The sequence below is a fragment of the Heterodontus francisci genome, unplaced genomic scaffold, assembly GCF_036365525.1.
Source record: "Heterodontus francisci isolate sHetFra1 unplaced genomic scaffold, sHetFra1.hap1 HAP1_SCAFFOLD_830, whole genome shotgun sequence".
NCBI classification, from domain to species: domain Eukaryota; kingdom Metazoa; phylum Chordata; class Chondrichthyes; order Heterodontiformes; family Heterodontidae; genus Heterodontus; species Heterodontus francisci.
This window is the reverse complement of record NW_027140960.1, coordinates 59930-131531: the sequence shown is the minus strand read 5'-3', so window position 1 is coordinate 131531 and position 71602 is coordinate 59930. Positions and strand designations below refer to the sequence as shown.

General features: G+C 50.6%; 1 long non-coding RNA gene across 1 annotated transcript; it reads left to right on the top strand.

Annotated features, from left to right (window-relative positions):
- Positions 1 to 22739: 22739 nt before the first annotated feature.
- On the top strand, positions 22740 to 46801 carry LOC137361517 (uncharacterized). The gene is made up of 3 exons (XR_010972208.1): positions 22740 to 22845; positions 44073 to 44379; positions 46562 to 46801. It is a non-coding gene; the product is annotated as an uncharacterized lncRNA (long non-coding RNA).
- The last annotated feature ends 24801 nt before the right edge of the window (positions 46802 to 71602 follow it).

The window sequence follows — 71602 nt, the reverse complement described above, 5'->3', positions numbered from 1 at the left end:
GTGTTCATTGCGGATACTGTGTTCATTGCGGATACTGTGTTCATTGCGGAGACTGTGTTCAGTGTGGAGACTGTGTTCAGTGTGGAGACTGTGTTCAGTGTGGAGACTGTGCTCAGTGTGGAGACTGTGTTCAGTGTAGATACTGTGTTCAGTGTAGATACTGTGTTCAGTGTAGATACTGTGTTCATTGTGGATACTGTGTTCAGTGTAGAGACTGTGTTCAGTGTAGAGACTGTGTTCAGTGCAGAGACTGTGTTCAGTGCAGAGACTGTGTTCAGTGCAGAGACTGTGTTCAGTGCGGATACTGTGTTCAGTGCGGATACTGTGTTCAGTGCGGATACTGTGTTCATTGCGGATATTGTGTTCAGTGTGGAGACTGTGTTCAGTGTAGGGAGTGTGTTCAGTGTAGGGAGTGTGTTCAGTGTAGGGAGTGTGTTCAGCGTGGAGACTGTGTTCAGCGTGGAGACTGTGTTCAGCGTGGAGACTGTGTTCAGCGTGGAGACAGTGTTCAGCGTGGAGACAGTGTTCAGCGTGGAGACAGTGTTCAGCGTGGAGACAGTGTTCAGCGTGGAGACTGTGTTCAGCGTGGAGACTGTGTTCAGCGCGGAGACTGTGTTCAGCGCGGAGACAGTGTTCAGCGCGGAGACAGTGTTCAGCGCGGAGACAGTGTTCAGCGCGGAGACAGTGTTCAGCGCGGAGACAGTGTTCAGCGCGGAGACAGTGTTCAGCGCGGAGACAGTGTTCAGCGCGGAGACAGTGTTCAGCGCGGAGACAGTGTTCAGCGCGGAGACAGTGTTCAGCGCGGATACAGTGTTCAGCGCAGATACAGTGTTCAGCGCAGATACAGTGTTCAGTGCAGATACTGTGTTCAGTGCAGATACTGTGTTCAGTGAAGATACTGTGTTCAGTGAAGATACTGTGTTCAGTGAAGATACTGTGTTCAGTGTAGGGACTGTGTTCAGTGAAGATACTGTGTTCAGTGAAGATACTGTGTTCAGTGAAGATACTGTGTTCAGTGTAGATACTGTGTTCAGTGTAGGGACTGTGTTCAGTGAAGATACTGTGTTCAGTGAAGATACTGTGTTCAGTGAAGATACTGTGTTCAGTGTAGATACTGTGTTCAGTGTAGGGAGTGTGTTCAGTGTAGATACAGTGTTCAGTGTAGGGAGTGTGTTCAGTTTAGATACAGTGTTCAGTGTAGATGCTGTGTTCAGTGTAGATGCTGTGTTCAGTGTAGAGACTGTGTTCAGTGTGGAGACTGTGTTCGGTGTGGAGACTGTGTTCGGTGTGGAGACTGTGTTCAGTGTGGAGACTGTGTTCAGTGTAGAGACTGTGTTCAGTGTGGAGACTGTGTTCAGTGTAGATACTGTGTTCAGTGTGGAGACTGTGTTCAGTGTAGATACTGTGTTCATTGTGGAGACTGTGTTCAGTGTGGAGACTGTGTTCAGTGTGGAGACTGTGTTCATTGTAGATATTGTGTTCAGTGTGGAGACTGTGTTCAGTGTGGAGACTGTGTTCAGTGTGGAGACTGTGTTCATTGTGGAGACTGTGTTCATTGTGGAGACTGTGTTCAGTGTGGAGACTGTGTTCAGTGTGGAGACTGTGTTCAGTGTGGAGACTGTGTTCATTGTGGAGACTGTGTTCAGTGTGGAGACTGTGTTCATTGTAGATATTGTGTTCAGTGTGGAGACTGTGTTCAGTGTGGAGACTGTGTTCAGTGTGGAGACTGTGCTCAGTGTGGATACTGTGTTCAGTGTAGAGACTGTGCTCAGTGTGGAGACTGTGTTCATTGTGGATACTGTGTTCAGTGGAGAGACTGTGTTCAGTGCAGAGACTGTGTTCAGTGCAGAGACTGTGTTCAGTGCAGAGACTGTGTTCAGTGCAGATACTGTGTTCAGTGCAGATACTGTGTTCAGTGCAGATACTGTGTTCAGTGCAGATACTGTTCAGTGCAGGTTCTGTGTTCAGTGTAGGGAATGTGTTCAGTGCAGATGCTGTGTTCAGTGCAGATACTGTGTTCAGTGCAGATACTGTGTTCAGTGCAGATACTGTTCAGTGTAGGTTCTGTGTTCAGTGTAGGTTCTGTGTTCAGTGTAGGTTCTGTGTTCAGTGTAGAAACTGTGTTCAGTGTAGGGAATGTGTTCAGTGCAGAAGCTGTGTTCAGTGCAGAAGCTGTGTTCAGTGTAGAAACTGTGTTCAGTGTAGGGAATGTGTTCAGTGCAGAAGCTGTGTTCAGTGCAGAAGCTGTGTTCAGTGCAGAAGCTGTGTTCAGTGCAGAAGCTGTGTTCAGTGCAGAAGCTGTGTTCAGTGCAGAAGCTGTGTTCAGTGCAGAAGCTGTGTTCAGTGCAGATGCTGTGTTCAGTGCAGATGCTGTGTTCAGTGTAGGAACTGTGTTCAGTGCAGAGACTGTGTTCAGTGTAGGTTCTGTGTTCAGTGTAGAAACTGTGTTCAGTGCAGTGCTGTGTTCAGTGTAGGGAATGTGTTCAGTGTAGAAACTGTGTTCAGTGTAGGGACTGTGTTCAGTGCAGGGACTGTGTTGAGTGTAAATACTGTGCTCAGTGTAGGGACTGTGTTCAGTGTAGACACTGTGTTCAGTGTAGGGAATGTGTTCAGTGTATGGAATGTGTTCAGTGTAGAGACTGTGTTCAGTGTAGGGAATGTGTTCAGTGTAGGGAATGTGTTCAGTGTCGGGACTGTGTTCAGTGTCGGGACTGTGTTCAGTGTCGGGACTGTGTTCAGTGTCGAGACTGTGTTCAGTGGAGAGACTGTGTTCAGTGGAGAGACTGTGTTCAGTGGAGAGACTGTGTTCCGTTTAGGGACTGAGTTCAGAGTAGAGACTGAGTTCAGAGTAGAGACTGAGTTCAGAGTAGGGACTGTGTTCAGTGGAGGGACTGTGTTCAGTGGAGGGACTGTGTTCAGTGGGGAGACTGTGTTCAGTGGGGAGACTGTGTTCAGTGGGGAGACTGTGTTCAGTCTAGATACTGTGATCAGTCTAGATACTGTGTTCAGTCTAGATACTGTGTTCAGTGGAGGGACTGTGTTCAGTGTGGAGACTGTGTTCAGTGTGGAGATTGTGTTCAGTCTAGATACTGTGTTCAGTCTAGATACTGTGTTCAGTGTGGAGACTGTGTTCAGTGTGGAGACTGTGTTCAGTGTGGGTACTGTGTTCAGTGGAGGGAGTGTGTTCAGTGGAGGGAGTGTGTTCAGTGTAGAGACTGTGTTCAGTGTGGAGACTGTGTTCAGTATGGAGACTGTGTTCAGTGCAGGTACTGTGTTCAGTGTAGGTACTGTGTTCAGTGGAGGGAGTGTGTTCAGTGTAGAGACTGTGTTCAGTGTAGAGACTGTGTTCAGTGTAGGGACTGTGTTCAGTGCAGGGACTGTGTTCAGTGGAGGGACTGTGTTCAGTGGAGGGACTGTGTTCAGTGCAGGGACTGTGTTCAGTGCAGGGACTGTGTTCAGTGGAGGGACTGTGTTCAGTGGAGGGACTGTGTTCAGTGGAGGGACTGTGTTCAGTGTAGGTTCTGTGTTCAGTGCAGGTTCTGTGTTCAGTGCAGATACAGTGTTCAGTGCAGATACAGTGTTCAGTGCAGATACAGTGCTCAGTGTAGGGACTGTGTTCAGTGTAGATACAGTGTTCAGTGTAGATACTCTGCTCAGTGTAGATACAGTGTTCAGTGTAGATACAGTGTTCAGTGTAGATACAGTGTTCAGTGTAGATACTGTGCTCAGTGTAGGGACTGTGTTCAGTGTAGATACAGTGTTCAGTGTAGATACAGTGTTCAGTGTAGATACAGTGTTCAGTGTAAATACTCTGCTCAGTGTAGGGACTGTGTTCAGTGTGGAGACTGTGTTCAGTGTAGGTACTGTGTTCAGTGTAGGTACTGTGTTCAGTGTAGAGACTGTGTTCAGTGTAGAGACTGTGTTCAGTGTAGAGACTGTGTTCAGTGTAGATACAGTGTTCAGTGTAGATACAGTGTTCAGTGTAGATACAGTGCTCAGTGTAGGGACTGTGTTCAGTGCAGGGACTGTGTTCAGTGTAGATACAGTGTTCAGTGTAGATACAGTGTTCAGTGTAGATACAGTGTTCAGTGTAGATACAGTGTTCAGTGTAAATACTGTGCTCAGTGTAGGGACTGTGTTCAGTGTAGATACAGTGTTCAGTGTAAATACTGTGCTCAGTGTAGGGACTGTGTTCAGTGTAGATACAGTGTTCCGTGTAGATACAGTGTTCAGTGTAGATACAGTGTTCAGTGTAGATACAGTGTTCAGTGTAAATACTGTGCTCAGTGTAGGGACTGTGTTCAGTGTAGATACAGTGTTCAGTGTAAATACTGTGCTCAGTGTAGGGACTGTGTTCAGTGTAGATACAGTGTTCAGTGTAGATACAGTGTTCAGTGTAGATACAGTGTTCAGTGTAGATTCAGTGTTCAGTGTAAATACTCTGCTCAGTGTAGGGACTGTGTTCAGTGTGGAGACTGTGTTCAGTGTGGAGACTGTGTTCAGTGTGGAGACTGTGTTCAGTGTGGGTAATGTGTTCAGTGTAGAGACTGTGTTCAGTGTAGAGACTGTGTTCAGTGTAGAGACTGTGTTCAGTGTAGAGACTGTGTTCAGTGTAGATACAGTGTTCAGTGTAGGGACTGTGTTCAGTGTAGATACAGTGTTCAGTGTAAATACTGTGCTCAGTGTAGGGACTGTGTTCAGTGTAGATACAGTGTTCAGTGTAAATACTCTGCTCAGTGTAGGGACTGTGTTCAGTCTGGAGACTGGGTTCAGTCTGGAGACTGTGTTCAGTCTGGATACTGTGTTCAGTGTGGAGACTGTGTTCAGTGTGGAGACTGTGTTCAGTGTGGAGACTGTGTTCAATGTGGGTACTGTGTTCAGTGGAGGGAGTGTGTTCAGTGGAGGGAGTGTGTTCAGTGTAGAGACTGTGTTCAGTGTAGAGACTGTGTTCAGTGGAGGGACTGTGTTCAGTGGAGGGACTGTGTTCAGTGGAGGGACTGTGTTCAGTGTAGATACAGTGTTCAGTGTAAATACGGTGCTCAGTGCAGGGAATGTGTTCAGTGTAGATACAGTGTTCAGTGTAGGGACTGTGTTCAGTGTAGATACAGTGTTCAGTGTAAATACTCTGCTCAGTGTAGGGACTGTGTTCAGTGTAGATACAGTGTTCAGTGTAGATACAGTGTTCAGTGTAGATACAGTGTTCAGTGTAGATACAGTGTTCAGTGTAAATACTCTGCTCAGTGTAAATACTCTGCTCAGTGTAGGGACTGTGTTCAGTGTAGATACAGTGTTCAGTGTAAATACTGTGTTCAGTGTAAATACTGTGTTCAGTGTAGGGACTGTGTTCAGTGTAGGGACTGTGTTCAGTGTAGGGACTGTGTTCAGTGTAGATACAGTGTTCAGTGTAAATACTCTGCTCAGTGTAGGGACTGTGTTCAGTGTAGATACAGTGTTCAGTGTAGATACAGTGTTCAGTGTAAATACTGTGCTCAGTGTAGGGACTGTGTTCAGTGCAGGGACTGTGTTCAGTGTAGATACAGTGTTCAGTGTAAATACTGTGCTCAGTGTAGGGACTGTGTTCAGTGTAGATACAGTGTTCAGTGTAAATACTGTGCTCAGTGTAGGGACTGTGTTCAGTGTAGATGCAGTGTTCAGTGTAGATGCAGTGTTCAGTGTAGATGCAGAGTTCAGTGTAGATACTGTGTTCAGTGTAGATACTGTGTTCAGTGTAGATACTGTGTTCAGTGTAGATACAGTGTTCAGTGTAAATACTGTGCTCAGTGTAGGGACTGTGTTCAGTGTAGATGCAGTGTTCAGTGTAGATGCAGTGTTCAGTGTAGATACTGTGTTCAGTGTAGATACTGTGTTCAGTGTAGATACTGTGTTCAGTGTAGATATTGTGTGCAGTGTAGATACTGTGTGCAGTGTAGATACTGTGTGCAGTGTAGAGACTGTGTTCAGTGTGGAGACTGTGTTCAGTGTGGATATTGTGTTCAGTGTGGATATTGTGTTCAGTGTAGATACTGTGTTCAGTGTGGAGACTGTGTTCAGTGTGGAGACTGTGTTCAGTGTGGAGACTGTGTTCAGTGTAGATACTGTGTTCAGTGTAGATACTGTGTTCAGTGTGGAGACTGTGTTCAGTGTGGAGACTGTGTTCAGTGTAGGTACTGTGTTCAGTGGAGGGAGTGTGTTCAGTGTAGGTACTATGTTCAGTGTAGGTACTGTGTTCAGTGGAGGGAGTGCGTTCAGTGTAGCGACTGTGTTCAGTGTAGCGACTGTGTTCAGTGTAGCGACTGTGTTCAGTGTAGAGACGGTGTTCAGTGTAGGGAATGGGTTCAGTGTAGATACTGTGTTCAGTGTAGATGCTGTGTTCAGTGTAGATACTGTGTTCAGTGTGGAGACTGTGTTCAGTGTGGAGACTGTGTTCAGTGTGGAGACTGTGTTCAGTGTGGAGACTGTGTTCAGTGTCGAGACTGTGTTCAGTGTAGTGACTGTGTTCAGTGTAGATACTGTGTTCAGTGTAGATACTGTGCTCAGTGTGGAGACTGTGTTCAGTGTGGAGACTGTGTTCAGTGTAGGTACTGTGTTCAGTGTAGGTACTGTGTTCAGTGTAGATACTGTGTTCAGTGTAGATACTGTGTTCAGTGTGGAGACTGTGTTCAGTGTGGAGACTGTGTTCAGTGTGGAGACTGTGTTCAGTGTGGAGACTGTGTTCAGTGTGGAGACTGTGTTCAGTGTAGAGACTGTGTTCAGTGTGGAGACTGTGTTCAGTGTGGAGACTGTGTTCAGTGTGGAGACTGTGTTCAGTGTGGAGACTGTGTTCAGTGTAGATACTGTGTTCAGTGTAGATACTGTGTTCAGTGTGGAGACTGTGTTCAGTGTAGGTACTGTGTTCAGTGGAGGGAGTGTGTTCAGTGTAGATACTGTGTTCAGTGTAGATACTGTGTTCAGTGTAGAGACTGTGTTCAGTGTGGAGACTGTGTTCAGTGTAGGTACTGTGTTCAGTGTAGATACTGTGTTCAGTGTAGATACTGTGTTCAGTGTAGATGCTGTGTTCAGTGTCGATGCTGTGTTCAGTGTAGATGCTGTGTTCAGTCTGGAGACTGTGTTCAGTGTAGATACTGTGTTCAGTGTGGATACTGTGTTCAGTGTGGAGACTGTGTTCAGTGTGGAGACTGTGTTCAGTGTGGAGACTGTGTTCAGTGTGGAGACTGTGTTCAGTCTGGAGACTGTGTTCAGTGTAGATACAGTGTTCAGTGTAGATACAGTGTTCAGTGTTGGGACTGTGTTCAGTGTGGAGACTGTGTTCAGTGCGGAGACTGTGTTCAGTCTGGAGACTGTGTTCAGTCTAGATACTGTGTTCAGTCTAGATACTGTGTTCAGTCTAGATACTGTGTTCAGTGTGGATACTGTGTTCAGTGTGGAGACTGTGTTCAGTGTGGAGACTGTGTTCAGTGTGGAGACTGTGTTCAGTGTGGAGACTGTGTTCAGTGTGGGTACTGTGTTCAGTGTGGGTACTGTGTTCAGTGTAGGTACTGTGTTCAGTGGAGGGAGTGTGTTCAGTGTGGAGACTGTGTTCAGTGTGGAGACTGTGTTCAGTGTGGAGACTGTGTTCAGTGTGGAGACTGTGTTCAGTGTAGATACTGTGTTCAGTGTAGATACTGTGTTCAGTGTGGAGACTGTGTTCAGTGTAGGTACTGTGTTCAGTGGAGGGAGTGTGTTCAGTGTAGATACTGTGTTCAGTGTAGATACTGTGTTCAGTGTGGAGACTGTGTTCAGTGTAGGTACTGTGTTCAGTGTAGGTACTGTGTTCAGTGTAGATACTGTGTTCAGTGTAGATACTGTGTTCAGTGTAGATGCTGTGTTCAGTGTAGATGCTGTGTTCAGTCTGGAGACTGTGTTCAGTGTAGATACTGTGTTCAGTGTGGAGACTGTGTTCAGTGTGGAGACTGTGTTCAGTGTGGAGACTGTGTTCAGTCTGGAGACTGTGTTCAGTCTGGAGACTGTGTTCAGTGTAGATACAGTGTTCAGTGTAGATACAGTGTTCAGTGTAGGGACTGTGTTCAGTGTAGGGACTGTGTTCAGTGTGGAGACTGTGTTCAGTGTGGAGACTGTGTTCAGTGTGGGTACTGTGTTCAGTGTGGGTACTGTGTTCAGTGTAGGTACTGTGTTCAGTGGAGGGAGTGTGTTCAGTGGAGGGAGTGTGTTCAGTGGAGGGAGTGTGTTCAGTGTGGAGACTGTGTTCAGTCTAGATACTGTGTTCAGTCTAGATACTGTGTTCAGTCTAGATACTGTGTTCAGTGTGGAGACTGTGTTCAGTGTAGGTACTGTGTTCAGTGTAGAGACTGTGTTCAGTGTCGATACAGTGCTCAGTGTAGGGACTGTGTTCAGTGTAGATACAGTGTTCAGTGTAGATACAGTGCTCAGTGTAGGGAGTGTGTTCAGTGGAGGGAGTGTGTTCAGTGTAGAGACTGTGTTCAGTGTAGAGACTGTGTTCAGTGTAGAGACTGTGTTCAGTGTAGGTACTGTGTTCAGTGTAGGTACTGTGTTCAGTGGAGGGAGTGTGTTCAGTGTAGCGACTGTGTTCAGTGTAGCGACTGTGTTCAGTGTAGCGACTGTGTTCAGTGTAGCGACTGTGTTCAGTGTAGAGACTGTGTTCAGTGTAGAGACTGTGTTCAGTGTAGAGACTGTGTTCAGTGTAGGTACTGTGTTCAGTGTAGGTACTGTGTTCAGTGGAGGGAGTGTGTTCAGTGGAGGGAGTGTGTTCAGTGGAGGGAGTGTGTTCAGTGGAGGGAGTGTGTTCAGTGTAGCGACTGTGTTCAGTGTAGCGACTGTGTTCAGTGTAGCGACTGTGTTCAGTGCAGAGACTGTGTTCAGTGTAGAGACTGTGTTCAGTGTAGGGACTGGGTTCAGTGTAGGGACTGGGTTCAGTGTAGATACTGTGTTCAGTGTAGATACTGTGTTCAGTGTAGATACTGTGTTCAGTGTAGATACTGTGTTCAGTGTGGAGACTGTGTTCAGTGTGGAGACTGTGTTAGGTGTGGAGACTGTGTTCAGTGTAGAGACTGTGTTCAGTGTAGAGACTGTGTTCAGTGTGGAGACTGTGTTCAGTGTGGAGACTGTGTTCAGTGTGGAGACTGTGTTCAGTGTAGGTACTGTGTTCAGTGTAGGTACTGTGTTCAGTGTAGGTACTGTGTTCAGTGTAGGTACTGTGTTCAGTGGAGGGAGTGTGTTCAGTGTAGATACTGTGTTCAGTGTAGATGCTGTGTTCAGTGTAGATGCTGTGTTCAGTGTAGAGACTGTGTTCAGTGTAGAGACTGTGTTCAGTGTAGATACTGTGTTCAGTGTAGATACTGTGTTCAGTGTGGAGACTGTGTTCAGTGTAGGTACTGTGTTCAGTGTAGGTACTGTGTTCAGTGTAGATACTGTGTTCAGTGTAGATACTGTGTTCAGTGTAGATGCTGTGTTCAGTGTAGATGCTGTGTTCAGTCTGGAGACTGTGTTCAGTGTAGATACTGTGTTCAGTGTGGATACTGTGTTCAGTGTGGAGACTGTGTTCAGTCTGGAGACTGTGTTCAGTCTGGAGACTGTGTTCAGTCTGGAGACTGTGTTCAGTGTAGATACAGTGTTCAGTGTAGATACAGTGTTCAGTGTAGATACAGTGTTCAGTGTAGGGACTGTGTTCAGTGTGGAGACTGTGTTCAGTGTGGAGACTGTGTTCAGTGTGGGTACTGTGTTCAGTGTGGGTACTGTGTTCAGTGGAGGGAGTGTGTTCAGTGGAGGGAGTGTGTTCAGTGTGGAGACTGTGTTCAGTCTAGATACTGTGTTCAGTCTAGATACTGTGTTCAGTCTAGATACTGTGTTCAGTGTGGAGACTGTGTTCAGTGTAGGTACTGTGTTCAGTGTAGAGACTGTGTTCAGTGTAGATACAGTGTTCAGTGTCGATACAGTGCTCAGTGTAGGGACTGTGTTCAGTGCAGGGACTGTGTTCAGTGTAGATACAGTGTTCAGTGTAGATACAGTGCTCAGTGTAGGGAGTGTGTTCAGTGGAGGGAGTGTGTTCAGTGTAGAGACTGTGTTCAGTGTAGAGACTGTGTTCAGTGTAGAGACTGTGTTCAGTGTAGGTACTGTGTTCAGTGGAGGGAGTGTGTTCAGTGTAGCGACTGTGTTCAGTGTAGCGACTGTGTTCAGTGTAGAGACTGTGTTCAGTGTAGAGACTGTGTTCAGTGTAGGTACTGTGTTCAGTGTAGGTACTGTGTTCAGTGGAGGGAGTGTGTTCAGTGGAGGGAGTGTGTTCAGTGTAGCGACTGTGTTCAGTGTAGATACTGTGTTCAGTGTAGATACTGTGTTCAGTGTAGATACTGTGTTCAGTGTAGATACTGTGTTCAGTGTGGAGACTGTGTTCGGTGTGGAGACTGTGTTAGGTGTGGAGACTGTGTTCAGTGTAGAGACTGTGTTCAGTGTAGAGACTGTGTTCAGTGTGGAGACTGTGTTCAGTGTGGAGACTGTGTTCAGTGTAGATACTGTGTTCAGTGTGGAGACTGTGTTCAGTGTAGGTACTGTGTTCAGTGTAGGTACTGTGTTCAGTGTAGGTACTGTGTTCAGTGGAGGGAGTGTGTTCAGTGTAGATACTGTGTTCAGTGTAGATGCTGTGTTCAGTGTAGATGCTGTGTTCAGTGTAGAGACTGTGTTCAGTGTAGAGACTGTGTTCAGTGTAGATACTGTGTTCAGTGTAGATACTGTGTTCAGTGTGGAGACTGTGTTCAGTGTAGGTACTGTGTTCAGTGTAGATACTGTGTTCAGTGTAGATACTGTGTTCAGTGTAGATGCTGTGTTCAGTGTAGATGCTGTGTTCAGTCTGGAGACTGTGTTCAGTGTGGATACTGTGTTCAGTGTGGAGACTGTGTTCAGTCTGGAGACTGTGTTCAGTCTGGAGACTGTGTTCAGTCTGGAGACTGTGTTCAGTGTGGGTACTGTGTTCAGTGTGGGTACTGTGTTCAGTGGAGGGAGTGTGTTCAGTGGAGGGAGTGTGTTCAGTGTGGAGACTGTGTTCAGTCTAGATACTGTGTTCAGTCTAGATACTGTGTTCAGTCTAGATACTGTGTTCAGTGTGGAGACTGTGTTCAGTGTAGGTACTGTGTTCAGTGTAGAGACTGTGTTCAGTGTAGATACAGTGTTCAGTGTCGATACAGTGCTCAGTGTAGGGACTGTGTTCAGTGCAGGGACTGTGTTCAGTGTAGATACAGTGTTCAGTGTAGATACAGTGCTCAGTGTAGGGAGTGTGTTCAGTGGAGGGAGTGTGTTCAGTGTAGAGACTGTGTTCAGTGTAGAGACTGTGTTCAGTGTAGGTACTGTGTTCAGTGTAGGTACTGTGTTCAGTGGAGGGAGTGTGTTCAGTGTAGCGACTGTGTTCAGTGTAGCGACTGTGTTCAGTGTAGAGACTGTGTTCAGTGTAGAGACTGTGTTCAGTGTAGGTACTGTGTTCAGTGTAGGTACTGTGTTCAGTGGAGGGAGTGTGTTCAGTGGAGGGAGTGTGTTCAGTGTAGCGACTGTGTTCAGTGTAGCGACTGTGTTCAGTGTAGAGACTGTGTTCAGTGTAGAGACTGTGTTCAGTGTAGAGACTGTGTTCAGTGTAGGGACTGGGTTCAGTGTAGGGACTGGGTTCAGTGTAGGGAATGGGTTCAGTGTAGATACTGTGTTCAGTGTAGATACTGTGTTCAGTGTGGAGACTGTGTTCAGTGTGGAGACTGTGTTCAGTGTGGAGACTGTGTTCAGTGTGGAGACTGTGTTCAGTGTGGAGACTGTGTTCAGTGTAGAGACTGTGTTCAGTGTAGAGACTGTGTTCAGTGTGGAGACTGTGTTCAGTGTGGAGACTGTGTTCAGTGTGGAGACTGTGTTCAGTGTAGATACTGTGTTCAGTGTGGAGACTGTGTTCAGTGTAGGTACTGTGTTCAGTGTAGGTACTGTGTTCAGTGTAGGTACTGTGTTCAGTGGAGGGAGTGTGTTCAGTGTAGATACTGTGTTCAGTGTAGATGCTGTGTTCAGTGTAGATGCTGTGTTCAGTGTAGAGACTGTGTTCAGTGTAGAGACTGTGTTCAGTGTGGATACTGTGTTCAGTGTGGAGACTGTGTTCAGTGTGGAGACTGTGTTCAGTGTGGAGACTGTGTTCAGTGTGGAGACTGTGTTCAGTGCAGGGACTGTGTTCAGTGCAGATACAGTGTTCAGTGTAAATACTGTGCTCAGTGTAGGGACTGTGTTCAGTGTAGATACAGTGTTCAGTGTAAATACTGTGCTCAGTGTAGGGACTGTGTTCAGTGTAGATACAGTGTTCAGTGTAGGGACTGTGTTCAGTGTAGATACAGTGTTCAGTGTAAATACTCTGCTCAGTGTAGGGACTGTGTTCAGTGTAGATACAGTGTTCAGTGTAAATACTCTGCTCAGTGTAGGGACTGTGTTCAGTGTAGATACAGTGTTCAGTGTAAATACTGTGTTCAGTGTAGGGACTGTGTTCAGTGTAGATACAGTGTTCAGTGTAGATACAGTGTTCAGTGTAGATACAGTGTTCAGTGTAAATACTCTGCTCAGTGTAGGGACTGTGTTCAGTGTAGATACAGTGTTCAGTGTAGATACAGTGTTCAGTGTAGGGACTGTGTTCAGTGTAAATACTCTGCTCAGTGTAGGGACTGTGTTCAGTGTAGATACAGTGTTCAGTGTAGATACAGTGTTCAGTGTAAATATTGTGTTCAGTGTAGGGACTGTGTTCAGTGTAGATACAGTGTTCAGTGTAGATACAGTGTTCAGTGTAGATACAGTGTTCAGTGTAAATACTCTGCTCAGTGTAGGGACTGTGTTCAGTGTAGATACAGTGTTCAGTGTAGATACAGTGTTCAGTGTAGGGACTGTGTTCAGTGTAGATACAGTGTTCAGTGTAGGGACTGTGTTCAGTGTAGATACAGTGTTCAGTGTAGATACAGTGTTCAGTGTAGATACAGTGTTCAGTGTAAATATTGTGTTCAGTGTAGGGACTGTGTTCAGTGCAGATACAGTGTTCAGTGCAGATACAGTGTTCAGTGTAGATACAGTGTTCAGTGTAAATACTCTGCTCAGTGTAAATACTCTGCTCAGTGTAGGGACTGTGTTCAGTGTAGATACAGTGTTCAGTGTAGATACAGTGTTCAGTGTAGATACAGTGTTCAGTGTAAATACAGTGTTCAGTGTAAATACTGTGCTCAGTGCAGGGACTGTGTTCAGTGCAGGGACTGTGTTCAGTGCAGGGACTGTGTTCAGTGTAGATACAGTGTTCAGTGTAAATACTGTGCTCAGTGTAGGGACTGTGTTCAGTGTAGATACAGTGTTCAGTGTAGGGACTGTGTTCAGTGTAGATGCAGTGTTCAGTGTAGATGCAGTGTTCAGTGTAGATACAGTGTTCAGTGTAGATACAGTGTTCAGTGTAAATACTCTGCTCAGTGTAGGGACTGTGTTCAGTGTGGAGACTGTGTTCAGTGTGGAGACTGTGTTCAGTGTGGAGACTGTGTTCAGTGTAGATACAGTGTTCAGTGTAGATACTGTGTTCAGTGTAGATACTGTGTTCAGTGTAGAGACTGTGTTCAGTGTAGAGACTGTGTTCAGTGTGGAGACTGTGTTCAGTGTGGAGACTGTGTTCAGTGTGGAGACTGTGTTCAGTGTAGATACTGTGTTCAGTGTAGATATTGTGTGCAGTGTAGATACTGTGTTCAGTGTGGAGACTGTGTTCAGTGTGGAGACTGTGTTCAGTGTGGAGACTGTGTTCAGTGTGGAGACTGTGTTCAGTGTAGATACTGTGTTCAGTGTAGATACTGTGTGCAGTGTAGATACTGTGTTCAGTGTGGAGACTGTGTTCTGTGTGGAGACTGTGTTGGGTGCGGAGACTGTGTTGGGTGCGGAGACTGTGTTGAGTGCGGAGACTGTGTTGGGTGCGGAGACTGTTTTGGGTGCGGAGACTGTGTTGGGTGCGGAGACTGTGTTGGGTGCGGAGACTGTGTTGGGTGCGGAGACTGTGTTGAGTGCGGAGACTGTGTTGAGTGTAGATACTGAATCCGGTGAAGGATCTGTGTTTGGTGTGGAGACAGTGTGCGGTGTGGGGACTGTGTTCAGTGCAGGGACTGTGTTCAGTGCAGGGACTGTGTTCAGTGCGGAGACTGTGTTCAGTGCGGAGACTGTGTTTGGTGTAGCGTCTGTGTACTGTGTGGAGCTTAGGGTCCTGTTGCAGACCCCAATGGTGGAGTGATGGGAATTGGGGGATGCTCAAGAATCTGGAATTGGAGTAGTGCTGAGATCTCAGAGTGTTGTAGGGACTGGAGGAGGTTACAGAGATAGAGAGGGTTGTAGGGACTGGAGGAGGTTACAGAGATAGGGAGGGTTGTAGGTGCTGGAGGAGGTTAGAGATAGGGAGGGTTGTAGGTGCTGGAGGAGGTTAGAGATAGGGAGAGATGTAGGGACTGGAGGATGTTACAGAGATAGAGAGCTGTGGGACTGGAGGAGCTTACAGAGATAGGGAGGGTTGTAGGAACTGGAGGAGGTTGCAGAGAGAGGGAGGGTTGTAGGGACTGGAGGAGGTTGCAGAGATAGGGAGGGTTGTAGGGGCTGACGGTGTTTACAGAGATAGGGAGAGATGTAGGGACTGGAGGAGGTTACAGAGATAGGGAGGGTTGTAGGGACTGGAGGAGGTTACAGAGATAGGGAGGGTTGTAGGGACTGGAGGAGGTTGCAGAGATAGGGAGGGTTGTAGGGACTGGAGGAGGTTGCAGAGATAGAGAGCTGTGGGACTGGAGGAGCTTACAGAGATAGGGAGGGTTGTAGGAACTGGAGGATGTTACAGAGATAGGGAGGGTTGTATTGACTGGAGGAGGTTGCAGAGATAGGGAGAGATGTAGGGACTGGAGGAGGTTACAGAGATAGGGAGGGTTGTAGGGACTGGAGGAGGTTACAGAGATAGGGAGGGTTGTAGGGTTTGGAGGAGATTACAGAGATAGGGAGGGTTGTCGTGGCTGGAGGAGGTTACAGAGATAGGGAGGGTTGTAGGAGCTGGATGAGGTTAGAGATAGGGAGAGATGTAGGGACTGGAGGAGGTTACAGAGACAGGGAGAGTTGTAGGGACTGGAGGAATTACAGAGATAGTGAGGGTTGTGGGGACTGGAGGAGGTTTCATGGATCGGGACGGTTATAGGGGCTGGAGGAGGTTACAGAGATAGGGAGGGTTGTCGGGGCTGGAGGAGGTTACAGAGATAGGGAGGGTTGTAGGGATTGGAGGAGGTTACAGAGATAGGGAGGGTTGTAGGGACTGGAGGAGGTTACAGAGATAGGGAGGTTTGTCGGGGCTGAAGGAGGTTACAGAGATAGGGAGGGTTGTAGGGGCTGAAGGAGGTTACAGAGATAGGGAGGTTTGTCGGGGCTGAAGGAGGTTACAGAGATAGGGAGGTTTGTCGGGGCTGAAGGAGGTTACAGAGATAGGGAGGGTTGGAGGGACTGGAGGAGGTTGCAGAGTTAGGGAGGGTTGGAGGGACTGGAGGAGGTTGCAGAGATAGGGAGGTTTGTCGGGGCTGAAGGAGGTTACAGAGATAGGGAGGGTTGTAGGGACTGGAGGAGGTTGCAGAGATAGGGAGGGTTGTAGGGACTGGAGGAGGTTACAGAGATAGGGAGGGTTGTAGGGGCTGAAGGAGGTTACAGAGATAGGGAGGTTTGTCGGGGCTGAAGGAGGTTACAGAGATAGGGAGGGTTGGAGGGACTGGAGGAGGTTGCAGAGATAGGGAGGGTTGTCGGGGCTGGAGGTGGTTACAGAGATAGGGAGGTTTGTCGGGGCTGAAGGAGGTTACAGAGATAGGGAGGGTTGGAGGGACTGGAGGAGGTTGCAGAGATAGGGAGGGCTGTAGGGACTGGAGGAGGTTACAGAGATAGGGAGGTTTGTAGGGTCTGGAGGAGGTTACAGAGATATGGAGGGTTGTCGGGGCTGAAGGAGGTTACAGAGATAGGGAGGTTTGTAGGGGCTGGAGGAGGTTACAGAGATAGGGAGGTTTGGCGGGACTGGAGGAGGTTACAGAGATAGGGAGGGTTGTTGGGGCTGGAGGAGGTTACAGAGATAGGGAGGGTTGGAGGGACTGGAGGTGGTTACAGAGATAGGGAGGGTTGTAGGGGCTGGAGGAGGTTACAGAGATAGGGAGGGTTGTTGGGGCTGGAGGGGTTTAGAGATAGGGAGGGTTGGAGGGACTGGAGGAGGTTACAGAGATAGGGAGGGTTGTTGGGGCTGGAGGAGGTTACAGAGATAGGGAGGGTTGTCGGGGCTGGAGGAGTTTACAGAGATGGGGAGGGTTGTCGGGGCTGGAGGAGGTTACAGAGATGGGGAGGGTTGTAGGGGCTGGAGGTGGTTACAGAGATAGGGAGGGTTGTAGGGGCTGGAGGTGGTTACAGAGATAGGGACGGTTGTAGGGGCTGGAGGAGGTTACAGAGATAGGGAGGGTTGTAGGGGCTGGAGGAGGTTACAGAGATAGGGAGGGTTGTTGGGGCTGGAGGTGGTTACAGAGATAGGGAGGGTTGTTGGGGCTGGAGGAGTTTAGAGATAGGGAGGGTTGGAGGGACTGGAGGAGGTTACAGAGATAGGGAGGGTTGGAGGGACTGGAGGAGGTTACAGAGATAGGGAGGGTTGTCGGGGCTGGAGGAGGTTACAGAGATGGGGAGGGTTGTCGGGGCTGGAGGAGGTTACAGAGATGGGGAGGGTTGTAGGGGCTGGAGGTGGTTACAGAGATAGGGAGGGTTGTAGGGGCTGGAGGTGGTTACAGAGATAGGGAGGGTTGTCGGGGCTGGAGGAGGTTACAGAGATGGGGAGGGTTGTCGGGGCTGGAGGAGGTTACAGAGATGGGGAGGGTTGTAGGGGCTGGAGGAGGTTACAGAGATAGGGAGGGTTGTAGGGACTGGAGGAGGTTACAGAGATAGGGAGGGTTGTAGGGGTTGGAGGAGATTACAGAGATAGGGAGGTTTGTCGGGGCTGGAGGAGGTTACAGAGATCGGGAGGGTTGTAGGAGCTGGATGAGGTTAGAGAGATAGGGCGGGTTGTGGGGACTGGAGGAGGTTTCGTGGATCGGGACGGTTATAGGGGCTGGAGGAGGTTACAGAGATAGGGAGGTTTGTCGGGGCTGAAGGAGGTTACAGAGATAGGGAGGTTTGTCGGGGCTGAAGGAGGTTACAGAGATATGGATGGTTGCAGGGACTGGAGGAGGTTACAGAGATAGGGAGGGTTGTAGGGACTGGAGGAGGTTACAGAGATAGGGAGGGTTGTAGGGACTGGAGGAGGTTACAGAGATAGGGAGGTTTGTCGGGGCTGAAGGAGGTTACAGAGATAGGGAGGTTGGTCGGGACTGGAGGAGGTTACAGAGATAGGGAGGGTTGTTGGGGCTGGAGGAGTTTAGAGATAGGGAGGGTTGGAGGGACTGGAGGAGGTTACAGAGATAGGGAGGATTGTTGGGGCTGGAGGAGGTTACAGAGATAGGGAGGGTTGTCGGGGCTGGAGGAGGTTACAGAGATGGGGAGGGTTGGAGGGACTGGAGGAGGTTACAGAGATAGGGAGGTTTGTCGGGGCTGAAGGAGGTTACAGAGATAGGGAGGTTGGTCGGGACTGGAGGAGGTTACAGAGATAGGGAGGGTTGTTGGGGCTGGAGGAGTTTAGAGATAGGGAGGGTTGGAGGGACTGGAGGAGGTTACAGAGATGGGGACGGTTGTCGGGGCTGGAGGAGGTTACAGAGATAGGGAGGGTTGTAGGGGCTGGAGGTGGTTACAGAGATAGGGAGGGTTGTAGGGGCTGGAGGAGGTTACAGAGATAGGGAGGGTTGTCGGGGCTGGAGGAGTTTACAGAGATGGGGAGGGTTGTCGGGGCTGGAGGAGGTTACAGAGATGGGGAGGGTTGTAGGGGCTGGAGGTGGTTACAGAGATAGGGAGGGTTGTAGGGGCTGGAGGTGGTTACAGAGATAGGGACGGTTGTAGGGGCTGGAGGAGGTTACAGAGATAGGGAGGGTTGTAGGGGCTGGAGGAGGTTACAGAGATAGGGAGGGTTGTTGGGGCTGGAGGTGGTTACAGAGATAGGGAGGGTTGTTGGGGCTGGAGGAGTTTAGAGATAGGGAGGGTTGGAGGGACTGGAGGAGGTTACAGAGATAGGGAGGGTTGGAGGGACTGGAGGAGGTTACAGAGATAGGGAGGGTTGTCGGGGCTGGAGGAGGTTACAGAGATGGGGAGGGTTGTCGGGGCTGGAGGAGGTTACAGAGATGGGGAGGGTTGTAGGGGCTGGAGGTGGTTACAGAGATAGGGAGGGTTGTAGGGGCTGGAGGTGGTTACAGAGATAGGGAGGGTTGTCGGGGCTGGAGGAGGTTACAGAGATGGGGAGGGTTGTCGGGGCTGGAGGAGGTTACAGAGATGGGGAGGGTTGTAGGGGCTGGAGGAGGTTACAGAGATAGGGAGGGTTGTAGGGACTGGAGGAGGTTACAGAGATAGGGAGGGTTGTAGGGGTTGGAGGAGATTACAGAGATAGGGAGGTTTGTCGGGGCTGGAGGAGGTTACAGAGATCGGGAGGGTTGTAGGAGCTGGATGAGGTTAGAGAGATAGGGCGGGTTGTGGGGACTGGAGGAGGTTTCGTGGATCGGGACGGTTATAGGGGCTGGAGGAGGTTACAGAGATAGGGAGGTTTGTCGGGGCTGAAGGAGGTTACAGAGATAGGGAGGTTTGTCGGGGCTGAAGGAGGTTACAGAGATATGGATGGTTGCAGGGACTGGAGGAGGTTACAGAGATAGGGAGGGTTGTAGGGACTGGAGGAGGTTACAGAGATAGGGAGGGTTGTAGGGACTGGAGGAGGTTACAGAGATAGGGAGGTTTGTCGGGGCTGAAGGAGGTTACAGAGATAGGGAGGTTGGTCGGGACTGGAGGAGGTTACAGAGATAGGGAGGGTTGTTGGGGCTGGAGGAGTTTAGAGATAGGGAGGGTTGGAGGGACTGGAGGAGGTTACAGAGATAGGGAGGATTGTTGGGGCTGGAGGAGGTTACAGAGATAGGGAGGGTTGTCGGGGCTGGAGGAGGTTACAGAGATGGGGAGGGTTGGAGGGACTGGAGGAGGTTACAGAGATAGGGAGGATTGTTGGGGCTGGAGGAGGTTACAGAGATGGGGACGGTTGTCGGGGCTGGAGGAGGTTACAGAGATAAGGAGGGTTGGAGGGACTGGAGGAGGTTACAGAGATAGGGAGGATTGTTGGGGCTGGAGGAGGTTACAGAGATGGGGACGGTTGTCGGGGCTGGAGGAGGTTACAGAGATAGGGAGGGTTGTAGGGGCTGGAGGAGGTTACAGAGATGGGGAGGGTTGTCGGGGCTGGAGGAGGTTACAGAGATGGGGAGGGTTGTAGGGGCTGGAGGAGGTTACAGAGATAGGGAGGGTTGTAGGGACTGGAGGAGGTTACAGAGATAGGGAGGGTTGTAGGGGTTGGAGGAGATTACAGAGATAGGGAGGTTTGTCGGGGCTGGAGGAGGTTACAGAGATCGGGAGGGTTGTAGGAGCTGGATGAGGTTAGAGAGATAGGGCGGGTTGTGGGGACTGGAGGAGGTTTCGTGGATCGGGACGGTTATAGGGGCTGGAGGAGGTTACAGAGATAGGGAGGTTTGTCGGGGCTGAAGGAGGTTACAGAGATAGGGAGGTTTGTCGGGGCTGAAGGAGGTTACAGAGATATGGATGGTTGCAGGGACTGGAGGAGGTTACAGAGATAGGGAGGGTTGTAGGGACTGGAGGAGGTTACAGAGATAGGGAGGGTTGTAGGGACTGGAGGAGGTTACAGAGATAGGGAGGTTTGTCGGGGCTGAAGGAGGTTACAGAGATAGGGAGGTTGGTCGGGACTGGAGGAGGTTACAGAGATAGGGAGGGTTGTAGGGGCTGGAGGTGGTTACAGAGATAGGGATGGTTGTAGGGGCTGGAGGAGTTTAGAGATAGGGAGGGTTGTAGGGGCTGGAGGTGGTTACAGAGATAGGGAGGGTTGTAGGGGCTGGAGGAGTTTAGAGATAGGGAGGGTTGTAGGGGCTGGAGGTGGTTACAGAGATAGGGAGGGTTGTAGGGGCTGGAGGTGGTTACAGAGATAGGGAGGGTTGTAGGGGCTGGAGGTGGTTACAGAGATAGGGAGGGTTGTAGGGGCTGGAGGTGGTTACAGAGATAGGGAGGGTTGTAGGGGCTGGAGGAGTTTAGAGATAGGGAGGGTTGTAGGGGCTGGAGGAGTTTAGAGATATGGGGGGAGTTTGCGATGGGGATTGATGTCAATGGCTTCAGTCTTCCTGATATTTAACTGGAGGGAAATTCCTGCTGACCCAGTACTGGATGTGGGATGAAGAGTCTGACAATTTGGAGACTGCGGAGGGGTGGAGAGAGGTGTGGGTGAGGCAGAGCACGGTGTCGTCAGCTTACACGTGAAAACTGACGCCGTGTTTCCGGATGCTGTCGCCGAGGAGCGTCACGGAGTTGAGAACTCGGTGCTGGGCGGCAAGGATCGCTCCTCGGGTAGGAGGGATTTGGTGACATCAGAGGTAACGTTGCGGGAGCAGGACGAGGAGCCATTGCAGGAGGTTGGTGCTGCTTCTCAGGTCCAATAGCTTTCCTTTTCTCCGCTTTTTTTGGCCATCCTTATCGTCCTCTGATGTCCGTTACCAACCTGCTCCAATTGGGGGCTGAATCGATAAAACATTTTGCCAGCAATTCAGATTACAAAATCTATGACAAGTTCGATTCATTACATTTCTGATCCCCTCGGACAGTATGAATCTGCACCGAAATGGGATTCCTTTTTAGCCAAGTTACTGAATGTTGTGTCACAGTGGCTGACAAACTTTTTTTATTGTTCATTCATGGGATGTGGGCGTCACTGGCCAGGCCAGCATTTACTGCCCATCGCTAATTGCCCCTTGAGAAGGCGGTGCTGAGCTGCCTTCTTGAACCGCTGCAATCCGAGCGGTGCGGGTGCACTCAGAGTGCGGTGAGGAAGGGAGTTCCAGGATTTTGACCCAGCAACAGTGAAGGAACGGCGATATAGTTCCAAGTCAGGATGGTGTGTGACTTGGAGGGGAACTTGCGGGTGGTGGTGTTCCCATGTATTTGCTGCCCTTGTCCTTCTAGTTGATAGAGGTCGCGGGTTTGGAAGGTGCTGTCTGAGAAGCCTTGGTGCATTGCTGCAGTGCATCTTGTAGATGGTACACACTGCTGCCACTGTGTGTCGGTGGTGGAGGGAGTGAATGTTTGTGGATGGGGTGTCAATCAAGCGGGCTGCTTTGTCCTGGATGGTGTCGAGCTTCCTGAGTGTTGTTGGAGCTGCACCCATCCAGGCAAGTGGAGAGTATTCCATCACACTCCTGACTTGTGCCTTGTAGATGGTGGACAGGCTTTGGGGAGTCAGGAGGTGAGTTACTCGCTGCAGAATTCCCAGCCTCTGACCTGCTCTTGTAGTCACAGTATTTATGTTTCTGGTCCAGTTCAGTTTCTGGTCAATGGTAACCCCCAGGATGTTGATAGTGGGGGATTCAGCGATGGTAATGCCATTGAATGTCAAGGGGAGATGGTTCGATTCTCTCTTGTTGGAGATGGTCATTGCCTGGCACTTGTGTGGCACGAATGTTACTTGCCACTTATCAGCCCAAGCCTGGATATTGTCCAGGTCTTGCTGCATTTCTACACGGACTGCTTCAGTATCTGAGGAGTCACGAATGGTGCTGAACATTGTGCAATCATCAGCGAACATCCCCACTTCTGACCTTATGATTGAAGGAAGGTCATTGATGAAGCAGCTGAAGATGGTTGGGCCGAGGACACTACCCTGAGGAACTCCTGCAGTGATGTCCTGGAGCTCAGATGATTGACCTCCAACAACCACAACCATCTTCCTTTGTGCTCGGTACGACTCCAACCAGTGGAGAGTTTTCCCCCTGATTCCCATTGACCTCAGTTTTGCTCGGGCTCCTTGATGCCACACCCGGTCAAACGCTGCCTTGATGTCAAGGGCAGTCACTCTCACCTCACCTCTGGAGTTCAGCTCTTTTGTCCATGTTTGAACCAAGGCTGTAATGAGGTCAGGAGCTGAGTGGCCCTGGTGGAACCCAAACTGAGCGTCACTGAGCAGGTTATTGCTAAGCAAGTGCTGCTTGATGGCACTGTTGATGACACCTTCCATCACTTTACTGATGATTGAGAGTAGACTGATGGGGCGGTAATTGGCCAGGTTGGACTTGTCCTACTTTTTGTGTACAGGACACACCTGGGCAATTTCCCTCATTGCAGGGTAGATGCCAGTGTTGTAACTGTACTAGAACAGAATGGCTTGGGGCACAGGTTGTCAGCAGTGGGTATGTGTGAATAATTGGACAGCTCGTTCAAAGAGCTGGCACAGACACGATGCGCCGAATGGCCTCCTTCCCTGCTCTATGAATCTTAAAGTGAAAACAGCAAAGAATTCCTTTCAACCTTCACCAGTTCAATCATTACTTAGCTTGTTCCCTCTGTTTGTTAATACAAAACCAGCGTGAAAGGCACAATTAATCTTTGATTCCAGTTAGTGTTTGTCTCAGTTAGTGAAATGTCCCTTGAACACGCTCAATGTGGATCCAATCCCCACCGTGTGTCCGTGTGATTATTAACTCGGGAACGTTCTCCAAACTCATATAAAGAGCTTCTGCACTCCAGACGTCTCATTGCGACTCTGAGCAGCTCCAGAGAAGATGATGAAAACACTGCTCTTGGTTCTTGGAGTCCTAGCGCTGGTACAGCCCATCCCTGCCGAAGAGGGAGTGAGTTCAAGGCTTTTACATGGAGGTGAGCCCGTCTTTCAATTGTCCAAGCGTCAGAACCATTCAGAGAAAGATGAGGCAATTCAGCCCCACAAACCTGTCCCTCGTTTAATTGGATCTTGATCATTCTGTATCTAGACTCCATCTAATCACATTTATACCCCTGCCTAACAAAATCTATCAATCTCCTACAACCCTCGCAAATCTGTAACCTCCTCCAACATCTACAACCTACATCAGTAATCTCCTCCAGTCCCCACAACCCTCCCAAATCTGTAACCTCCTCCAGTCCCTACAACCCTCCCAAATCTGTAACCTCCTCCAGCCCCTACAACCTTCCCTAACTATGCAACCTCTCCAGACCCGACAACCCTCGCTATCTATGTAATCTCTCCAGCCCCTACAACACTCCCTATCACTGTAAACCCCTCCAGCCCACACAACCCTCCCTATCTCTGTAACCTCCTCCAGCCCCGACAAATCTCTCTATCTCTGCAATGTCTCCAGTCCCTACAAATCTCTCTATATCTGTAACCTCCTCCAGCCCCTACAAATCTCTCTATCGCTGCAATGTCTCCAGTCCTTACAACACTCCCTATCTATGTAACATCTCCAGTCCCTGGAAAACTCCCTATCTGTGTAACATCCTCCAGCCCATACAGTCCTCCCTATCTCTGTAACGTCCTCCAGCCCCTAAACGGCTCCCTATCTCTGTTACCTGCTCCAGCCTCTGCAACCCCCCCTATCACTGTAAACTCCTCCAGCCCATAAATCGCTCCCTATCTCTGCAACCTCCTCCAGCCCCGACACAAATCCGTATCTCTGGAACCTCCTCCAGTCCCTACAAACCTCCCAATCTCTGTAACCTCCTCCAGCCCCTACAACCCTCCCAATCTCTGTAACCTCCTCCAGCCCCTACAACCCTCCCTATCTCTGCAACCTCCTCCAGCCCCTACACAAATCCGTATCTCTGGAACCTCCTCCAGTCCCTACAAACCTCCCAATCTCTGTAACCTCCTCCAGCCCCTACAACCCTCCCTATCTCTGTAACCTCCTCCAGTCCCTACAAACCTCCCAATCTCTGTAACCTCCTCCAGTCCCTACAAACCTCCCAATCTCTGTAACCTCCTCCAGCCCCTACAACCCTCCCTATCTCTGGAACCTCCTCCAGCCCCTACAACCCTCCCTATCTCTGTAACCTCCTCCAGTCCCTACACCCCTCTCTATCTCTGAAACCTCCTCCAGCCCCACAACCCTCCCTATCTCTGTAACCTCCTCCAACCCTGTCAACACTCACTATATCTGTAACCTGCTCCAGCCCCGACAACCCTCCCTATCTCTGAAGCCACCTCCAGTCCCTACACCCCTCTCTATCTCTGAAACCTCCTCCAGCCCTACAACCCTCCCTCTCTCTGTAACCTCCTACAACCCTGACAACCCTCACTATCTCTGTAACCTCCTACAACCCTGACAACCCTCACTATCTCTGTAACCTCCTCCGGCCACTACAAGCCTCCCTATCTCTGTAAACTCCTCCATCCCCTACAACCCTCCATATCTCTGTAACCTCCTCCATCCCCTACAACTCTCCCTATCACTGTAAACTCCTCCAGCCCCCACAACCCTCCCTATCTCTGTAACTCCTCCATCCCCTACAACACGCCCTATCTCTGTGAACTCCTCCATCCCCTACAACCCTCCCTATCTCTGTAACCTCCTCCAGACGCAACAAACCTCCCTATCTCAGTAACCTCCTCCAGCCCCTACAAAACTCCCTATCTCTGTAACCTCCTACATCCCCTGGAACACTCCCGATCTCTGTAACCCCCTCCATCCCCAACAACAATCCCTATCTCTGTAAACTCCTCCATCCCCTAGAACCCTCCCTATCTCTGTAACATCCTCCAGCCCCTACAACACACACTATCTCTGTAACCTCCTCCATCCCCTACAACAATCCCTATCTCTGTAAACTCCTCCATCCCCGACAACAATCCCTATCTCTGTAAACTCCTCCATCCCCTACAACACGCCCTATCTCTGTGAACTCCTCCATCCCCTACAACAATCCCTATCTCTGTAAACTCCTCCATCCCCTACAACAATCCCTATCTCTGTGAACTCCTCCATCCCCTACAACAATCCCTATCTCTGTAAACTCCTCCATCCCCTACAACAATCCCTATCTCTGTAAACTCCTCCATCCCCTACAACAATCCCTATCTCTGTAAACTCCTCCATCCCCTACAACAATCCCTATCTCTGTGAACTCCTCCATCCCCTACAACAATCCCTATCTCTGTAACCTCCTCCAGACGCAACAAACCTCCCTATCTCAGTAACCTCCTCCAGCCCCTACAACACGCCCTATCTCTGTAAACTCCTCCATCCCCTACAACAATCCCTATCTCTGTAAACTCCTCCATCCCCTACAACAATCCCTATCTCTGTAAACTCCTCCATCCCCTACAACGATCCCTATCTCTGTAAACTCCTCCATCCCCTACAACAATTCCTATCTCTGTGACCTCCTCCAGTCCCTACACCCCTCTCTATCTCTGAAACCTCCTCTAGCCATACAACCCTCTGTATCTCTGTAGCCTCCTCCAGCCTCTACAGCCCTCCCTATCTCTGTAACCTCCTCCATCCCCTACAACCCTCCCTATCTCTGTAACCTCCTCCAGCCCCTACAAGCCTCCCTATCTCTGTAACCCCCTTCAGTCCCTACACCCCTCTCTATCTCTGAAACCACCTCCAGTCCCTACACCCCTCCCTATCTCTGTAACCTCCTCCAGTCCCTGCACCCCTCTCCATCTCTGAAACCTCCTCCAGTCCCTACAACCCTCCCTATCTCTGTGACATCCTCCAGCCCCTACAACCCTCCCTATCTCTGTAACCTCCTCCAGTCCCTACACCCCTCTCTTTCTCTGAAACCACCTCCAGTCCCTACACCCCTCCCTATCTCTGTAACCTCCTCCAGTCCCTGCACCCCTCTCCATCTCTGAAACCTCCTCCAGCCTCTGCAACCCTCCCTATCTCTGCAACCTCCTCCAGCCCCTACACAAATCCGTATCTCTGGAACCTCCTCCAGTCCCTACAAACCTCCCAATCTCTGTAACCTCCTCCAGCCCCTACAACCCTCCCTATCTCTGTAACCTCCTCCAGTCCCTACAAACCTCCCAATCTCTGTAACCTCCTCCAGTCCCTACAAACCTCCCAATCTCTGTAACCTCCTCCAGCCCCTACAACCCTCCCTATCTCTGGAACCTCCTCCAGCCCCTACAACCCTCCCTATCTCTGTAACCTCCTCCAGTCCCTACACCCCTCTCTATCTCTGAAACCTCCTCCAGCCCCACAACCCTCCCTATCTCTGTAACCTCCTCCAACCCTGTCAACACTCACTATATCTGTAACCTGCTCCAGCCCCGACAACCCTCCCTATCTCTGAAGCCACCTCCAGTCCCTACACCCCTCTCTATCTCTGAAACCTCCTCCAGCCCTACAACCCTCCCTCTCTCTGTAACCTCCTACAACCCTGACAACCCTCACTATCTCTGTAACCTCCTACAACCCTGACAACCCTCACTATCTCTGTAACCTCCTCCGGCCACTACAAGCCTCCCTATCTCTGTAAACTCCTCCATCCCCTACAACCCTCCATATCTCTGTAACCTCCTCCATCCCCTACAACTCTCCCTATCACTGTAAACTCCTCCAGCCCCCACAACCCTCCCTATCTCTGTAAACTCCTCCATCCCCTACAACACGCCCTATCTCTGTGAACTCCTCCATCCCCTACAACCCTCCCTATCTCTGTAACCTCCTCCAGACGCAACAAACCTCCCTATCTCAGTAACCTCCTCCAGCCCCTACAAAACTCCCTATCTCTGTAACCTCCTACATCCCCTGGAACACTCCCGATCTCTGTAACCCCCTCCATCCCCAACAACAATCCCTATCTCTGTAAACTCCTCCATCCCCTAGAACCCTCCCTATCTCTGTAACATCCTCCAGCCCCTACAACACACACTATCTCTGTAACCTCCTCCATCCCCTACAACAATCCCTATCTCTGTAAACTCCTCCATCCCCGACAACAATCCCTATCTCTGTAAACTCCTCCATCCCCTACAACACGCCCTATCTCTGTGAACTCCTCCATCCCCTACAACAATCCCTATCTCTGTAAACTCCTCCATCCCCTACAACAATCCCTATCTCTGTGAACTCCTCCATCCCCTACAACAATCCCTATCTCTGTAAACTCCTCCATCCCCTACAACAATCCCTATCTCTGTAAACTCCTCCATCCCCTACAACAATCCCTATCTCTGTAAACTCCTCCATCCCCTACAACAATCCCTATCTCTGTGAACTCCTCCATCCCCTACAACAATCCCTATCTCTGTAACCTCCTCCAGACGCAACAAACCTCCCTATCTCAGTAACCTCCTCCAGCCCCTACAACACGCCCTATCTCTGTAAACTCCTCCATCCCCTACAACAATCCCTATCTCTGTAAACTCCTCCATCCCCTACAACAATCCCTATCTCTGTAAACTCCTCCATCCCCTACAACGATCCCTATCTCTGTAAACTCCTCCATCCCCTACAACAATTCCTATCTCTGTGACCTCCTCCAGTCCCTACACCCCTCTCTATCTCTGAAACCTCCTCTAGCCATACAACCCTCTGTATCTCTGTAGCCTCCTCCAGCCTCTACAGCCCTCCCTATCTCTGTAACCTCCTCCATTATCTACAACCCTCCCTATCTCTGTAACCTCCTCCAGCCCCTACAAGCCTCCCTATCTCTGTAACCCCCTTCAGTCCCTACACCCCTCTCTATCTCTGAAACCACCTCCAGTCCCTACACCCCTCCCTATCTCTGTAACCTCCTCCAGTCCCTGCACCCCTCTCCATCTCTGAAACCTCCTCCAGTCCCTACAACCCTCCCTATCTCTGTGACATCCTCCAGCCCCTACAACCCTCCCTATCTCTGTAACCTCCTCCAGTCCCTACACCCCTCTCTTTCTCTGAAACCACCTCCAGTCCCTACACCCCTCCCTATCTCTGTAACCTCCTCCAGTCCCTGCACCCCTCTCCATCTCTGAAACCTCCTCCAGCCTCTGCAACTCTCCCTATCTCTGTAACATCCTCCAGCCTCTACAACAATTCCTATCTCTGTGACCTCCTCCAGCACCTACAACCCTCCCTATCTCTGTAACCTCCTCCAGTCCCTACACCCCTCTCTATCTCTGAAACCTCCTCCAGCCATACAACCCTCCCTATCTCTGTAACTTCCTCCAGCCCCTACAACAATTCCTATCTCTGTAACCTCCTCCATCCCCAACAACACTCCCTATCTCTGTAACCTCCTCCAGCCCCTACAACCCTCCCTATCTCTGTAACCTCCTCCACTCCCTACACCCCTCTCTATCTCTGAAATCTCATCCAGCCATACAACCCTCCCTAACTCTGTAACCTCCTCCAGCCTCCACAGCCCTCCCTATCTCAGTAACTTCCTCCAGCCACTCCAACAATTCCGATCTCTGTAACCTCCTCCAGTCCCTACACCCCTCTCTATCTCTGAAACCTCCTCCAGCCATACAACCCTCCCTATCTCTGTAACTTCCTCCAGCCCCTACAACAATTCCTATCTCTGTAACCTCCTCCATCCCCTGCAACACTCCCAATCTCTGTAACCTCCTCCATCCCCTACAACACTCCCTATCTCTGTAACCTCCTCCAGCCCCTACAACCCTCCCTATCTCTGTAACCCACTTCAGTCCCTACACCCCTCTCTATCTCTCAAACCACCTCCAGTCCCTACAACCCTGCCGATCTCAGTAACCTCCTCCAGTCCCGACACCCCTCTCTATCTCTCAAACCACCTCCAGTCCCTACAACCCTGCCGATCTCAGTAACCTCCTCCAGTCCCTGCAACCCTCCCTATCTCTGTAACCTCCTCCAGCCCCTGCAACCCTCCCTATCTCTGAAACGTCCTCCATCCCCCTATAACCTCCCCCCATCACTGCAACCTCCTCCAGCCCCTACAACTCTCCCTATCTCTGTAAACTCCTCCAGTCCCTAAACCCCTCTCTATCTCTGAAACCTCCTCCAGCCCTACAACCCTCCCTATCTCTGTAACCTCCTCCAGCCTCTACAGCCCTCCCTATCTCTGTAACCTGCTCCATCCCCTACAACACTCCCTATCTCTGTAACCTCCTCCATCCCCTACAACCCTCCCTATCTCTGTAACCTCCTCCAGCCCCTACACCCCTCTCTATCTCTGAAACCTCCTCCAGCCATACAACCCTCCCTATCTCTGTAACTTCCTCCAGCCCCTACAACAATTCCTATCTCTGTAACCTCCTCCATCCCCTACAACCCTCCCTTTCTCTGTAACCTCCTCCATCCCCTACAACCCTCCCTTTCTCTGTAACCTCCTCCAGCCCCTACAACTATTCCTATCTCTGTGACCCCCTTCAGTCACTACAACCCTCTCTATCTCTGAAACCTCCTCCAGCCCCTACAACCCTCCCTTTCTCTGTAACCTCCTCCAGCCTCTACAACCCTCCCTATCTCTGTAACCTCCTCCAGCCTCTACAACCCTCCCTATCTCTGTAACCTCCTCCAGCCTCTACAACCCTCCCTATCTCTGTAACCTCCTCCAGCCCCTACAACTATTCCTATCTCTGTGACCCCCTTCAGTCCCTACACCCCTCTCTATCTCTGAAACCACTTCCAGTCCCTACACCCCTCCCTATCTCTGTAACCTCCTCCAGCCTCTACAGCCCTCCCTATCTCTGTAACCTCCTCCAGCCCCTACAACACTCCCTATCTCTGTAACCTTCTCCAGCCTCTACAACCCTCCCTATCTGTAACCTCCTCCAGCCCCTGCAACAATTCCTATCTCTGTGACATCCTCCAGCCCCGACAAACCTCCCCATCTCTGTAACCTCCTCCACTCCCTACACCCCTCTCTATCTCTGAAACTTCCTCCAGCCCCTACAACAATTCCTATCTCTGTAACCTCCTCCAGTCCCTACACCCCTCTCTATCTCTGAAACCTCCTCCAGCCATACAACCCTCCCTATCTCTGTAACTTCCTCCAGCCCCTACAACAATTCCTATCTCTGTAACCTCCTCCATCCCCTACAACCCTCCCTATCTCTGTAACCTCCACAATCCCCTACAACCCTCCCTATCTCTGTAACCACATTCAGTCACTACACCCCTCTATCTCTGAAACCACCTCCAGTCCCTCCAACCCTCCCTATCTCTGTAACCTCCTCCAGTCCGCACACCCCTCCCTATCTTTGGAAACTCCTCCATCCCCTACAACCCTCCCTATCTCTGTAACCACCTTCAGTCACTACACCCCTCTCTATCTCTGAAACCTCCTCCAGCCCCTACAACCCTCCCTATCTCGGTAACCTCCTCCAGCCTCTACAACACTCCCTTTCTCTGTAACCTCCTCCAGCCTCTGCAACCCTCCCTATCTCTGTAACCTCCTCCAGCCCCTACAACTATTCCTATCTCTGTGACCCCCTTCAGTCCCTACACCCCTCTCTATCTCTGAAACCACTTCCAGTCCCTGCACCCCTCCCTATCTCTGTAACCTCCTCCAGCCTCTACAGCCCTCCCTATCTCTGTAACCTCCTCCAGCCCCTACAACCCTGGCTGTCTCTGTAACCTCCTCCAGCCTCTACAACACTCCCTATCTCTGTAACCTTCTCCAGCCTCTACAACCCTCCCTATCTGTAACCTCCTCCAGCCCCTGCAACAATTCCTATCTCTGTAACCTCCTCCAGCCCCTACACCCCTCCCTATCTCTGTAACCTCCTCCACTCCCTACACCCCTCTCTATCTCTGAAATCTCATCCAGCCACACAACCCTCCCTAAGTCTGTAACCTCCTCCAGCCTCCACAGCCCTCCCTATCTCAGTAACTTCCTCCAGCCCCTCCAACAATTCCGATCTCTGTAACCTCCTCCAGCCTCTACAACACTCCCTATCTCTGTAACCTCCTCCAGCCCCTACAACAATTCCTATCTCTGTGACCACCTCCAGTCCCTACAACCCTCCCTATCTCTGTAACCCACTTCAGTCCGTACACCCCTCGCTATCTCTGAAACCACCTCCAGTCCCTGCAACCGTGCCGATCTCAGTAACCTCCTCCAGTCCCTACACCCCTCTCCATCTCTGAAACATCCTCCAGCCCCTACAACAATTCCTATCTCTGTGACCACCTCCAGCCCCTGCAGCCCTCCCTATCTCAGTAACTTCCTCCAGTCCCTACACCCCTCTCTATCTCTGAAACCTCCTCCAGCCCATACAACCCTCCCTAACTCTGTAACCTCCTCCAGCCTCCACAGCCCTCCCTATCTCAGTAACTTCCTCCTGCCACTCCAACAATTCCGATCTCTGTAACCTCCTCCATCCCCTGCAACACTCCCAATCTCTGTAACCTCCTCCAGTCCCTACAACACTCCCTATCTCTGTGACCACCTCCAGCCCCTACAACCCTCCCTATCTCTGTAACCCCCTTCAGTCCCTACACCCCTCCCGATCTCTGTAACCTCCTCCAGCCCCTACAACCCTCCCTATCTCTGTGACCACCTCCAGCCCCTACAACCCTCCCTATCTCTGTAACCCCCTTCAGTCCCTACACCCCTCCCTATCTCTGTAACCTCCTCCACTCCCGACACCCCTCTCTGTCTCTGAAATCTCATCCAGCCATACAACCTTCCCTAAGTCTGTAACCTCCTCCAGCCTCCACAGCCCTCCCTATCTCAGTAAATTCCTCCAGCCACTCCAACAATTCCGATCTCTGTAACCTCCTCCAGCCTCTACAACACTCCCTATCTCTGTAACCTCCTCCAGCCCCTACAACAACTCCTATCTCTGTGACCACCTCCAGCCCCTACAACCCTCCCTATCTCAGTAACCTCCTCAGTCCCTACACCCCTCTCTATCTCTGAAACCAATTCCAGTCCCTACAACCCTCCTAAATCTGTAACCTCCTTCAGAGCCTACAACCCTCACAAATCTGTCCCTCCTCCATCACCAACAACATTCACTATCTCTGTAAACTATTCCAGTCCCTACAACCCTCCCGATATCTGCAATCTCCTCCATCCCCTACAACACTCCCTATCTCTCAAAACTCCTCCAGTACCTATAACCCTCCCTATCTCTGTAACCTCCTACAGCCCCTACAACACTCCCTATCTCTGTAACCTCCTACAGCCCCTACAACACTCCCTATCTCTGTAACCTCCTCCAGCCCCAACAACCCTCCCGATATCTGCAATCTCCTCCATCCCCTACAACACTCCCTATCTCTCAAAACTCCTCCAGTACCTATAACCCTCCCTATCTCTGTAACCTCCTACAGCCCCTACAACACTCCCTATCTCTGTAACCTCATCCAGCCCCTACAACCCTCCCTATATCTGTAACCTCCTCCAGCCCCAACAACCCTCCCTATCTGTGTAACCTCCTCCAGTCCCTACAATCCTCCTTATATCTGTAACCCACTCCAGCCCCTACAACACTCCCAATCTCTGTAACCTCCTCCAGAACCCACAACCCACCCTGTCTCTGTAACCTCCTCCAGTCCCTACAACCCTCCCTATCTCTGTAACCTCCTCCAGAACCCACAACCCACCCTGTCTCTGTAACCTCCTCCAGTCCCCTACAACAATCCCTATCTCTGTAACCTCCTCCATCCCCTACAACACTCCCTATCTCTGTAACCTCCTCCAGCCCCTTCAAACCTCACCATCTCTGTAACAACCTCCAGCCCCTACAACACTCCCTATCTCTGTAACCCCCTCCAGTCCCTACCAGCCTCCCTATCTCTGTAAACTCCTCCAGTCCCTACAACCCTCTCTATCTCTGTAACCTCCTCCATCACCTACACCCCTCCCTATCTCTGTAACCTACTCCACGCCCTACAACCCTCCCTATCTCTGTAACCTCCTCCAACCCCGACAACCCTCTCTATATCTGTAACCTCCTCCAGCCCCTACAATCTTCCCTATCTCTGTAACCTCCTCCATCACCTACACCCCTCCCTATCTCTCTAACCTGCTCCAGCCCCGACAACCCTCCCTATCTCTGTAACCTCCTCAATCACCTACAACCCTTCCAAATCTGTACCTCCTCCAGCCCCGACAACTCTCCCTATCTCTGTAACCTCCTCCATCCCCCTATAACCTCCCCCCATCACTGTAACCTCCTCGAGCCCCTACAACACTCCCTATCACAGTAACCTCCTCCAGCCCCTACAACTCACCCTATCTCTGTAACCTCCTCCAGCCCCAACAACCCTCCCTATCTCTGTAACCTACTCCAGTGCCGACAACCCTCCCTATCTCTGTAATCTCCTCCAGTCCCTACAACCCTCATCATCTCTGCAAATTCCTCCAGACTCTAAAACACTCCATAACTCTGTAACCTATTCACAACCCCACAAAACTCCCTATTGCTGTAACCTCATCCAGTCCCGACAAACCTGCTATCTCTGTCACCTCCTCCAACCCCAACAACCTACCCTATCCCTGTAACAACCTCCAGCCACTACAACAACTGCTATCTCTGTAACATCCTCCTGTACCAACAACCCTCCATATCTCTGTAATGTCCTCCAGCCCCAACAACCCTCCTTATCTCTGTAACCTCGTCCAGACCCTCCAACAATTACTATCTCTGTGACCACCTCCAGCCCCAACAACCCTTCCTATCTCTGTAACCTTCTCCAGCCCCTACAACACTCCCTATCTCTGTAACATCCTCCTGTACCAACAACCCTCCCTATCTCTGTAATGTCCTCCAGCCCCAACAACCCTCCCTATCTCTGCAACCTCCTCCAGTACCAACAACCCTTCCTATCTCTGTAACCTCCTCCAGCCCCTACAACTCTCTCTATCTCTGTAAACTCCTCCAGTCCCTACAACCCTCCATATCTCTGTAACCTCCTCCAGCCCCCTACAACCCTCCCTATCTCTGTAACCTCCTCCAGTCCCTACAACCATCCCTATCTCTGTAACATCCTCCAGGCCCTACAACCCTCTCTATCTCTGTAACCTCCTCCAGCTCCTACAACCCTCCCTATCTCTGTAACCTCCTCCAGCCCCTACAACCCTCTCTATCTCTGTAACATCCTCCAGGCCCTACAACCCTCTCTATCTCTGTAACCTCCTCCAGCCCCAACAAACCTCCCTATCTCTGTAACCTCCTCCAGTCCCTACAATTCTCCTTATATCTGTAACCTCCTCTAGCCCCTACAACCCTCCCTATCTCTGTAACCTCCTCCTGCCCCTGCAATCCTCCCTATCTCTGTAACCTCCTCCAGCCCCTACAACCCTCCCGATCTCTGTAACCTCCTCCAGCCCCTGCAACCCTCCCTATCTCTGTAACCTCGTCCAGGACCAAAAACCCTCGAAATCTCTGTACCCTCCTCCAGCCCCTACAACCCTCCCTATCTCTGTAACCTCCTCCAGCCCCGACAATCCTCCCTATGTCTGTAACCTCCTCCAGCTCCTACATCCCTCCATATCACTGTAACCTCCTCCAGCCCCTACATCCCTCCCTATCTTTGTAACCTCCTCCAGCCCCTACAACCCTCCCTATCTCTGTAACCTCCTCCAGCCCCTACAACCCTCCCTATCTCTGTAAACTCCCCCAGCCGAGAACACTCCCTATCTCTGCACCCTCCTCCATCCCCTACAACCCTCCCTATCTCTGTAACCTCCTCAATCCCCTACAACCCTTCCAAATCTGTACCTCCTCCAGCCCCGACAACTCTCCCTATCTGTGAAACCTCCTCCATCCCCCTATCACCTCCCCCCATCACTGTAACCTCCTCGAGCCCCGACAACACTCCCTATCACAGTAACCTCCTCCAGCCCCTACAACTCACCCTATCTCTGTAACCTTCTCCAGTGCCTACAACCCTCCCTATCTCTGTAATCTCCTCCAGCCCCGACAACCCTCCCTATCTCTGTAACCTCCTCCATCCCCCTATAACCTCCCCCCATCACTGTAACCTCCTCGAGCCCCTACAACACTCCCTATCACACTAACCTCCTCCAGCCCCTACAACTCACCCTATCTCTGTAACCGCCTCCAGCCCCAACAACCCTCCCTATATCTGTAACCTCCTCCAGCCCCTACAGCCCTCCCTATCTCTGTATACTCCTCCAGCCCCTACAACACTCCCTATCACACTAACCTCCTCCAACCCCAACAACCTACCCTATCCCTGTAACAACCTCCAGCCACTACAACACCTGCTATCTCTGTAACCTCCTCCAGCCCCTACAACCCTCCCTATCTCTGTAAACTCACCCAACCGAGAACACTCCCAATCTCTGCACCCTCCTCCATTCCCTACAACCCTCCCTATCTCTGTAACCCACTCCATCCCCTACAAACCTCCCTATCTCTGTAACATCCTCCAGTCCCTACAACACTCCCTTTCTTTGTAACCTCCTCCAGCCCCGACAACCCTCCCAATCTCTGTAACCTCATCCATCCCCCTATAACCTCCCCCCATCACTGTAACCTCCTCGAGCCCCTACAACACTCCCTATCTCTGTAACCTCCTCCAGCCCCTCCAACACTCCCTATCTCTGTAACCTCCTCCAGCCCCTACAACCCTCCGCATCTCTGTAACCTTCTCCAGCCCCTACAACCATCTCTATCTCTGTAACCTCCTCCCGCTCCTACAACCCTCCCTATCTCTGGAACATCCTCCAGCCCCTACAACCATCCCTATCTCTGTAACCTCCTCCCGCTCCTACAACCCTCCCTATCTCTGGAACATCCTCCAGCCCCTACAACCATCCCAATCACTGTAACCTCCGCCAGTCCCCTACAACCCTCCCTATCTCTGTAACCTCCTCCAGCCCCGACAACCCTCCCAATCTCTGTAACCTCATCCATCCCCCTATAACCTCCCCCCATCACTGTAACCTCCTCGAGCCCCTACAACACTCCCTATCTCTGTAACCTCCTCCAGCCCCTCCAACACTCCCTATCTCTGTAACCTCCTCCAGCCCCTACAACCCTCCGCATCTCTGTAACCTTCTCCAGCCCCTACAACCATCTCTATCTCTGTAACCTCCTCCCGCTCCTACAACCCTCCCTATCTCTGGAACATCCTCCAGCCCCTACAACCATCCCTATCTCTGTAACCTCCTCCCGCTCCTACAACCCTCCCTATCTCTGGAACATCCTCCAGCCCCTACAACCATCCCAATCTCTGTAACCTCCGCCAGTCCCCTACAACCCTCCCTATCTCTGTAACCTCCTCCAGCCCCGACAACCCTCCCTATCTCTGTAACCTCCTCCAGCCCCTACAACCCTCCCTATCTCTGTAAACTCACCCAACCGAGAACACTCCCAATCTCTGCACCCTCCTCCATTCCCTACAACCCTCCCTATCTCTGTAACCCACTCCATCCCCTACAACCCTCCCTATCTCTGTAACATCCTCCAGTCCCTACAACCCTCCCTATCTCTGTAACCTCCTCCAGCCCCTACAACCCTCCCTATCTCTGTAAACTCACCCAACCGAGAACACTCCCAATCTCTGCACCCTCCGCCATTCCCGACAACACTCCCTATCTCTGTAACCCACTCCATCCCCTAGAACCCTCCCTATCTCTAACATCCTCCAGTCCCTACAACACTCCCTTTCTTTGTAACCGCCTCCAGCCCTCACAACCCTCCCTATCTCTGTAACCTCCTCAATCCCCTACCACCCTCCTAAATCTGTACCTCCTCCAGCCCCGACAACCCTCCCAATCTCTGTAACCTCCTCCATCCCCCTATAACCTCCCCCCATCACTGTAACCTCCTCCAGCCTCTACAACACTCCCTATCTCTGTAACCTCCTCCAGCCCCTACAACCCTCCGCATCTCTGTAACCTTCTCCAGCCCCTACAACCATCTCTATCTCTGTAACCTCCTCCCGCTCCTACAACCCTCCCTATCTCTGTAACCTCCTCCAGCCCCAACAACCCTCCCTATCTCTGTAACCTCCTCCAGGCCCTACAACCCTCTCTATCTCTGTAATGTCCTCCAGCCCCTACAACCCTCCCTATATCTGTAACCTCCTCCAGCCCCAACAACCCTCCCTATCTCTGTAACATCCTCCAGTCCCTACAATCCTCTGTATCTCTGTAACCTCCTCCAGCCCCTACAACCCTCCCTATATCTGTAACCTCCTCCTGCCCCTGCAATCCTCCCTATCTCTGTAACCTCCTCCAGCCCCTACAACCTTCCCTATCTCTGTAACCTCCTCCAGCCCCTACAACCCTCCCTATCTCTGTAACCTCGTCCAGTACCAACAACCCTCCCTATCTCTGTACACTCCTCCAGACACTACAACACTCCCCATCACTGTAACCTCCTCCAGCCCAACAATCCTCCCTATCTCTGGAACCTCCTCCAGCCCCTACAACCCTCTATATCTCTGTAACCTACTCCAGCTCCTACAACCCTCCCTATCTCTGTAACCACCTCCAGCCCCGACAACCCTCCCTATCTCTGTAAACTCCCCCAGCCGAGAACACTCCCAATCTCTGCACCCTCCTCCATCCTTTACAACCCTCCCTAACTCTGTAACCTCCTCCATCCCCTAGAACCCTCCCTATCTCTGTAACATACTCCAGTCCCGACAACACTCCCTATCTTTGTAACCTCCTCCAGCCCTCACAACCCTCCCTATCTCTGTAACCTCCTCCATCCCCTAGAACCCTCCCTATCTCTGTAACATCCTCCAGTCCCTACAACACTACCTATCTTTGTAACCTCCTCCAGCCCTCACAACCCTCCCTATCTCTGTAACCTCCTCAATCCCCTACAACCCTCCTAAATCTGTAACCTCCTTCAGTCCCTGCAACCCTTCCAAATCTGTACCTCCTCCAGCCCCGACAATTCTCCCTATCGCTGTAACCTCCTCCATCCCCCTATAACCTCCCCCCATCACTGTAACCTCCTCGAGCCCCTACAACACTCCCTATCACACTAACCTCCTCCAGCCCCTACAACTCACCCTATCTCTGTAACCTCCTCCAGCCCCAACAACCCTCCCTATCTCTGTAACCTCCTCCAGCCCCTACAACACTCCCTATATCTGTAACCTCCTCCAGTCCGTACAACCCTCCCTATCTCTGTAACCTCCTCCAGTCCCTACAACCCTCCCTATCTCTGTACCTCCTCCAGTCCCTACAACCCTCCCTATCTCTGCAAATTCCTCCAGACTCTAAAACACTCCATAACTCTGTAACCTATTCAAAAACCCACAAAACTCCCTATTGCTGTAACCTCATCCAGTCCCGACAAACCTGCTATCTCTGTCACCTCCTCCAACCCCAACAACCCTCCCTATCCCTGTAACAACCTCCAGCCACTACAACAACTGCTATCTCTGTAACCTCCTCCAGTACCAACAACCCTCCATATCTCTGTAACCTCCTCCAGTACCAACAACCCTCCCTATCTCTGTAACCTCCTCCAGTACCAACAACCCTCCCTATCTCTGTAACCTCCTCCAGTACCAACAACCCTCCATATCTCTGTAACCTCCTCCAGTACCAACAACCCTCCCTATCTCTGTAACCTCCTCCAGTACCAACAACCCTCCCTATCTCTGTAACCTCCTCCAGTACCAACAACCCTCCCTATCTCTGTAAACTCACCCAACCGAGAACACTCCCAATCTCTGCACCCTCCTCCATCCCCTACAAACCTCCCTATCTCTGTAACATCCTCCAGTCCCTACAACACTCCCTTTCTTTGTAACCTCCTCCAGCCCTCACAACCCTCCCTATCTCTGTAACCTCCTCCATCCCCCTATAACCTCCCCTCATCACTGTAACCTCCTCGAGCCCCTACAACACTCCCTATCTCTGTAACCTCCTCCAGCCCCTCCAACACTCCCTATCTCTGTAACCTCCTCCAGTCCCGACAACCCTCCCTATCTCTGTAACCTCCTCCAGTCCCTACAACCCTCCCTATCTCTGTAACCTCCTCCAACCACGACATCCCTCCCTATCTCTGTAACCTCCTCCAGTCCCTACAACCCTCCCTATCTCTGTAACCTCCTCCAGCCCCTACAACCCTCCGCATCTCTGTAACCTCCTCCAGCCCCTACAACCCTCCGCATCTCTGTAACCTCCTCCAGCCCCTACAACCCTCCGCATCTCTGTAACCTTCTCCAGCCCCTCCAACACTCCCTATCTCTGTAACCTCCTCGAGCCCCTACAACACTCCCTATCTCTGTAACCTCCTCCAGCCCCTCCAACACTCCCTATCTCTGTAACCTCCTCCAGTCCCGACAACCCTCCCTATCTCTGTAACCTCCTCCAGTCCCTACAACCCTCCCTATCTCTGTAACCTCCTCCAACCACGACATCCCTCCCTATCTATGGAACATCCTCCAGCCCCTACAACCATCCCTATCTCTGTAACCTCAGCCAGTCCCCTACAACCCTCCCTATCTCTGTAACCTCCTCCAGCCCCAACAACCCTCCCTATCTCTGTAACCTCCTCCAGGCCCTACAACCCTCCCTATCTCTGTAATGTCCTCCAGCCCCTACAACCCTCCCTATCTCTGTAACCTCCTCCAGCCCCAACAACCCTCCCTATCTCTGTAACATCCTCCAGTCCCTACAATCCTCCTTATATCTGTAACCTCCTCCAGCCCCTACAACCCTCCCTATATCTGTAACCTCCTCCTGCCCCTGCAATCCTCCCTATCTCTGTAACCTCCTCCAGCCCCTACAACCTTCCCTATCTCTGTAACCTCCTCCAGCCCCTACAACCCTCCCTATCTCTGTAACCTCGTCCAGTACCAACAACCCTCCCTATCTCTGTACACTCCTCCAGACACTACAACACTCCCCATCACTGTAACCTCCTCCAGCCCAACAATCCTCCCTATCTCTGTAACCTCCTCCAGCCCCTACAACCCTCTATATCTCTGTAACCTACTCCAGCTCCTACAACCCTCCCTATCTCTGTAACCACCTCCAGCCCCTACAACCCTCCCTATCTCTGTAACCTCCTCCAGCCCCTGCAATCCTCCTTATATCTGTAACCTCCTCCAGCCCCTACAGCCCTCCCTATCTTTGTAACCTCCTCCAGCCCCTACAACCCTCCCTATCTCTGTAACCTCCTCCATCCCCAACAACCCTCCCTATCTCTGTAACCTCCTCCATCCCCAACAACCCACCCTATCTCTGTAACCTCCTCCAGCCCCTACAACCCTCCTTATCTCTGTAACCTCCTCCATCCCCGACAACCCTCCCTACCTCTGTAACATCCCACATCCCCTAGAACCCTCCCTATCTCTGTAACCCCCTCCAGCCCCCTCAACCCTCCCTATCTCTGGAACCTCCTCCATCCCCGACAACCCTCCCTATCTCTGTAACATCCTCCATCCCCTACATCCCTCCCTATCTCTGTAACCCCCTCGAGCCCCCACAGCCCTCCCTATCTCTGTAATCTCCTCCTGTCCCTACAACCCTCCCTTTCACTGTTACCTCCTCCAACCACTACAACCCACCCTATATCTGTAACCTCCTCCAGCCCCTACAACATCCCCTATCTCTGTAACCTCCTCCATCCCCTAAAACCCTCCCTATCTGTGTAACCTCCTCCAGCCCCTACAACACTCCCTATCTCTGTAATCCCCTCCAGTCCCTACAACCCTCCCTTTCTCTGTTACCTCCTCCAACCACTACAACCCTCCCTATATCTGTAACCTCCTCCAGCACCTACAAACCTCGATATCTTTGTAACCTCCTCCAGTCCCTACAACCCTCACTATCTCTGTAACCCCCTCCAGCCCTCACAACCCTCGCTATCTCTGTAACCTCCTCCATCCCCTACAACCCTCCCTATCTCTGTAACCTCCTCCATCCCCAACAACCCACCCTATCTCTGTAACCTCCTCCAGCCCCTACAACCCTCCCTATCTCTGTAACCTCCTCCATCCCCAACAACCCACCCTATCTCTGTAACCTCCTCCAGCCCCTACAACCCTCCTTATCTCTGTAACCTCCTCCATCCCCTTCAACCCTCCCTACCTCTGTAACATCCCACATCCCCTAGAACCCTCCCTATCTCTGTAACCCCCTCCAGCCCCCTCAACCCTCCCTATCTCTGGAACCTCCTCCATCCCCGACAACCCTCCCTATCTCTGTAACATCCTCCATCCCCTACATCCCTCCCTATCTCTGTAACCCCCTCCAGCCCCCACAGCCCTCCCTATCTCTGTAATCTCCTCCTGTCCCTACAACCCTCCCTATCTCTGTAACCTCCTCCATCCCCTAAAACCCTCCCTATCTGTGTAACCTCCTCCAGCCCCTACAACACTCCCTATCTCTGTAATCCCCTCCAGTCCCTACAACCCTCCCTTTCTCTGTTACCTCCTCCAACCACTACAACCCTCCCTATATCTGTAACCTCCTCCAGCACCTACAAACCTCGATATCTGTGTAACCTCCTCCAGCCCCTACAACCCTCCCTATCTCTGTAAACTCCTCCAGTCCCTACACATCACCCTATATCTGTAACCTCCTCCATCCCCCACAACCCTCCCTATCTCTGTAACCTCCTCCATCCCCCACAACCCTCCCTATCTCTGTAACCTCCTCCTTCCTCGACAACCCTCCCTATCTCTGTAACATCCTCCATCCCCTACAACCCTCCCTATCTCTGTAACATCCTCCATCCCCTACAACCCTCCCTATCTCTGTCACCTCCTCCATCCCCTACAACACTCCCTATCTCTGTAACCTCCTCCAGTCCCTACAAACCACCCCATATCTGTCATCTCCACCATCTGCTACAACAGTCCCTATCTCTGTAACCTCCTCCATCCCCCACAACCCTCCCTATCTCTGTAACTTCCTCCATCCCCTTTCAACCCTCCCTATCTCTGTAACCTCCTCCAGTCCCTACAACCCTCCCTATCTCTGTAACCTCCTCCAACTCCTACAAAGCTCCCTATCTCTGTAACGTCCTCCAGCCCCCACAACCCTCCCTATCTTTGGAACCTCCTCCAGCCCCTACAACACTCCCTATATCTGTAACCTCCTCCATCCCCCTACAACCCTCCCTATCTCTGTAACCTCCCCCAGCCCGAGAACACTCCCTATTTCTGGAACAACCTCCATTGCCTGCAATCATCCCCATCTCTGTAACCTCCTCCTTCCACCTACAACCTTCCCTATCATGGTAATCTCCTCAATGCCCTACGACCCTCCCTATCTCTGTAACCCCCTCCAACCCCTACAACCCTCCCTATCTCTGTAACCCCCTCCAACCACTACAACCCTCCCTATCTCTGTAACCCCCTCCAACCCCTACAACCCTCCCTATCTCTGTAACCCCCTCCAACCCCTGCAGCACTCCCTATCTCTGTAACCTCCTCCAGCCCGTACACCCCTCACTCTCTGTATAAACTCCTCCAGCCCCTACAACCCTCCGAGATCTCTGCACTCATCCAATTTTGGCAGCTTGACCATCCCTCGATTCCCATCGCTCCACCATTGGCGGCCGTGCCTTCAGCTGCTAGGGGCTCGTGCTCTGGAATTCCCTCCCAAAACCTCTCCACCACACTCGGAGCACTGTATACAGTTCTGGTCTCCATGTCCCTCGGTTAGACCACACGCGGAGCACTTTGTACAGTTCTGATCTCCATATCCCTCAGTTAGACCACACTCGGAGCACTGTGTACAGTTCCGGTCTCCATATCCCTCAGTTAGACCACACTCGGAGCACTGTGCACAGTTCTGGGCTCCATATCCCTCTGTTAGACCACACTCGGAGCACTGTGTTCAGTTCTGGTCTCCATATCCCTCGGTTAGAACGCACTTGGAGCACTGTGTACAGTTCCGGTCTCCGTATCCCTCGGTTAGACCACACTCGGAGCACTGTGTACAGTTCCGGTCTCCATATCCCTCGGTTAGACCACACTCGGAGCACTGTGTACAGTTCCAGTCTCCATATCCCTCAGTTAGACCACACTCGGAGCACTGTGTACAGTTCCAGTCTCCATATCCCTCAGTTAGACCACACTCGGAGCACTGTGTACAGTTCTGGTCTCCATATCCCTCAGTTAGACCACACTCGGAGCACTGTGTTCAGTTCCGGTCTCCATATCCCTCGGTTAGACCACACTCGGAGCACTGTGTACAGTTCCGGTCTCCATATCCCTCGGTTAGACCACACTCGGAGCACTGTGTACAGTTCTGGTCTCCATATCCCTCATTTAGTCCACACTTGGAGCACTGTGTACAGTTCTGGTCTCCAAATCCCTCGGTTAGACCACACTCGGAGCACTGTGTACAGTTCCGGTCTCCATATCCCTCGGTTAGACCACACTCGGAGCACTGTGTACAGTTCCGGTCTCCATATCCCTCGGTTAGACCACACTTGGTGCACTGTGTACAGTTCCGGTCTCCATATCCCTCAGTTAGACCACACTCGGAGCACTGTGTACAGTTCCGTTCTCCATTTCCCTCGGTTGGACCACACTCGGAGCACTGTGTACAGTTCCGGTCTCCATATCCCTCGGTTGGACCACACTTGGAGCACTGTGTACAGTTCTGTTCTCCATTTCCCTCGGTTGGAACACACTTGGAGCATTGTGCACAGTTCTGGTCTGCAATGTTCAAGCTCTGATGAAATTGCAAAAAATAGAATGTAATAAATGAGAATTTGGGTTCATTGGTCCCAAATTAACCTGAAGCCAAGCGAGGTCTATTGGCTAAATATGATCTGAATCTCTGATGATTCCATTTTGTGTCAATTTAAATTTCAACAAGTAAATATGGAAAGCTGTGAACTGGCAGTGCCGGCTGCATGTTGGGAATGTCATCAGTGGGGATTTGTGGATAGTGGGGCTGGGCACCAGTTCGGAGTGCTTCCAAGCTTCCGACAGTCCCGCTCAGAGCCTTTGAGCTGGAGCGTGGGTTAGAGAGTCACCCAGCGTGCAAGGGAGAGAGGAATTTCTGGGTCGTTTTCCCCAGAGTGCAGTCACACCCAACAGCCAAGTGGGGAGGCAGGATGGGGGTGCCTGCGTCCGCGTGGGAGCAGTGGAGGGGTAACTGATGGGAGGTAGAGGAGTCAACGTACATGGCGATGGCGGGAAAAACGGGAAAGTCAGCGGGACTGGAGGGTCACAACAAACAAGGAGCAGAATAATCTTGTCCTTTCTGCATTTCAGGAGTGATTCTTGGATGTAATCGGATCGGAGGAAAATGCCGAGCAGGCCCTTGTCCGAACGGTCAAGGCTGGATACGTGGGAAGTGCTTCTGGACCTTCAGGTGCTGCAAGGACATATGATCCGCAATTCCGGGGATACGTCCCATTGCCAGCCCCGTCCGATGCTCCGACGCTCACTTGAATTCAGCCTCCGTCTGGCCTTGCTAGCGACCCCTGGCGACCCCTGACCCACTGCCCTCCGGACCAATGGAATAAAACTCGCTGCTCTGATCGCCGCCCCCATGTTCGCGTCTCATTTTCTCCTCGGGGTGAGCATGCCGCCTCGTTGACGGGAGGGTGGCGAGGGGAGACGGGCGGGTCAGGAAGCTACGGGCCCTCGTCGTATCCTTGACTGGGCCCCGGCGCCCGAGAAGGGAGGGTGCGGGGAGGTGGGGGACAACCGGGGGCAGGGGGGGGTTGTCGGGACGAGGGAGCTCGGAAATCAGCAGCCAGGTTGGTGAGGGTGGGGGCGGGGCGGGGGGGGTTGGGCCTGCGTTGTAGGGGAGGAGGCAGATGGAATGGGGCGTCAACTGGGATTGAGGGGAGACTGGAGGTGGGGACGGTAGAGAGGGGAGCTCACTCGCACCTGGGCTAGGCCGAATCTCAGAGAGTGCAGCGAGTGATACACGGAACCCGGCCCCTACACGGGATATGGTTCCCTTTTCGGAGCACAGCCCCTAGAGCGAACAATTGTCGGGGGAGGCCATTCGGCCCCTCAAGCCTGTTCCACCATACCACCAGATCAAGGTGGATGTGTATCTCAAGTCCATCTCCCCACCTTGGTCCCGCCACCCGCAACACCCTTTCTTATCAAGAATCTATCCATCTTAGTTTTGAAATTTTTCATAAGATTGCTATTTTATAATTCTTTAATTATCCCCATCACCCCCATTTTGTTTGTCTATCCTTGCCGCCCAGCTCCTATTTCTCATCTCCGCGCTGCCCCTCGGCGACATCATCCGAAAACACGGCGTCAGTTTTCACATGGACGCTGAAAACACCCAGCTCTCCCTCACCACCACTCTCTCTCCAGCCCTCCGCCGTCTCTAAATTATCAGACTGTTTATCCGACATCCAGTACTGGATCAGCAGGAATTTCGCTCCAGTTAAATATCGGGAAGACTGAATCCATTGTCCTTCAGTCCCCGCCACAAACTCCCTCCCTATCTCTAACCTCCTCCAGCCCCTGTGACCCTCCCTATCTCCGTCACCCCCTTCAGACCCAACGGCCCTCCGAGATCTCTGCACTCCTCCAATTCTGGCCTCTTGACCATCGCTCCACCATTGGTGACCACACCTGGGCCCCTAAGCTCTGGGCCACCCACCCTAAACCTCTCCGCCTCTCTCTCTCTCTCTCTTTCTTTTACTTTACACGGAGAGCTATGATAGGGAAGATGTGGATTTTTCTGTTTGAGTGCAATGGTGGGGTGGGGGTGGGGGGTGGGGGGTGGGTAGCGGTCAGGGCTGTGGGGTTTCCGGAATGCAAGATCATCACTAATAAATCCAACAGGGAATTCAGGAAAAACAAAAACTTAACCTGGAGAGTTATATAAATGGACTTTTCTTTCAAAGAAAAGTGGACAATGAACTGAAACAATGGCCACCAATAGTCCAAAAGCCTGGCATTTTGATATTCAAACTGTCCACTGCTTGGCATGGGCAAAAGAATGCATTCCAAGCTAAGAGGTGTCGATCGCACCCATCCTGAATCCATCAAGAGCCATTTTTAAATTGAATGGGTTCTTCTGAAACAAAGCAGGTGTGAAGAAGCCACATCCCTGGGCCCGTTACCAGTCACTTACAGGGAGGAAAATCTGTCTCCCAACAAAGGTGGGAGAGACAAAGGTGCGAAAGCATCTTTGAACTTAAAAGGAGCTCTCCGGAGACGAGAGGGTGGGAGTCCCAAAGAAGAGGAATCACAAGAGATAGTCCAGCTGGGAGCTGGGAGAAAATCCAACAAGCCAAAAAGGGCGGCAAACTCCACATTTTCAACTTGGGCAGCAGGGAATGGAAGGCGATGCCCCTCCCTTCAAACTGAACGGACAACCGACAGAGAAATCGACAATCAGCTCAGGCCTGCAACTAAAGAGAAGATGACCTCCAAGAAAATTGAACAGGTGGACAGTGAAACTCTGAAACAACACCTCACAGAAAACTACTTGCCTTCTTCCTCTCTGTCTGTCTCTTCGTGTGTGTGTGTGTGTGTGTGTGAATGTGGGAGTGGGTGAAGTTGCGACAATTTCGAGAATTAAACACAAAGGGGTTCAAACCTGAACAGATAAGAATTGTGATCAGGTGGGGACTAGCCACACCCCTCAGCACGTGGATGAAACACAGGGGGAGCTGGATAAACACACGGGGGAGAAATGTAATTCCGTGCAATACCACACTTTCCACCACCGCCTTGTGGCTGCAACACTGATTAATGAAATGTTCCTTACTGGGTTTCAGGTAGTGTGCTCGGATGTGACAGACTGGGCGGGATCTGTCGACACAGCCTTTGCAGGGACGACCAGTTCACAATACCTTGGGGATGTTTCAGGAAATTCAACTGCTGCAGGGATTAAATGATCAACAGTCCGGGGATACGCCCGTCCGTGAGGCCCCTCCCAGGCTCCGGCAGAAGCTAACTTTAATTCAGGCTCCATTTGATTGTGCTAGGCCCTGCGACCCCTGACCCGAATCAAGTGAATAAAACTCGCTGCTTTGATCACAGCCTCGTGTCTCGTTTCTCTTCGGGATCTCCGCGTGCCGTCTGACTGAAGGGGAGCGGGGGGAGGGTGAGGGGTGAGGTGCGGGGGGGGTGGGGGGGGTGGGGTGGGGCGGGGTGTGGGTGGGCAGGTAAATCACGGGACCCCAGTCGGCCTCTTGACGAGGCCCCAGCAACTCAGAAGGGAGGGGGCAATCCGGGGAGGGGAGGGCCTCGGGGCGAGGAATCTCGGAAATCGGGCGCCGGGTTGGGGGTAGGGAAGGAGGCAAATGGAATGGGGAGGCAATTGGGATGGAGGGGGGACTGGAGATGGGGCTGGGACAGACATGGTGTTACGACCGGGTGAGAAAGGGGTCTAGGGGTTCCCTTTCAGCCTTCACCTGGTCAGACTGTAACAGGGATTAATTTTAAACAGACCGTGTTTTTAGCTCCCACTTGCTGAATCCTTGTTCACAGCTTTCCAATTATAAGGCAAAGAAAGAAGCACAAATCAACTTTCTCAGGTTTAAAGAAGAAAAGTTGCAATTTATTAAAGTTAAAATTAAACTCTAATTTGGTTAACACCCATGGACACATACTGAGCCGAAACCCTTCCTGATTTTAAACGCCTCCATTTAATCTCCTCTTAACCTTCTCCGCTCTAAGGAGAACAAGCCCCAGCTTCTCCCAGTCTCTCCACATTAACTGAAATCCCTCATCCCTGGGACCACTCCAGTAAATCTCCTCCGCACCCTCCCTTTGACATCCTGCAGTTAGGCGACCGCAATTGGACACAAAGTCCAGCTGGGGCTGAACCTGGTGTTTTATCGAGGCATGGTGATAACCTCCTCACTTTCCTGCACTATTCCACAATGAACAAAGACAATCTTGATATATTTAAGCCCTCTTTAATTTTTGGGACACCCCGTCAGTCAATTCCTGTCGATAATGAACAGAATAAAGCCGGCCCTTTTCCTGTCACTCATCTCCCGGCTGTGTATAAAGGAGGAATGAGGTGTTCCACTCGACTGTTATCCCTGGTTAAAATTATCCCCTGTGCCAGTCTGTTAAGCATCGCTATGAGGAACAAATGATTTGGAGACAGACAGTCTGGCCTTTATAAGACTGAGCAGAGATGGTGTGACATGAGCTGTCCAGAACAGTGCAGTGTAAGACATCCCAGTTAGTGCCAGGTTCCTGGAACAGTCAAATGTATCTCGAGTCTGCAGTGTAAATCCGGCAGGGGGAACAATGATTAACTCTCTGTACCTGCTGTCTAATACACCGTGTACTCCCTCCATCCTGGCTGCCCCTCCTCTCAATATTTAAATCTCTACATTCAGCTTGAGTTCAGGAACTGTTTAACCCTGCAGTTGCTGAATTCTCTTCTCTCATTCACACATTCCGGTTCAGAGGGGCTTCTCGCAAGTGGTGTCTCAGTGTCAGCTCCTGTACATGTACAATAGACACAGTGGGTAAAAGGGAATGATTCACTCCTGTCTGGTACTGCACGGTCCGTGTGTGTGTGTGTGTCTCAGTGTCAGGTCCTGCACATGTACAATAGACACAGTGGGTAAAAGGGAATGATTCACTCCTGTCTGGTACTGTACGGTCCGTGTGTGTGTGTGTGTGTCTCAGTGTCAGATCCTGTACATGTACAATAGACACAGTGGGTAAAAGGGAATGATTCACTCCTGTCTGGTACTGTACAGTCCGTGTGTGTGTGTGTGTGTCTCAGTGTCAGCTCCTGTACATGTACAATAGACACAGTGGGTAAAAGGGAATGATTCACTCCTGTCTGGTACTGTACGGTCCGTGTGTGTGTGTGTGTCTCAGTGTCAGCTCCTGTACATGTACAATAGACACAGTGGGTAAAAGGGAATGATTCACTCCTGTCTGGTACTGTACAGTCCGTGTGTGTGTGTGTGTCTCAGTGTCAGGTCCTGTACATGTACAATAGACACAGTGGGTAAAAGGGAATGATTCACTCCTGTCTGGTACTGTACGGTCCGTGTGTGTGTGTGTGTCTCAGTGTCAGTTCCTGTACATGCACAATAGACACAGTGGGTAAAAGGGAATGATTCACTCCTGTCTGGTACTGTACGGTCCGTGTGTGTGTGTGTGTCTCAGTGTCAGCTCCTGTACATGTACAATAGACACAGTGGGTAAAAGGGAATGATTCACTCCTGTCTGGTACTGTACGGTCCGTGTGTGTGTGTGTCTCAGTGTCAGCTCCTGTACATGTACAATAGACACAGTGGGTAAAAGGGAATGATTCACTCCGGTCTGGTACTGTACGGTCCGTGTGTGTGTGTGTGTCTCAGTGTCAGCTCCTGTACATGTACAATAGACACAGTGGGTAAAAGGGAATGATTCACTCCTGTCTGGTACTGTACGGTCCGTGTGTGTGTGTGTGTCTCAGTGTCAGCTCCTGTACATGTACAATAGACACAGTGGGTAAAAGGGAATGATTCACTCCTGTCTGGTACTGTACAGTCCGTGTGTGTGTGTGTGTCTCAGTGTCAGGTCCTGTACATGTACAATAGACACAGTGGGTAAAAGGGAATGATTCACTCCTGTCTGGTACTGTACAGTCCGTGTGTGTGTGTGTGTCTCAGTGTCAGCTCCTGTACATGTACAATAGACACAGTGGGTAAAAGGGAATGACTCACTCCTGTCTGGTACTGTACAGTCCGTGTGTGTGTGTGTGTCTCAGTGTCAGGTCCTGTACATGTACAATAGACACAGTGGGTAAAAGGGAATGATTCACTCCTGTCTGGTACTGTACGGTCCGTGTGTGTGTGTGTGTCTCAGTGTCAGCTCCTGTACATGTACAATAGACACAGTGGGTAAAAGGGAATGATTCACTCCTGTCTGTTACTGTACAGTCCGTGTGTGTGTGTGTCTCAGTGTCAGCTCCTGTACATGTACAATAGACACAGTGGGTAAAAGGGAATGATTCACTCCTGTCTGGTACTGCACAGTCCGTGTGTGTGTGTGTGTGTCTCAGTGTCAGGTCCTGCACATGTACAATAGACACAGTGGGTAAAAGGGAATGATTCACTCCTGTCTGGTACTGTACGGTCCGTGTGTGTGTGTGTGTGTCTCAGTGTCAGATCCTGTACATGTACAATAGACACAGTGGGTAAAAGGGAATGATTCACTCCTGTCTGGTACTGTACAGTCCGTGTGTGTGTGTGTGTGTCTCAGTGTCAGCTCCTGTACATGTACAATAGACACAGTGGGTAAAAGGGAATGATTCACTCCTGTCTGGTACTGTACGGTCCGTGTGTGTGTGTGTGTCTCAGTGTCAGCTCCTGTACATGTACAATAGACACAGTGGGTAAAAGGGAATGATTCACTCCTGTCTGGTACTGTACAGTCCGTGTGTGTGTGTGTGTGTCTCAGTGTCAGCTCCTGTACATGTACAATAGACACAGTGGGTAAAAGGGAATGATTCACTCCTGTCTGGTACTGTACGGTCCGTGTGTGTGTGTGTGTCTCAGTGTCAGCTCCTGTACATGTACAATAGACACAGTGGGTAAAAGGGAATGATTCACTCCTGTCTGGTACTGTACAGTCCGTGTGTGTGTGTGGGTCTCAGTGTCAGCTCCTGTACATGTACAATAGACACAGTGGGTAAAAGGGAATGATTCACTCCTGTCTGGTACTGTACAGTCCGTGTGTGTGTGTGTGTCTCAGTGTCAGGTCCTGTACATGTACAATAGACACAGTGGGTAAAAGGGAATGATTCACTCCTGTCTGGTACTGTACAGTCCGTGTGTGTGTGTGTGTGTCTCAGTGTCAGCTCCTGTACATGTACAATAGACACAGTGGGTAAAAGGGAATGATTCACTCCTGTCTGGTACTGTACGGTCCGTGTGTGTGTGTGTGTCTCAGTGTCAGCTCCTGTACATGTACAATAGACACAGTGGGTAAAAGGGAATGATTCACTCCTGTCTGGTACTGTACAGTCCGTGTGTGTGTGTGTGTCTCAGTGTCAGCTCCTGTACATGTACAATAGACACAGTGGGTAAAAGGGAATGATTCACTCCTGTCTGGTACTGTACAGTCCGTGTGTGTGTGTGTGTCTCAGTGTCAGCTCCTGTACATGTACAATAGACACAGTGGGTAAAAGGGAATGATTCACTCCTGTCTGGTACTGTACAGTCCGTGTGTGTGTGTGTGTCTCAGTGTCAGCTCCTGTACATGTAAAATAGACACAGTGGGTAAAAGGGAATGATTCACTCCTGTCTGGTACTGTACAGTCCGTGTGTGTGTGTGTGTCTCAGTGTCAGCTCCTGTACATGTACAATAGACACAGTGGGTAAAAGGGAATGATTCACTCCTGTCTGGTACTGTACGGTCCGTGTGTGTGTGTGTGTCTCGGTGTCAGCTCCTGTACATGTACAATAGACACAGTGGGTAAAAGGGAATGATTCACTCCTGTCTGGTACTGTACGGTCCGTGTGTGTGTGTGTGTCTCAGTGTCAGCTCCTGTACATGTAAAATAGACACAGTGGGTAAAAGGGAATGATTCACTCCTGTCTGGTACTGTACAGTCCGTGTGTGTGTGTGTGTCTCAGTGTCAGCTCCTGTACATGTACAATAGACACAGTGGGTAAAAGGGAATGATTCACTCCTGTCTGGTACTGTACGGTCCGTGTGTGTGTGTGTGTCTCGGTGTCAGCTCCTGTACATGTACAATAGACACAGTGGGTAAAAGGGAATGATTCACTCCTGTCTGGTACTGTACAGTCCGTGTGTGTGTGTGTGTCTCGGTGTCAGCTCCTGTACATGTACAATAGACACAGTGGGTAAAAGGGAATGATTCACTCCTGTCTGGTACTGTACGGTCCGTGTGTGTGTGTGTGTCTCGGTGTCAGCTCCTGTACATGTACAATAGACACAGTGGGTAAAAGGGAATGATTCACTCCTGTCTGCTACTGTACGGTCCGTGTGTGTTTGTCTCGGTGTCAGATTAGAATAATGTGAGAAGGAGAGTGTGACTGGAGTTGAGACTGAGAGAGAGAGAGGATGAGAGACTGAGAGAGAGAAGGGGTTAGAGACTGAGAGAGACAGGATTAGAGACCATGAGAGAGAGATAGACAGGATTAGAGACACTTCAAGAGAGAGAGAGAGAGAGGGGATTGGAGATTGACAGAGACATGATTAGAAACTGAGAGAGAGAGACAGAGACAGAGAGAGAGAGACAGACAGACAGAGAGACAGAGAATGAGGTCCAGTGGGTTTTTTCTCTCATGTTGGTTCTCTCACCCCCTGTTAGAGTTCCAGTCTGGTAGATATGTCCTTCAGGACTGGTCCAGCTCAGTGATGCTACTGAACAACTCTTGGTAATGGCCATTGAGATTCTGTCACTCCGAGTACATTCCTGTGTGACATTCCCCTCACTCACAGTTGGGAAATCCCTCCGCTGACAATCTCAGAGACCAGTATTCCCCCTGCTCACTGATCTAATCACAGTTCTGGAAGTATTGAGTTCTCTGTCCCAGACAGCTCTCTGTGATTTCACTATCGATGATACATTGCCAAATCGTGAAGGGTTTCCCCGTGACAATGTCTGTGTTGAGGACGTACAGAGGGCACTGAGCTCGACCTCTCACCTTCGACCCTCTGTAAACTTCAGTGCATCCAAAACTCTGCTGCCCCCGTGTCTGAACAAACCATCACCCCTGAGATCACTGACATGTACTGGTTCCTGTTCCATCATTCTTTTAGATATTCATTCATGGGATGTGGGTGTCACTGGCCAGGCCAACATTTATTGTCCATCCCTAATAGCCCTTGAGAAGGTGGTGGTGAGCTGCCTTCTTGAACCGCTGCAGTCCATGTGGGGTAGGTACACCCAGAGTGCGGTGAGGAAGGGAGTTCCAGGATTTTTGACCCATTGACAGTGAAGGAACGGCCGATGCAGTTCCAAGTCAGTTTGGTGTGTGACTTGGAGGGGAACTTGCAGGTGGTGATGTTCCCATGTATTTGCTGCCCTTGTCCTTCTGGTTGGTGGAGGTCGCGGGTTTGGAAGGTGCTGTGTAAGGAACCTTGGTGCATTTCTGCAGTGCATCTTGTAGATGGTACACACTGCTGTCACTGTGCGTCGGTGGTGGAGGGAGTGAATGTTTGTGGATGGGGTGCCAATCAAGCGGGCTGCTTTGTCCCGGATGGTGTCGAGCTTCCTGAGTGTTGTTGGAGCTGCACCCATCCAGGCAAGTGGAGAGTATTCCATCACACTCCTGACTTGTGCCTTGTAGATGGTGGGCAGGCTTTGGGGAGTCAGGAGGTGAGTTACTCACTGCAGAATTCCCAGCCTCTGACCTGCTCTTGTAGTCACAGTATTTATATGGCTGGCCCAGTTCAGTTTCTAGTCAATGGTAACCCCCAGGATGTTGATAGTGGGGGATTCAGAGATGGCAATGCCATTGAATGTCAAGGGGAGATGGTTAGATTCTCTCTTGTTGGAGATGGTCATTGCCTGGCACTTGTGTGGTGCGAATGTTACTTGCCACTTATCAGCCCAAGCCTGGATATTGTCCAGGTCTTTGTTGCATTTCTACACGGACTGCTTCAGTATCTGGAGTCACGAATGGAGCTGAACATTGTGCAATCATCAGCGAACATCCCCACTTCTGACCTTATGATTGAAGGAAGGTCATTGATGAAGCAGCTGAAGATGGTTGGGCCGAGGACACTACCCTGAGGAACTCCTGCAGTGATGTCCTGGAGCTCAGATGATTGACCTCCAACAACCACAACCATCTTCCTTTGTGCTCGGTATCACTCCAGCCAGTGGAGGGTTTTCCCCCTGATTCCCATTGACTCCAGTTTTGCTCGGGCTCCTTGATACCATACCCGGTCAAATGCTGCCTTGATCTCAAGGGCAGTCACTCTCACCTCACCTCTGGAGTTCAGCCCTTTTGTTAGGGCTGTAATTTGATTGATTCTGTTTCTTCTGCTTTTTATGTAGAGGACATACCTGGGCAATTTCTCACATTGCCGGTTAGATGTCAGTCTTGTAGCTGTACTGGAACAGTTTGGCCAGGGGTGTAAGACGTCTGCAGTGGGTATGTGAGAATAATTGGACAGCTCGTTCAAAGAGCTGGCACAGACACGATGCGCTGAATGGCCTCCTTCCCTGCTCCATGATTCTTACAGTAAAAAACAGTAAAGAATTCCTTTCGACATTCACCAGTTCAATCATTATTCAGACTGGTCTCTCTGTTTATTAATAAAAAAACAGCTTGGGAGACACATTTAATCTTTGATTCCAGTTACTGTTTGTGTCAGTTAGTGAACATGCCTAACGTGGATCCAATCCCCACCGTGTGTCCGTGTGATTATTAACTCGGGAATGTTCTCCAAACTCATATAAAGAGCTTCTGCACTCCAGACGTCTCATTACGACTCTGAGCAGCTCCAGAGAAGATGATGAAAACACTGCTCTTGGTTCTTGGTGTCCTGGCGCTGGTACAGCCCATCCCTGCTCAAGAACCCAATGAACTTCGGGATCTTGGAGGTAAGTCCGTCTCTCCGCCGCTCATCTACAGAACCATTTGTAGGAAGAGGAGGAGGCCATTCAGCGCGTCTAATCTGTTCCATCAGACAAGCAGATCATGTTGATTTGTATGTTAAGTCCATCTACCCACCTTGGTTCTGTAACCCTCTGCACCTTTTCCTAATAAGAATCTATCCAGTTTTCAACAGTTTGAACTTTTCAAATTGATTAATTATCCCCAACATCTTCAGCTTTTTGTTTGTCCCCCGAGGATCTATCCTTACCACCCAGCTCCTATTTCTCATCTCCGTGCTGTCCCTCGGTGAAATCATCCGAAAACACAGTGTCAGTTTTCACATGTACACTAAAGACACCCAGCTCTCCCTCACCACCACTCTCTCCACCCCTCCGCTGTCTCTAAATTATCAGCATGTTTATCCGAACATCCAGGATTGGATCAGCTGGAATTTCACTCCGGATAAATATCGGGAAGACTGAAACCATTGTCTTCAGTCCCCGTCACAAACTCCGTTCCGCAGTTACTGACTCCGTCCCTCTCCCTGGAGACTGTCTCAGTCTGAACCCAGACTGTTCACAACCTCGGTGTCAGATTTAACCCCCGTGAGGAGATTCCGTAAACATCAGCTCATCCCAAAACTCCCGCTGCCCCCAGTACGCCCCCCCCCCCACCGTGTCCAAACTCACACCGAGTCCCGTTCACACGTCACCGCCTGTGCTCGCTGACCTACACCGGCTCTCAGTCTGGTAACACCTCGATATTAAAATTCTCATCCTCGTTTTCAAATACCTCCATGGCCCCTCAACCCCTCCCTATCTCTGTAACCACCTCCAGCCCCTCAACCCCTCCCTATCTCTGTAACCACCTCCAGCCCCTCAACCCCTTCCCTATCTCTGTAACCTCTTCCAGTCCCTACAACGCTCCCTATCTCTGTGACCTCCTCCAGTCCCTACAACCCTCCCTATCTGTGTGAACTCCTCCAGCCCCTACATCCCTCCCTATCTCTGTGAACTCCTCCAGTCCATTCATCCCTCCCTATCTATGTAACCTCCTCCAATCCTTACAACCCTCCCTATGTCTGTAACCTACTCCAGTCCCTACAACCCTCCCTATCTCTGTGAATTCCTCCAGCTCCGACAACCCTCCCTATCTCTGTAACTTCCTCCAGTCAATTCAACCCTCCCTATCTCTGTGAACTCCTCCAGTCCATACAACCTCCCTGTCACTGCAACCTCCTCCAGCCCCGACAACCCTCCTTATCTCTGTAAACACCTCCAATCCTTACAACCTTCCCTATCTCTGTAACCTCCTGCAGCCCCCTACACCCCTCCCTATCTCTGCAAACTCCTCCAGCCCCCTACACCCCTCCCTATCTCTGTAAACACATCCAGCCCCTACAGCCCTCCCTATCACTGCAACCTCCTCCAGCCCCTACAGCCCTCCCTATCTCTGCAACCTCCTCCAGTCCCTACAGCCCTCCCTATCACTGCAACCTCCTCCAGCCCCTACACCCCTCCCTATCTCTGCAAACTCCTCCAGCCCCTACACCCCTCCCTATCTCTGCAAACTCCTCCAGCCCCTACAGCCCTCCCTATCACTGCAACCTCCTCCAGCCCCTACAGCCCTCCCTATCTCTGCAACCTCCTCAAGTCCCTACAGCCCTCCCTATCACTGCAACCTCCTCCAGTCCCTACAGCCCTCCCTTTCTCTGTAACCTCCTCCAGTCCCGACAGCCCTCCCTATCTCGGTAATCTGCTCCGGTCCCTGCAGCCCTCCGAGATCTCTGCAATCCTCCAATTCCAGCCTCTTGACCATCCTCCGATTCCCATCGCTCCACCTGGTGGCCGTGCCTTCAGCCGACTGGCTCCCTAATCTCTGGAATTCCCTCCCTAAACCTCTCCGCCTCTCTCTCTCTCTCTCTCCTCCTTTAAGACACTCCCTAAAACTGACCCCTTTGACCGATATTTTGGTCGCGGGTCGCTAATACCTCCTGACGTGGCTCGTTGACTGATTTTGTTTGGGTTGGGCTCCTGTCGCACTTTACAATGTTAAGGGCGCTATATTAATTCACATCGTTGGTGATGTATAAGATATGGAAGACGATGATTGGGCAGACGTGGAGAAAGGTGTTTACACTTGTGGGCGAGAGCGGAACTGGGGGGCGGTCCCATCAATATAAGACAGTCACTAATAAATCCAATGGGGGAATTCAGGAGAAAGGTCTTTCCCCAGGGAGTGGTGAGAATGTGGGACTCACTCCCACAGGGAGTGGTTGAGGTGAATCGTATCGATGGATTTAAGTGGGGGATGTGGGGCGGGGGGGGGGGGGGGGGAAGCTGGATAAATACAGGAGGAAGAAAGGTAATTCCTTGCAATCCCACACTTTCCACCATCTGACTGTAACACTGATTAATGAAATGTTCCTCACTGGGTTTCAGGTGCTGCGTTTGGATGTGACAAGCTTGGCGGGGCCTGTCAAGTAAACTTTTGCGGTCCGAATATGGAGGAGATACCGCTGCGTTGCCTGTGGGGATACCACTGCTGCAAGTACGTATGATCCACAATCCGGGGACACGTCAGGCCTCGAGGCCCCCTCCGAGGCACCGGCAGAAGCTAACTTTAATCCAGGCTGCGTTTGATTGTGCTAGGCCCCGCGACCCCTGACCCCCACTGCTGACCCGAATCATGTGAATAAAACTCGCTGCTTTGACCGCAGTCTCGTGTCCGTGTCTCATTCCTCTTCGGAGTCCGCGTGCCGTCTGATTGACGGGGAGCGGGGGAAGGGTAGGGTGACGGTTTGGGGGTGGGGTGGGGTTGGGAGTTGGTGGGGGGGGGATGCGGTTGGGCTGGAAATGGCGGGGCCTAGTCGGCCTCTTGATGGTTTGGTGTTCAGTGTGTCTTCATTGGGTTCAGAGGCTTGTGAGAAAGAGATGGGAGCAGACAGGAGTGATCTTCTCAGTCCAGGAGCAAACCGTCTTTCCAGTTCAAACTCTCTGTGGCACAAAAACCCTGGAACAGGCAGTTAGTCATGGGACCAGCTGGTCCAACCAGTCCTGGCCCCCGTGGATTGCATCACCCCAGCAGGCCCTGGAATGCGCTTCGCCATCCCCTCACTGTCCGGTGATCAACATCCATTGTGGGTTGAATGTGTCGGGGAATGATCCTTTATCGACACAAGCACCGTCTGTTCATACGCAAATATTTTTTTCCAGCCACAGCTGATTTGTTCAACCAATTATTTCCGCACTCCAGCAACAGTTCAAAATCAATGTTGATATAACAAAAGCAATGTGCCTCATTCCTGGCAGGTGGAGGCCTGCACGGCACATGGGGTTCAAATCCCATCAGTGCCTCCGGGGAGGGTGGGGGGGACATTTAAATTCAGTTCATTAATAAATCTGGAATAAAAAACTGCAATCAGTCACGGTGACCATCAAACTACCGAATTGTCCGAAAAACCCCATCCGGTTCCCGAATCTCCTTCAGGGAAGGAAATCTGCCGTCCTTACCGGGTCTGGCCTACATGTGAACCCAAGCCCACAGCAACGTGGCTGAATCTTAACTGCCCCCGTCAAGTCACCGAGCAAGACACTCATTGTATCAAACCCCTGTAGACAATCCAAATAAAACCGGATAAAACAGCAGGCATTGACCTCAGCACCGGAAACATACAAACATAGGAATTAGGAGCAGGAGTAGGCCACTCGGCCCTTCGAGCCTGCTCCGCCATTCAATAAGATCTTGGCTGAACTGATTACTCCACATTTCCACCCACCCCCGATAACCTTCCACCCCCTCGTTTATCAAGGATCTATCTACCTCTGCCTTAAAAATATTCCAAGACTCTGCTTCCACCTTCTTTTGAGGAAGAGAATTCCAAAGACTCACGACCCTCTGGGAGAAAAAATTTCTCCTTATTTTTAAGGTGACTCCTAGTTCGAGATTCTCCCACAAGGGGAAACATCCTTTCCACATCCACACTGTCAAGACCCCCTCAGAATCTTACATGTTTCAATCAAGTTGCCTCATACTCTTCGAAACTCCAGTGGATACAAGCCGAGCCTGTCCAATATTTCCTCAAATGACAGCCCACTCATTCCAGGTATTAGTCTCGTAAACCTTCTCTGAACAGCCTCTAACACATTTACATCCTTCCTTCAATAAGGAGAGCAGTATTGTACACAGTACTCCAGATGTGGTCTCACCAATGCCCTGTATAACTGAAGCATAACCTCCCTACTTTTATATTCAATTCCCCTCGTGATAAATGATAACATTCTATTAGCTTTCCTAATTACGTGCTGTACCTGCAAACTAACCTTTTGCGATTCGTGCACGGGGACACCCAGGTCCCTCTGCGTCTCAGATCTCCGCAGTCTCTCACCATTTACCTCCCTTATCAATCTTTTACACATTGATGACAAATGACAATGGAACGCACTGCCCTGTCGTATCTGCAAAGTCCTCATCACTCGAGTCTGGGCATTTGTGCTAATGTTGGGAGAGCTGTCCCACAGACTAGTCAAGCAACAGCCTGACACAGTGTATACTCACTGAATCATACCTTACAGACAATATCCCAGTCACTGCCATCACCTTCCCCGGGTATGTCCTGTCCCACCGGCAGGACAGACCCACCAGAGGTGGTGGCACAGTGGTATACAGTGGGGAGGGAGTTGCCCTGGGAGTCCTCAACATCGACTCCGGACCCCATGAAGTCTCATGGCATCAGGTCAAACATGGGCAAGGTAACCTCCTACTGATTACCACCTACCGCCCTCCCTCAGCTGACGACTCAGTACTCCTCCATGTTGAACAGCACTTGGAGGAAGCACTGAGAGTGGCGAGGGCACAGAACGTCCAGAACGAGAGAGAGACACGGAGAGAGAAAGAGAGAGAGAGAGAGCATGAGAAGGAGATGGACAAGGAGAGGGAGGTAGGAGGAGATGCAAATGATGAGAGGGAGGAACCGAGCGATGGAAATAAATCGAGACTCACTCAGGGAGAGAGAGAGAAAGAGAGAGAGGGGGGGAGAGCGAGAGAGTGAATGCGAGGGAGGAGAGAGAGAAATGGCAATTGTCACTGCCTTCTTACTCACGGTTAGTTGCCCAGGTTTCCTGTGCTTGGAACGTGGCCTCTTCCTCTGCAACCCGGAGCTCTGGAGTGTACCCGCTGTGAACGCCTCGGCACAGGCATCTCGCCATTGGTTTGTTGGCCAATCGCCCAAAATCGGTGCCCTCTGGGTCTCCCCACGTTCGCCAACGGGAACAGTGCCTCCCTATCTACTCTATCCAGACCCCTCCTGGTTTTGAACCCCTCTACCAAACCTCAACTCGACCTTCTCTTCTCCAAGGGGAACAGACCCAGCTTCTCCAATCTCCCCATGTCACCGAACTCCCTCATCCCTGAAAGCATTCTCACTGTTCAATCTGTAACCTTGTCTCTCTCTCTCTCTCTCTCTCTCTGTCTCCCGGCTCTCTTAAATGAACAATTAAATGTGAGACCCCTTATTCTGAAACTGTGCCCCCTCGTTCGAGAATCCCCCCTGTCAGTGCTGCCCTCTCGAGGTCCCCATCTCAATCCCTGGCAGCAGAACCAGTCAGTGAGCTCGCCAATTGGGGAGCTGGCAAATGAATCATCCTTTACCCTCTCCCCCCGCCCACACCCCCCTGCCCCCCATCAAGGCCTGGCTGCAGCCCCACCCCCGCTCACTGTGCTCGCCCCAATTCTACACTGCAGGGTACGCGCAGTGCCAGTTTCTGAGCTGGTGCCCACCAGCGCCACACCAAGTGACAGGGCCTCTCCATCTGTGCTGCAGCTGTTGCTCTCAATCGCGGCTGGTGCCCTGAGGTGGGGTGGAGGCCATCGCCTCCGTAGGGATCAGGAGGTGAAGGCTGTCCGTCTCCCCACCCGGATGCTTCAGATCGGTTCCTGTCGGTTACGAGGCTCCTTGCCCTGCGAGGGACAGGGAGAGAGAGAGGGGAAGTCAGCAACTGCGCAGTACAGCACGTGGGCGATGTGCCTCCCGTAGATGAATAGCTGGGGACACGCGGAGGAGGCAGGAGCCCTGCGTGAGGCTGGATTGCTGGGTGAGTGTTGGGGGGTGTAGGGTAGGACATTGAGCAGTGTTGAGATGTGGGTAGGAGATGGAGTGAGCAGATGCACTTGATTAACTTGAATGCCCGCCTCAGGTCATTGGACTTCTTGTGGCGCCGCTGCCAGGTTCTCAGGACCAGAATCTGGGCACCTTCTCACATTCCCCTCTGAGGGTGGCCCTGGAACCCGCGGTACCTCTGTCTCTGCCCTTCCCCCTCCCAGCGTTCAGGTTTTAATTTGCAGCAGCATCATTCCATGCAGCTTCCATTCAAGAGGGACAGACTGCCTTTAAGAAGGTTTGGCACCCTGACAGGGAGTGGGGCGCAGGCTAGGGGGAATGCTGATGGCCCTACGGGCCGAGACGGCAGGTGCATTGGCCGACCTGCCAGACAGCCTCCCGCCACTGTCAAGGAGTGTGGAGGAGTCCAGCTCCAAGATGACAGAGGGCGTCGCACGGAGCTAGCCCCCACTGCAGCCTCTGCTCTGTCTCCACCCCTGTCACGCTGCAGACTCAGCGGCACTGAAACTGCTGCCAACCTCTGGTTAACCGACCCTCCCACCACTCAAAACAGTTTCTCCTCACTTACTGAGCCGAAACCCTTCCTGATTTTAAACGCCTCCATTTAATCTCCTCTTAACCATCTCCGCTCTTAGGAGAACAAGCCCCAGCTTCTCCCAGTCTCTCCACATTAACTGAAATCCCTCATCCCTGGGACCATTCCAGTAAATCTCCTCCGCACCCTCCCTTTGACATCCTGCAGTTAGGCGACCGCAATTGGACACAAAATCCAGCTGGGGCTGAACCTGGTGTTTTATCGAGGCATGGTGATAACCTCCTCACTTTCCTGCACTATTCCACAATGAACAAAGACAATCTTGATATATTTAAGCCCTCTTTAATTTTTGGGACACCCCGTCAGTCAATTCCTGTCGATAATGAACAGAATAAAGCCGGCCCTTTTCCTGTCACTCATCTCCCGGCTGTGTATAAAGGAGGAATGAGGTGTTCCAGTCGACTGTTATCCCTGGTTAAAATTATCCCCTGTGCCAGTCTGTTCAACATTGTTATGAGGAACGTGCGATTTGGAGACAGACAGTCTGGCCTTTATAAGACTGAGCAGAGATGGTGTGACATGAGCTGTCCAGAACAGTGCAGTGTAAGACATCCCAGTTAGTGCCAGGTTCCTGGAACAGTCAAATGTATCTCGAGTCTGCAGTGTAAATCCGGCAGTGGGTACAATGATTAACTCTCTGTACCTGCTGTCTAATACACCGTGTACTCCCTCCATCCTGGCTGCCCCTCCTCTCAATATTTAAATCTCTACATTCAGCTTGAGTTCAGGAACTGTTTAACCCTGCAGTTGCTGAATTCTCTTCTCTCATTCACACATTCCGGTTCAGAGGGGCTTCTCGCAAGTGGTGTCTCAGTGTCAGCTCCTGTACATGTACAATAGACACAGTGGGTAAAAGGGAATGATTCAATCCTGTCTGGTACTGTACAGTCCGTGTGTGTGTGTGTGTCTCAGTGTCAGCTCCTGTACATGTACAATAGACACAGTGGGTAAAAGGGAATGATTCACTCCTGTCTGGTACTGTACAGTCCGTGTGTGTGTGTGTGTCTCAGTGTCAGCTCCTGTACATGTACAATAGACACAGTGGGTAAAAGGGAATGATTCGCTCCTGTCTGGTACTGTACAGTCCGTGTGTGTGTGTGTGTCTCAGTGTCAGCTCCTGTACATGTACAATAGACACAGTGGGTAAAAGGGAATGATTCACTCCTGTCTGGTACTGTACAGTCCGTGTGTGTGTGTGTGTCTCAGTGTCAGCTCCTGTACATGTACAATAGACACAGTGGGTAAAAGGGAATGATTCACTCCTGTCTGGTACTGTACAGTCCGTGTGTGTGTGTGTGTCTCAGTGTCAGCTCCTGTACATGTACAATAGACACAGTGGGTAAAAGGGAATGATTCACTCCTGTCTGGTACTGTACAGTCCGTGTGTGTGTGTGTCTCAGTGTCAGCTCCTGTACATGTACAATAGACACAGTGGGTAAAAGGGAATGATTCACTCCTGTCTGGTACTGTACGGTCCGTGTGTGTGTGTGTCTCAGTGTCAGGTCCTGTACATGTACAATAGACACAGTGGGTAAAAGGGAATGATTCACTCCTGTCTGGTACTGTACAGTCCGTGTGTGTGTGTGTGTCTCAGTGTCAGCTCCTGTACATGGACAATAGACACAGTGGGTAAAAGGGAATGATTCACTCCTGTCTGGTACTGTACAGTCCGTGTGTGTGTGTGTGTGTCAGTGTCAGCTCCTGTACATGTACAATAGACACAGTGGGTAAAAGGGAATGATTCACTCCTGTCTGGTACTGTACAGTCCGTGTGTGTGTGTGTCTCAGTGTCAGCTCCTGTACATGTACAATAGACACAGTGGGTAAAAGGGAATGATTCACTCCTGTCTGGTACTGTACAGTCCGTGTGTGTGTGTGTGTCTCAGTGTCAGCTCCTGTACATGTACAATAGACACAGTGGGTAAAAGGGAATGATTCACTCCTGTCTGGTACTGTACAGTCCGTGTGTGTGTGTGTGTCTCAGTGTCAGCTCCTGTACATGTACAATAGACACAGTGGGTAAAAGGGAATGATTCACTCCTGTCTGGTACTGTACGGTCCGTGTGTGTGTGTGTCTCAGTGTCAGGTCCTGTACATGTACAATAGACACAGTGGGTAAAAGGGAATGATTCACTCCTGTCTGGTACTGTACAGTCCGTGTGTGTGTGTGTGTCTCAGTGTCAGCTCCTGTACATGTACAATAGACACAGTGGGTAAAAGGGAATGATTCACTCCTGTCTGGTACTGTACAGTCCGTGTGTGTGTGTGTGTCCCAGTGTCAGCTCCTGTACATGTACAATAGACACAGTGGGTAAAAGGGAATGATTCACTCCTGTCTGGTACTGTACAGTCCGTGTGTGTGTGTGTGTCTCAGTGTCAGCTCCTGTACATGTACAATAGACACAGTGGGTAAAAGGGAATGATTCACTCCTGTCTGGTACTGTACAGTCCGTGTGTGTGTGTGTCTCAGTGTCAGCTCCTGTACATGTACAATAGACACAGTGGGTAAAAGGGAATGATTCACTCCTGTCTGTTACTGTACGGTCCGTGTGTGTGTGTGTGTCTCAGTGTCAGGTCCTGTACATGTACAATAGACACGGTGGGTAAAAGGGAATGATTCACTCCTGTCTGGTACTGTACGGTCCGTGTGTGTGTGTGTGTCTCAGTGTCAGCTCCTGTACATGTACAATAGACACAGTGGGTAAAAGGGAATGATTCACTCCTGTCTGGTACTGTACAGTCCGTGTGTGTGTGTGTGTCTCAGTGTCAGCTCCTGTACATGTACAATAGACACAGTGGGTAAAAGGGAATGATTCACTCCTGTCTGGTACTGTACGGTCCGTGTGTGTGTGTGTGTCTCAGTGTCAGCTCCTGTACATGTAAAATAGACACAGTGGGTAAAAGGGAATGATTCACTCCTGTCTGGTACTGTACAGTCCGTGTGTGTGTGTGTGTCTCAGTGTCAGGTCCTGTACATGTACAATAGACACAGTGGGTAAAAGGGAATGATTCACTCCTGTCTGGAACTGTACAGTCCGTGTGTGTGTGTGTGTCTCAGTGTCAGCTCCTGTACATGTACAATAGACACAGTGGGTAAAAGGGAATGATTCACTCCTGTCTGGTACTGTACGGTCCGTGTGTGTGTGTCTCAGTGTCAGCTCCTGTACATGTACAATAGACACAGTGGGTAAAAGGGAATGATTCACTCCTGTCTGCTACTGTACAGTCCATGTGTGTGTGTGTGTCTCAGTGTCAGCTCCTGTACATGTACAATAGACACAGTGGGTAAAAGGGAATGATTCACTCCTGTCTGGTACTGTACGGTCTGTGTGTGTGTGTGTGTCTCAGTGTCAGCTCCTGTACATGTACAATAGACACAGTGGGTAAAAGGGAATGATTCACTCGTGTCTGGTACTGTACAGTCCGTGTGTGTGTGTGTGTCTCAGTGTCAGCTCCTGTACATGTACAATAGACACAGTGGGTAAAAGGGAATGTTTCACTCCTGTCTGGTACTGTACAGTCCGTGTGTGTGTGTGTGTCTCAGTGTCAGCTCCTGTACATGTACAATAGACACAGTGGGTAAAAGGGAATGATTCACTCCTGTCTGGTACTGTACAGTCCGTGTGTGTGTGTGTCTCAGTGTCAGCTCCTGTACATGTACAATAGACTCAGTGGGTAAAAGGGAATGATTCACTCCTGTCTGGTACTGTACGGTCCGTGTGTGTGTGTGTCTCAGTGTCAGCTCCTGTACATGTACAATAGACACAGTGGGTAAAAGGGAATGATTCACTCCTGTCTGGTACTGTACGGTCCGTGTGTGTGTGTGTGTCTCAGTGTCAGCTCCTGTACACGTACAACAGACACAGTGGGTAAAAGGGAATGATTCACTCCTGTCTGGTACTGTACAGTCCGTGTGTGTGTGTGTGTCTCAGTGTCAGCTCCTGTACATGTACAATAGACACAGTGGGTAAAAGGGAATGATTCACTCCTGTCTGGTACTGTACAGTCCGTGTGTGTGTGTGTCTCAGTGTCAGCTCCTGTACATGTACAATAGACACAGTGGGTAAAAGGGAATGATTCACTCCTGTCTGGTACTGTACAGTCCGTGTGTGTGTGTGTCTCAGTGTCAGCTCCTGTACATGTACAATAGACTCAGTGGGTAAAAGGGAATGATTCACTCCTGTCTGGTACTGTACGGTCCGTGTGTGTGTGTGTGTCTCAGTGTCAGCTCCTGTACATGTACAATAGACACAGTGGGTAAAAGGGAATGATTCACTCCTGTCTGGTACTGTACGGTCCGTGTGTGTGTGTGTGTCTCAGTGTCAGCTCCTGTACATGTACAACAGACACAGTGGGTAAAAGGGAATGATTCACTCCTGTCTGGTACTGTACAGTCCGTGTGTGTGTGTGTCTCAGTGTCAGCTCCTGTACATGTACAATAGACACAGTGGGTAAAAGGGAATGATTCACTCCTGTCTGGTACTGTACGGTCCGTGTGTGTGTGTGTCTCAGTGTCAGCTCCTGTACATGTACAATAGACACAGTGGGTAAAAGGGAATGATTCACTCCTGTCTGGTACTGTACAGTCCTTGTGTGTGTGTGTGTCTCAGTGTCAGCTCCTGTACATGTACAATAGACAAAGTGGGTAAAAGGGAATGATTCACTCCTGTCTGGTACTGTACGGTCCGTGTGTGTGTGTGTGTGTCTCAGTGTCAGCTCCTGTACATGTACAATAGACACAGTGGGTAAAAGGGAATGATTCACTCCTGTCTGGTACTGTACGGTCCTTGTGTGTGTGTGTGTGTCTCAGTGTCCGCTCCTGTACATGTACAACAGACACAGTGGGTAAAAGGGTTTGATTCACTCCTGTCTGGTACTGTACGGTCCGTGTGTGTGTGTGTGTGTCTCAGTGTCAGCTCCTGTACATGTACAACAGACACAGTGGGTAAAAGGGAATGATTCACTCCTGTCTGGTACTGTACAGTCTGTGTGTGTGTGTGTGTCTCAGTGTCAGGTCCTGTACATGTACAATAGACACAGTGGGTAAAAGGGAATGATTCACTCCTGTCTGGTACTGTACGGTCCGTGTGTGTGTGTGTGTCTCAGTGTCAGCTCCTGTACATGTACAATAGACAAAGTGGGTAAAAGGGATTGATTCACTCCTGTCTGGTACTGTACAGTCCGTGTGTGTGTGTGTGTCTCAGTGTCAGCTCCTGTACATGTTCAATAGACACAGTGGGTAAAAGGGAATGATTCACTCCTGTCTGGTACTGTACAGTCCGTGTGTGTGTGTGTGTCTCAGTGTCAGCTCCTGTACATGTACAATAGACACAGTGGGTAAAAGGGAATGATTCACTCCTGTCTGGTACTGTACGGTCCGTGTGTGTGTGTCTCAGTGTCAGCTCCTGTACATGTACAATAGACACAGTGGGTAAAAGGGAATGATTCACTCCTGTCTGCTACTGTACAGTCCATGTGTGTGTGTGTGTCTCAGTGTCAGCTCCTGTACATGTACAATAGACACAGTGGGTAAAAGGGAATGATTCACTCGTGTCTGGTACTGTACAGTCCGTGTGTGTGTGTATGTCTCAGTGTCAGCTCCTGTACATGTACAATAGACACAGTGGGTAAAAGGGAATGATTCACTCCTGTCTGGTACTGTACAGTCCGTGTGTGTGTGTGTGTCTCAGTGTCAGCTCCTGTACATGTACAATAGACACAGTGGGTAAAAGGGAATGATTCACTCCTGTCTGGTACTGTACAGTCCGTGTGTGTGTGTGTCTCAGTGTCAGCTCCTGTACATGTACAATAGACTCAGTGGGTAAAAGGGAATGATTCACTCCTGTCTGGTACTGTACGGTCCGTGTGTGTGTGTGTCTCAGTGTCAGCTCCTGTACATGTACAATAGACACAGTGGGTAAAAGGGAATGATTCACTCCTGTCTGGTACTGTACGGTCCGTGTGTGTGTGTGTGTCTCAGTGTCAGCTCCTGTACATGTACAACAGACACAGTGGGTAAAAGGGAATGATTCACTCCTGTCTGGTACTGTACAGTCCGTGTGTGTGTGTGTCTCAGTGTCAGCTCCTGTACATGTACAATAGACTCAGTGGGTAAAAGGGAATGATTCACTCCTGTCTGGTACTGTACGGTCCGTGTGTGTGTGTGTGTCTCAGTGTCAGCTCCTGTACATGTACAATAGACACAGTGGGTAAAAGGGAATGATTCACTCCTGTCTGGTACTGTACGGTCCGTGTGTGTGTGTGTGTCTCAGTGTCAGCTCCTGTACATGTACAACAGACACAGTGGGTAAAAGGGAATGATTCACTCCTGTCTGGTACTGTACAGTCCGTGTGTGTGTGTGTCTCAGTGTCAGCTCCTGTACATGTACAATAGACACAGTGGGTAAAAGGGAATGATTCACTCCTGTCTGGTACTGTACGGTCCGTGTGTGTGTGTGTGTGTCTCAGTGTCAGCTCCTGTACATGTACAATAGACAAAGTGGGTAAAAGGGAATGATTCACTCCTCTCTGGTACTGTACGGTCCGTGTGTGTGTGTGTGTGTCTCAGTGTCAGCTCCTGTACATGTACAATAGACACAGTGGGTAAAAGGGAATGATTCACTCCTGTCTGGTACTGTACGGTCCGTGTGTGTGTGTGTGTCTCAGTGTCAGCTCCTGTACATGTACAACAGACACAGTGGGTAAAAGGGATTGATTCACTCCTGTCTGGTACTGTACGGTCCGTGTGTGTGTGTGTGTGTCTCAGTGTCAGCTCCTGTACATGTACAACAGACACAGTGGGTAAAAGGGAATGATTCACTCCTGTCTGGTACTGTACAGTCTGTGTGTGTGTGTGTGTCTCAGTGTCAGGTCCTGTACATGTACAATAGACACAGTGGGTAAAAGGGAATGATTCACTCCTGTCTGGTACTGTACAGTCCGTGTGTGTGTGTGTGCCTCAGTGTCAGCTCCTGTACATGTACAACAGACACAGTGGGTAAAAGGGAATGATTCACTCCTGTCTGGTACTGTACGGTCCGTGTGTGTGTGTGTGTCTCAGTGTCAGCTCCTGTACATGTACAATACACACATTGGGTAAAAGGGAATGATTCACTCCTGTCTGGTACTGTACGGTCCGTGTATGTGTGTGTGTCTCAGTGTCAGCTCCTGTACATGTACAATAGACACAGTGGGTAAAAGGGAATGATTCACTCCTGTCTGGTACTGTACGGTCCGTGTGTGTGTGTGTGTCTCAGTGTCAGCTCCTGTACATGTACAATAGACACAGTGGGTAAAAGGGAATGATTCACTCCTGTCTGGTACTGTACAGTCCGTGTGTGTGTGTGTCTCAGTGTCAGCTCCTGTACATGTACAATAGACACCGTGGGTAAAAGGGAATGATTCACTCCTGTCTGGTACTGTACAGTCCGTGTGTGTGTGTGTGTCTCAGTGTCAGCTCCTGTACCTGTAAAATAGACACAGTGGGTAAAAGGGAATGATTCACTCCTGTCTGTTACTGTACGGTCCGTGTGTGTGTGTGTCTCAGTGTCAGCTCCTGTACATGTACAATAGACACAGTGGGTAAAAGGGAATGATTCACTCCTGTCTGGTACTGTACGGTCCGTGTGTGTGTGTGTGTGTCTCAGTGTCAGCTCCTGTACATGTACAATAGACAAAGTGGGTAAAAGGGAATGATTCACTCCTGTCTGGTACTGTACGGTCCGTGTGTGTGTGTGTGTGTCTCAGTGTCAGCTCCTGTACATGTACAATAGACACAGTGGGTAAAAGGGAATGATTCACTCCTGTCTGGTACTGTACGGTCCGTGTGTGTGTGTGTGTCTCAGTGTCAGCTCCTGTACATGTACAACAGACACAGTGGGTAAAAGGGATTGATTCACTCCTGTCTGGTACTGTACGGTCCGTGTGTGTGTGTGTGTGTCTCAGTGTCAGCTCCTGTACATGTACAACAGACACAGTGGGTAAAAGGGAATGATTCACTCCTGTCTGGTACTGTACAGTCTGTGTGTGTGTGTGTGTGTCTCAGTGTCAGGTCCTGTACATGTACAATAGACACAGTGGGTAAAAGGGAATGATTCACTCCTGTCTGGTACTGTACAGTCCGTGTGTGTGTGTGTGTCTCAGTGTCAGCTCCTGTACATGTACAATAGACACAGTGGGTAAAAGGGAATGATTCACTTCTGTCTGGTACTGTACAGTCCGTGTGTGTGTGTGTGTCTCAGTGTCAGCTCCTGTACATGTACAATAGACACAGTGGGTAAAAGGGAATGATTCACTCCTGTCTGGTACTGTACGGTCCGTGTGTTTGTGTGTGTCTCAGTGTCAGCTCCTGTACATGTACAATAGACAAAGTGGGTAAAAGGGATTGATTCACTCCTGTCTGGTACTGTACAGTCCGTGTGTGTGTGTGTGTCTCAGTGTCAGCTCCTGTACATGTTCAATAGACACAGTGGGTAAAAGGGAATGATTCACTCCTGTCTGGTACTGTACAGTCCGTGTGTGTGTGTGTGTCTCAGTGTCAGCTCCTGTACATGTACAATAGACACAGTGGGTAAAAGGGAATGATTCACTCCTGTCTGGAAGTGTACGGTCTGTGTGTGTGTGTGTGTCTCAGTGTCAGCTCCTGTACATGTACAATAGACACAGTGGGTAAAAGGGAATGATTCACTCGTGTCTGGTACTGTACAGTCCGTGTGTGTGTGTGTGTCTCAGTGTCAGCTCCTGTACATGTACAATAGACACAGTGGGTAAAAGGGAATGTTTCACTCCTGTCTGGTACTGTACAGTCCGTGTGTGTGTGTGTGTCTCAGTGTCAGCTCCTGTACATGTACAATAGACACAGTGGGTAAAAGGGAATGATTCACTCCTGTCTGGTACTGTACAGTCCGTGTGTGTGTGTGTCTCAGTGTCAGCTCCTGTACATGTACAATAGACTCAGTGGGTAAAAGGGAATGATTCACTCCTGTCTGGTACTGTACGGTCCGTGTGTGTGTGTGTCTCAGTGTCAGCTCCTGTACATGTACAATAGACACAGTGGGTAAAAGGGAATGATTCACTCCTGTCTGGTACTGTACGGTCCGTGTGTGTGTGTGTGTCTCAGTGTCAGCTCCTGTACACGTACAACAGACACAGTGGGTAAAAGGGAATGATTCACTCCTGTCTGGTACTGTACAGTCCGTGTGTGTGTGTGTGTCTCAGTGTCAGCTCCTGTACATGTACAATAGACACAGTGGGTAAAAGGGAATGATTCACTCCTGTCTGGTACTGTACAGTCCGTGTGTGTGTGTGTCTCAGTGTCAGCTCCTGTACATGTACAATAGACACAGTGGGTAAAAGGGAATGATTCACTCCTGTCTGGTACTGTACAGTCCGTGTGTGTGTGTGTCTCAGTGTCAGCTCCTGTACATGTACAATAGACTCAGTGGGTAAAAGGGAATGATTCACTCCTGTCTGGTACTGTACGGTCCGTGTGTGTGTGTGTGTCTCAGTGTCAGCTCCTGTACATGTACAATAGACACAGTGGGTAAAAGGGAATGATTCACTCCTGTCTGGTACTGTACGGTCCGTGTGTGTGTGTGTGTCTCAGTGTCAGCTCCTGTACATGTACAACAGACACAGTGGGTAAAAGGGAATGATTCACTCCTGTCTGGTACTGTACAGTCCGTGTGTGTGTGTGTCTCAGTGTCAGCTCCTGTACATGTACAATAGACACAGTGGGTAAAAGGGAATGATTCACTCCTGTCTGGTACTGTACGGTCCGTGTGTGTGTGTGTCTCAGTGTCAGCTCCTGTACATGTACAATAGACACAGTGGGTAAAAGGGAATGATTCACTCCTGTCTGGTACTGTACAGTCCTTGTGTGTGTGTGTGTCTCAGTGTCAGCTCCTGTACATGTACAATAGACAAAGTGGGTAAAAGGGAATGATTCACTCCTGTCTGGTACTGTACGGTCCGTGTGTGTGTGTGTGTGTCTCAGTGTCAGCTCCTGTACATGTACAATAGACACAGTGGGTAAAAGGGAATGATTCACTCCTGTCTGGTACTGTACGGTCCTTGTGTGTGTGTGTGTGTCTCAGTGTCCGCTCCTGTACATGTACAACAGACACAGTGGGTAAAAGGGTTTGATTCACTCCTGTCTGGTACTGTACGGTCCGTGTGTGTGTGTGTGTGTCTCAGTGTCAGCTCCTGTACATGTACAACAGACACAGTGGGTAAAAGGGAATGATTCACTCCTGTCTGGTACTGTACAGTCTGTGTGTGTGTGTGTGTCTCAGTGTCAGGTCCTGTACATGTACAATAGACACAGTGGGTAAAAGGGAATGATTCACTCCTGTCTGGTACTGTACGGTCCGTGTGTGTGTGTGTGTCTCAGTGTCAGCTCCTGTACATGTACAATAGACAAAGTGGGTAAAAGGGATTGATTCACTCCTGTCTGGTACTGTACAGTCCGTGTGTGTGTGTGTGTCTCAGTGTCAGCTCCTGTACATGTTCAATAGACACAGTGGGTAAAAGGGAATGATTCACTCCTGTCTGGTACTGTACAGTC